The sequence below is a fragment of the Lithobates pipiens genome, unplaced genomic scaffold (genome assembly GCF_037356315.1).
Source record: "Lithobates pipiens isolate NorthernLeopardFrog02 unplaced genomic scaffold, aLitPip1_a1.2 Scaffold_18, whole genome shotgun sequence".
Taxonomy (NCBI): Eukaryota; Metazoa; Chordata; class Amphibia; order Anura; family Ranidae; genus Lithobates; species Lithobates pipiens.
The window spans coordinates 491,357,430-491,429,518 of NW_027507758.1; the positions used below are offsets into that span (position 1 = coordinate 491,357,430).

At 43.9% G+C, this 72,089-nt stretch overlaps 2 protein-coding genes across 4 annotated transcripts in view; one reads left to right on the forward strand and one right to left on the reverse strand.

The window, feature by feature from the left end:
- The window catches only part of GK5 (glycerol kinase 5), a 96,314-nt gene extending 87,077 nt beyond the window's left edge, over positions 1-9,237 (reverse strand). The window contains exon 1 of one of the 2 annotated variants that reach the window (XM_077488583.1): positions 9,037-9,237. In XM_077488583.1, the coding sequence (XP_077344709.1) occupies positions 9,037-9,159 (123 nt within the window). In that variant the 5' untranslated portion in view covers positions 9,160-9,237. The remainder of the gene's footprint in view (positions 1-9,036) is intronic. The other variant, XM_077488584.1, reaches the window with a different exon arrangement.
- An 18,692-nt stretch (positions 9,238-27,929) lies between these two features.
- Positions 27,930-59,677, forward strand: RNF168 (ring finger protein 168). Of its 2 annotated transcripts, none has more exons than XM_077488585.1 (7): positions 27,930-28,077; positions 38,844-39,181; positions 42,875-42,951; positions 48,455-48,634; positions 50,161-50,288; positions 51,718-51,790; positions 56,296-59,677. In XM_077488585.1, the coding sequence occupies exons 2-7, from the start codon at positions 38,869-38,871 to the stop codon at positions 57,193-57,195; spliced, it is 1,671 nt and encodes a 556-aa protein (XP_077344711.1). In that variant the 5' UTR covers positions 27,930-28,077; positions 38,844-38,868; the 3' UTR covers positions 57,196-59,677. The 2 variants fall into 2 exon arrangements, with proteins under 2 accessions (XP_077344711.1, XP_077344712.1); XM_077488586.1 differs by lacking the exon at positions 27,930-28,077 and adding an exon at positions 28,162-28,295.
- Positions 59,678-72,089: the final 12,412 nt, after the last annotated feature.

A 72,089-nucleotide genomic window follows, 5' to 3' on the forward strand; every position in this document is an offset into this window, starting at 1 on the left:
GGCCTCAGTTTGGAAACAACTGGTCTAGGGGTAGAGAAGCATGTTGTAATACCTCACTCTTCCATGTTCTACAATAAGATGTGGGAGCAATCTGCATGTGTGCCTCACACCCCACAACCTAGATATTTTAGGGGGCTCTACTTGTGAAATAAGGCAGGTCATGGCAAGAATGGAAATGTTTTAGGTCAATGACGATCGCTTATTAAAAAAAAGGAACTCACACTAGCCCTGGAATTCATAAAGGCCTGCATTCTCAAAGTGGTGAAGTATGCACCAAATTCATGTACCTATCTAGAGCTTGTACTTGAATTTAGCTCATGCTGCAACATTTTTAGAAGGCACGAGAGACAATTTCACAAAATCTGTCAGACAGATTTTTCACCCTGTACACAAAGAAAGAGTTGGTCTTAATTAGCTCCACTTTTACATGTGGTGCACTGATGGCGACAATGTAAAAGTGGCACATTTTAAAAATACCTAAATTTGATTTCACAAGTCACTAGCAAAACCAAGTGTTGCAAATGCTTCATGGATTTGGCACAAATATCATTAACAAGAGGGGTTAATGCCAGAAAAGTGGTGCAGCAGCTTTTTTGAATTCCCTCCTAGGTGTTTTACCAGTGCCAGGGATGGTTCTTCTCTTTATTCTGGTTCACTTTGCAGTGTGACTATGTCAAGGACCCCATTAAAGAGGTGACCTGGGTATGGTATGCCTCCACCTCTAAGCGCAGCGCAATTAGTCCAATACTTATCTCTGTACCAGTTTTAATGAGCTTTAATGTGTGGCCCTGCTCAGATCTGCACAGCTTTTTTTCCCCCCCCAAAAGCATCCCTGCCGGTGTTCCATCAGATTAGGCGACCTGTCAAATTTTGTAATGGAAGTGACATTCCGTCTTCGCCAACTTGGTACACCCAGCAGTCGCCTACAGTGAGTAGGAGGCAAGCAGACCTCTTTTTACACCCAATGGAGACTGGCATTTCACACTTATTTTTACCAGTAGTAGTGAAATACAGTATTTTGAAATCCACCAGACTTTTTTGATGTTGAATTTTAAAAGCAGCAGCAAGCCTGCTAATCTCACAAGTTTGCTGATCTGACAGATAACAGCTGCTTTTAAAATTGATCAAAAGAGTCAGACTGACTTTTGCAAACTGGGCACTCGCATCGGCTCCGTGGGTAAGCAGGGGGGCGTGCGCGCCCCCTAGTACCCGTCTATGTTACTTATGCAAAATGACAGCAATTCCCGCATGTTGCCGCAGTAGAATTGCGGTGGCTGGTCGGCATGCAATTAAGTGCTATGTCAGTGAACAAGCATTTTTCAATGGATACTGGGTCTCATTTCATACACATGGCATTAAAACACCACAAAACTTCAGCCCTATCCATCATGATCTCAGCAGTAAAATACTATCTCGCCACATCTAGACTAGAGGAATGTCTTAAAGTTAATGTGCATAAGTACATATTGAACTATATGTGAGCATAGAGTTACTGCTTTATAATATGCCAACGATAAATCCATTATTCAATAAAACAATACATTCAAACGCCAACACTGATATTTCAGGTTTCAGTGGTTTCTTGCCAATTTAACCACATGCTGGCTTCTTTTTCGTTCTAGGACTTCGGGGGTGAGTGATTTCCACCAGAGGTCCAAGATACACCTGCTGCAACAGCCATTATAAAAAGGCAAATTGTGTTGTCATATCCATCTCTCTTTAATATAGGACAGTGTTTCCCTCAAAAGGTACCTCCAGGAGGTTTCCAGGGGTTCCTTGAGCATGAGCTAATTCCCACCTCTAAGATAAGCAACCACTGACACCAACCATCTTTGTAGCCATCAGTAAGGGGATATTCTCCCCATTGACTACTAATTTAAGAAGCATACTTGCTGACCACCAGTGCAAAAGGGGCCCTTCTTCCACTGACCACCAGTGCAAAAGGGGCCCTTCTTCCACTGACCACCAGTGCAAAAGGGGCCCTTCACAGACTAACATTTTAAGGGGGCACATTTCCACTAACCACCAGTGTAAGGGGACACTACAATTTTCAATATATCTGTATTTTCTGGCCATTACAACACTCAAGTCATTTCATTTTTATTATTGGATGTCAAATATGCCAAGTGCACCATATTTTACTTATTCTTAAAATTGGTAATGGGCAGCGGGGCTCCATCAGTTAAAGAGGAAGTAAACCCTAATGGGTTTACTTCCTCTTTGTTTCCCGGCAAAGGTAAAGCATAATGGGCTACTATGCATCACATGCGCTATAGACAGCGATGCCTGTCTTTTTGTAAATATCTCCTAAACCGTATAGGATATATTTCTTGGACCTACAGGCAAGATTGGGAAAGGATGATCGATGAGGCATGATAGGGCAGTATGTTGTTATGGATGAACTTGACTTGTGTGAATCCATTTAAAGTGGACCTTCAGTCATTTTTTCAACTTTACAACTATTAAATCTTCTGCCCTTGTTGTTTTAACTTTGGATAGCAAAACATTTTTTCTCTGCCAGTAAAAACCTTATACAGCCCACTTCCTGTTTCTTGTCTGGTAAAAAGCCTAGGATTTTGATATCATGCACAGCTCTCTTTCACTCTCCTGAGAGTTTGCCAGGAAGGAAAGGGGATGAGTCATAAGAGGACCAATGAGAGCTGCAGAGCTGGAGGTGTGTTTCTGTGTAAATCCAGGAAGTGAATAGGCAGCAGACTTAGTGAGGGAGATTTCTGCAGTATATTTGGCAACTACAGAATCACAGTGTGTATAATATATATTATATATATTTATATATATTTTTTTTTTTTTGGAGGGGGGAAGCTTCAGAATGACAAAGATGTTTTTATTACAAATTATGTGAGCAGACTGCGGTTCCTCTTTAAAGTAGCACCTAAAAGGTCCCTTTGACATTAGCAAATATTCTAACTACACATAGGGATGTCTATATTTTGCTAGGTTTTATGTATTCCTATATAATCTACTTACTGTCCGCACAAATGTGCAGTGGGAAGTAGACATGGTAATTATTAAACAGGGGTGCCCCCAAACCTAAACGTTATTTTACTAAAACCATACCTATGATTAGGGTGCGAGGAGGGGTAAAGCCCTCTAACCACACAAAAAGATGGAAATAAACACTCTCAGTAACATTGTACAAGATTGCAAAACACGACAACACAAAGCCGGCTTTTAGATTCCATCGATCAATAAAGCTTCTAAAGCTCTGTGAGAAATTCAGGCAGGAACAAAACTTCTTATTTTTTACCAGCATTCTGATGAGAAAACCAATCTGTATTATGGCCATAAAGATATAAATAAGTGGGAAGGCAATGAGCATGAAATCGGTATTCAGGTCTGCATCAGTGTGTACGGATTATGTGCTTCTCCATCTAAACAGATAATTCACATTTTATATAACAGCCAACCAATGAGCAGTAAGGGTAATTGCACACTGCCTACCACCTGGCGTTATCACCCCGCTAGCGACTGAAAAGGGGCACTATAAGAGTGGTAAAACATGGCTAAAACTAGCGACGCTTTACTGCTGTTATAGTGGCGCTTTTCGGCCGCTAGCGGGGTGCTTTTAACCCCCGCTAGAGGCCAAAGAACGGGTTAAAAAGAGCCGTGTTGCAGCGTTGCCAAAGCGCTTTACAGGCACTTCAATGGCGCTGCCCATTCAATTCAATGGTCAGGGCATTTTGGGAGCGGCCTATACAGTGTTCCCGCACCGCCCAAAAGATGCTGCTTGCAGGACTTTTTTTTTTCCCCCCATCCTGCAAGCGCACCGCCCCAGTGTGAATGCACTCTGGCTTTATCACTGGGGAGTCATGAGTACTTTACAAGTACTATTTTTAGTGCTAAAACATCTGAAAAGTGCCTAAAGCCGCGTACACACGGGTGGATTGTATGGCCTACTTAGTCCGTCATACAATCCGACGGACAGTCCGTCATACTTTCGAATGAACGGACTTGACCACACACGGATGCACAAACAGTCCGTCGAAAGCTTGCGCGATGACGTGTACAGCACGTATGACGGGACTAGAAATAGGAAGTCCAATACACAGCAATGCACCTTTCCGCCGTGTAAATCCTTTCTGAGCATGCGCCATTCTTAGTCCGTCGAACTAGCCTACTCACGAGCGGATTGCCCGCTGAAACCAAAGTATGACGGACAGAATTACGGAAATTCCGAAATACTTAGTACGCCAGACTGCACGCTGAAAAAGTCTGCTGAAGCCCACACACGAGCGGACTGTCCGCTGAAATGTGTTTCGGCGGACTAAGTAGGCCATACAGTCTGCCCGTGTGTACGCGGCCTTAGTGTGAAAGAAGCCTTAAGGCCCATACACACGATCTAACTTTTTGACAACAGTCCGACGGACCTGTTTTAACGGACAATCCAACCGTGTGTATGCTCCGTTGGACAACTGTTATCGGTTTTTCAACGGACAAATGTTCACTGTGCATGCTCTCAAACTTTCCAGCAACAAATGTCCAATGGAGGATAATCCGATCATGTGTACACATGTCCATAGGACTAAAGTTCAAAGCACAAACAAGCTTGCTCAGAACCAAATGCTAAAGATCAGACAACAATAGCAGAAGTTGCCCAAAGGGTGGCGGTAAAGAGCTGAAAAACTACGTGATTTGGTGAAAGTTGGCTGAAAACGTTCTGCCGTGTGTATGCAGAACAAGTTCATGGCCAACGCCTATGGGACCAAATTCCACAGAAAAGTCTGATGGAAGTCCGATTGTGTGTATGAGGCTTAAGAAGGATCACAAGGGCACACAAAGGGCCCAATTTGTGAAGAATCAGTGAGTCTGCATCACCTCTACTGGGTCGGAGTCTCTCTGCTGGTTCTAAGGTTCACTGAACCCATCAAAAGAGTCCTCAGCACCTAAAAACTCCCAGTATACTGTATATCACCAGTTTTCCCCAATGTGCACCTGACAATCAATACCGACACAGTGTGGACAGGCACTGGATTGTACAAGGCAAATTACCAGGTGTCCCAACCAGCACTATTTTTTTTCTAACAAACATCAAAAATACAAAAAGTATGGATAAAACATTTTTTATTCTACATAACAAATATGAAAACGTCTCAAACAACCTTCTCTACAGACCATTTGTAATCATATTTGAAGAGTTTTCACAAAGTACCAACTAAATATACAAAATAAAAGCGCATCAAAAAGGAGCTCTACGCATTTTGCGAACATTCATCAGGAGTAGATACCACTGACAAGGTATCTGCAAAAGATTATTTTGGAAAGGAGTATAAAAATATTGTAAGGCCTCTTTCACACGGGGCGGATCAGTAATGATCCGCCCCGTGAAGATCCGCTCGCTCAGCGGGGATCGCTCCGTTGTCCCCGCTGAGCCGGCTGCGGACAGGGCGGTCTCCGCACACTGTGCAGGGACCGCCCTGTCAGCTCTCCGCTCTCCTCTATGGGGATCGGACGAGCACGGACCTTCTGTCCGTGTTCGTCCGATCCGCTCTGCAGACGGATAGAAAAATAGGATTTTCCTCCGTCTGCAGAATCGGACTGTTGCGGAGGCGGACAAAATCGGGTGTCTGCGGATGCTCATCCGCAGACACACGCTATCCCATAGGGATGAATGTATGTCCGTATTTCATCCGCAAACGGATGGATGAAATACGGACATATCGTCCGCATGTGTGAAAGGGGCCTAACACTTCCAAATGATGACGGCTAGTAAGCGTCTGCCCCCTTGAGTTGTGGGAGGAACCAACGGCACCCCAACAGGACAACCAACAAACGGCAGCAGATAACACACAGATGGAAATAAAAGAAATTGAAGCGATATTTAAAGCTTTCGATTTTTTTACATTAAAATAACAAACATGTTATACTCGCCTGCTCAGGGTAAAGGTTTTGCATAGAGCAGCCCCGATACTCCTCTTTTCGGATCCACCTCTGGCTCAGGAGAGGTGCCGCCATAGCAGAGAAGGGAGCTTACGCCCACTTTAATGCAGGCCATACATGGTTGAATTTCAAATGAATTTTCTTTTCAGAATCAGGTTAGTTTTTTTTGTGATACGATGGTGCCACCATTGATTTTCGAAATTCGGCCGACCAAGCCTTCAATTTCGCTCATGTTGCTACAGAAAAGGATTTTTGTGGCCAGGAATCTTCTTTTCTCTCTGTAAATTTTCTTTTTTTATTACATTTCTCGCAAGATTCTCCCATCATTGATTAGAAAATAGTTTGTTTTTCAAAAAATTTCCAACATGTCCAATTCCTTAAATTTGATCTCCGCATGAAAATCAGCTGGTGCTGCAGCCCACTAATGGTGCGAAATAAGTACAAAAATTCTTAGCCCTTGTACACGCGGTCAGACATTCCGACGGAAAATGTCCGATCGGACCGTGTTGTCGGATAATCCGACTGTGTGTGGGCTCCATCGGACTGTTTCCATCGGAATATCCGACGGACAAAGTTTTAGAGCTGGACTATAAAACTTTCCGACAACATGATCCGATCGGACTTTGTCCGATTGTGTGTAGGGAACTCCGATCAGACAAAGTGCCCCGCATGCTCAGATCAAATTCCTAGACCAAAGCTATTGGCTACTAGCCTGAACGTAGTCCCGTCGTAACGAAATAATGTCATCACGTTACGTACGATCGGATTTTCCGACAACTTTGTCCGACCGCGTGTATGCAACACAAGTTTCGGACAAAATCTGACGGATTTTGTTGTCGGAATGTCCGACCGTGTGTACAAGGGCTTAGATACAACTTTCGAAAGAAAATTCTTTCGACATTCGAACCGTGTATGGCCGGCATAAAGAACTTCATGTAAACTATAAGTAAACTCCCCCCTCATTTTGGATTAATCAAGGGAGGTTTATAACGCCTGTTTCCCAAAAAAACAAAAAAAAAAAAAAACTGAGTCCTATTGGGGAGATTTTACTTAATTTGCCCTCCCAAAGCCAAAATAGAAAGTGAGAGGAATCCCTGGTTGTCACCAGAACTCGTGTCTCCATTGGAAGATTTCTCCTCTGTCACTGTTCTTGGGACAACCCACAATTTTGGGATTTTCCATTATTTTTACTTTTTGTGATAATGGCAAGCATGACAAATAGAGAAGCTGAATCTTCCTAACAGGGACAGAGACAGAAATAAAAACGGGTGTTCTAATCCCTCCTCACCATCAAGAGGTAAACACCACAAGCAGCAGATCAGGGGAGACGTTTCCCAATGCAAAGAGTGTCCCTGGAAATCATGTAATGCTGACAATCATGCTGAAATGCAGAGAGATCTGCAAATCCTGGGAAAACCTAAATCTGAGCACCAGGTATGATGCTTATTGCAAAGTTAGACCGGTCCAGCTTGGCACAATGTTAGGCTGGCCCTAGATAAGAATTTCTTCCCTTCCACCATGGGTTGCAGGAAAGAAAATTGCTTGATTCCCTCACCAAGTACAGTCAGTGTTGATGGGGGAAATTCTCCCACTGAGCTATTGCGGTCTTCTGGCGAGGGAGGTGTGAGGGGGGCAGGTGGGAAGCCACCCTGGCTGGCAGAACACACCGCTATTAAATTCTAGCGGCTACAGCTGCTGGCAAAATAATTGTATGCACAATCCGACATGCTGGTTGTACCCAAGTTAATCAATGGGCAAACTCTGGTAACATCAGCCTACCCATACATGGTTTGAATCTTGGCAAGTTCCTGCTGAACCGACTGAGAATTGAATCATCTATGGCCGGCTTAAAAAGGAGCTCCAGGATTTCCGGCAAAAACGTAAATGTCCACAGCTACAAATACTGCAGCTGCTGACTTAATATTAGGCCACTTACCTGTCCAGGGTTCTAGCAGTGTCCTCATCCGAGCCGATTTTTCAATTGGCTATCGGGAGCTGGCACCGCCATCTTGACTAAGGGAAAATGGCAGTGAATGCCTTAGTGGCTTCACAGCTGATTCCCTACTGCGCTGTCTTTGTGAATGGGCCAACTGCAGAAGAAGGAGAGGTGCCGAACTTCTGACTCGGTCTTCTGTAGCAAATTGAGCCAAAAGTGGGAGCAGGTACCTGTCAAAACCAGATACCTGCTTCCCCCGCCAAAAAAAAAAAAGTGCCAAATGTGGCAGCGGAGGGGGAGGGAGCAGACAAGTGGAGCTTCCCTTTTTGGGTTGAGCTCCACTTTAAGTCTGCATATCTGAAGGACCAGCATGGAAGCAGAAAATCACTGTAGTAATTGGTGCTACTATAATGATCTCATGGATTTTCAGAGTATCTATTTCTAGATCTAGAACATACCTAGAATATCTATACCTGAAGGGTTGTCGGAGGTGGCAATCACTCTAGAAGTCGGCACTACCAATGTGATCTCAGTAGCCTACTATGCCAAGCGACTGCCCTACTGCACACTGACAATGGGGGGTGAGGGTCGCTCTCTCTGCACTGCCATGATATAAAGAACACCGTGTGTGATATATATAAAAAAAAAATTTTTTTTTTAGTTATCAAATAAATACAAGATGTTCCTTGATTGGAGAAGGTGGAGGTCCAGATGTCACCACCCCATTTCTCCACCTTGATCAATCAGAGAACTCCTTGCAATCATGAAAAGAATACAAGGCATTGTTTTGCTTGGCACTGCTGCCATTCAGATACCCTCTGTGGTTGGCGAGCAGTTGGGCAGCTGCTCAGCAAGGAAGCCCGTAACGATTACCGTAGTAGAATCAACTACTACAGTGATTGTCGCCTCCAGCAACCGGGTATAGACAGTTCCAAGCTGGAACAATGTAACTTTGCACTACAGATCACACCAGGGGCTCAGATTGAAATGTATGGATCCTCTCTGCTGCACCCCAGGACTGTCCATGGAGATCCAGGAAAGTTGGAAGTATGCCTACCCTGGCATCTCTTCCACACCAATAATCCTGAGACTGTCCCTGGAAATCAGGTGTGGAGACAGATGTGCGATCCATAGAGATAAGTACCCTGCAGAGAGAGAGAGAGATCCATGCCTGCACACAGTGCTCCGCTCCCTGCACTTACCTTGTCCTCAGCACTTCCACAGATCTGGGCGGCGGAGTTATACACATGACACCGAATGATCGTGCTGCCCACATCTACCGCCACCACCAGCCGCTCCCGGTATCCGTTCCTGACAGATCCCATCCTCAGGATGACCAAATACCATTCAGGAGACGCTGGGGAGTTCGCCTGGGCGGGGCCGTCTGAACGGAGCCATGTTTACAGTGGGCGGAGCTGAGCAAATGAAAACTTTCAATGACAGTGGCCATGTTTACTACTGGCAGGCATGGTAATTTGCGCCATATTTAGTAATGGAACTTTTAGTATCAGGTGTTGATTATAGGCTAAGGGAGAGGGATGGGGTTGCCACCTTTTCTTCAAGCCAAATCCGAACTTTAGCGGCCTAGGACACCCTTGGGTGCCCCAAGTAGAGTAGTAATGTGGTGCGCATAGCGTGCAGCATCGAACAGTGGGTGTGGCCAGATTGCTCTTGCTGACAGCACCGTCCTGCCCCCTGTAAGGCTGAACCTGCCCGCAGACAGCCGCCTGTAGTGTGACTAGCTTGGTTACTTGGGGAGCCACAGCCCGATATGAATAATGTGTTTCAGTCTGCCTGAAATCCGAACACATGATTCAAAACCCGAACTGTCCGGGTGAATCCCGGGTTTCAGTCTGCCTGAAACCCGAACACATGATTCAAAACCCGAACTGTCCGGGTGAATCCCAAACAGGTGGCAACCCTAGAGAGGGACTTGTTCCAAACTACTGGCTAAGTGGCAACCCCTTTCACACGTGTGATCCGATCAGGTCCGTCTGTTCGTTTTTCAGGAGGACCTGTTCGGACTCTCCAGTCTCTTCTATTGAGTGGTGGACACATGTTCGCTGACACCCGCCACCATTCGATACGATCCTGTCCTCCAAAAACAGATGGAGGGTATCCCTATTCCCCATCCGTCGATTGAATCAGATGGAAATGGACAGTTGGTCCGTTTCCATCCGATTGCTCCATAGAGGAGAGCTGGACTGTGTCTGTGTCCCCTGTGTATAATGGAGCGGACAGGGACCTGTCATCTGCCTGCTCAGCGAGGATCAGCGGAGAGATCCCCCCCCCCCACTAAGCAAGCAGATTCCGCTTCACAGAGGTGCCCGTGTGAAAGGGGCTTTAACCACTTGCCACAAGGGCAATTTTTTTAATTAAATTCAAATGTTAAAATCTGCTTTTTTTTTTGCTAGAAAATTACTTATAACCTTCAAACTTGATATGTTTTTTTAAAAGCAAAGGCACTGGAAAATAAAATGGTGGTTGTTGCAATTTTTATGTCTCTTGATGTCTGCGCAGCCATTTATCAAAATCTGATTTTTAGGAACAAATGCACATAAATTAATTTTACTATGCACAAAGCCAATATAATACCCATGTTCTTTGTAATCTAAAAGATGATGGTGCATTGAATAAATAGATAACAAACATGTGAAGATTTAAAATTGTGTGCACCTTTGAAATGGTGCCAAACTACGGTACCTAAAATTGCCCATAGGTGACACTTTAAAGTGGTTGTACAGGCACAAAGTTTTTTATTCATGAAGTTAAAAAACATTCTGTATGCAGCAGCCCCCTCAATACTTACTTGAGCCCCCTCTTGATCCAGCGATGTCCACAAGAGCCTTGCCTCTCCAGGGACTAGCACGCCTGATTGGCTTTTGGCAGCAGTGGGAGCCATTGGCTTCCACTGCTGTCATTTACAGCCAGTGAGCCAATCAGATGGGGCCGGAGCCAAGCCACAGCTCCATGTGTGAATGGACACACAGAACCGCTGCTCTGGAGCACGCCAGCTTGTGTGCTCCAACAGTAAGCCGCTTGCTGTGGGGGCACCAAGGAGGAAGAAGGAGCCAAGAGAGAAGGTGTTCTGTCAAAATAGCTTACTCCTCAGAAACTCCAAGTACTAAACTTCCGGTTTATTTAAACCAGGGGTCTCAAACTGGCAGCCTTCCAGCTGTTGCGAAACTACAAGTCCCATGAGGCATTGTGAGGCTGACAGTTACAAGCATGACTCCCACAGGCAGAGGCATGATGGGACTTGTAGTTTCACAACAGCTGGAGGGCCACCAGTTTGAGACCCCTGCTTTAAACCATCAGTAATTTTAGATTTTGACAAATTGCTGTTTGCATACACCACTGGCAACTGAATACAGTCTGGTACACAATATTATGAGTGGAGATTGTTACTCTGCACCGATACTAGCCAACAAAATGGCTGCCTCTGAGGCAGCCACAACTTTGTCCTTGTTAGCCGCTGTGCTGTCAAAACAGCAAAATCTTCCTGTACCGGACTGTATTTGGTTGCCGGAGCTGTATTCAAACAGCAATTTATCTCCAAGAACTAATCTCCAATTACTGATGGTTTAATGAAACCTGAAGTAACGTGGTTGGAGTTTCTGATAAGTTGGCTAATTTGACAGAACACCAGTGTCATGTCACATTCGGCTACCCATCACGTCCTTGCAGTTGAGTTTTACACACTGCTGGCATTATGGGGGCAGTTCGGAGCCGCCAGACCGGAGATACATACTATCAGGCTGACGGAAGCCCCTCTTCCCCCACCTCGCCATGCGGCGTGACGGTGGTGGGATGACTTGTGGTGGTACTCATGGGGGCGGCTCTCCAGGGGGTGTGGTTACTGGAGGCTTTTTATACACCAGATCACATGCAGTCTTTTAATTTAATCCCTCACTCCTTCACTGCATTCCCATCGCTAACAGCGCTATGTTTGGTCCCCTCACTTTTTTGCTCGGTGAGCCCTCACTTTTAGTGATGGCCGAACGGTTCGCCCGGCGGTCGTTTCGCGGCGAATTTCAGCTGTTCGCGGTCCGCCTGTTCGGCGGACTATTGGCGCCGTTCGCCTGGCGGACTTCCGCGTTGACTGTGTAAAAGAACTTTGACCTATGATGACACATCCATCATGGGGTACAGGACAGCCAATTGAGACATTACAGCACATTGACACTTGGACATTCCCCCTAACTTATAAATACACCCGATCCGGCGGCCATTTTACATTCTTTCTTCTGTCACTATAGGGAGAGGTTGCTGTGTGGAGCAGGGAGAGATTGCAGTGACCCAAATCGCTAGCTATTTGGTACACAAAAGTTCTTTTCAGGACTGGTATAGGTGTTAGGTGTATATAGGTTTGCTGTGCTACTGATTGTTGCAGCAGCCTGAGTGTCTTTTGTCAGTTTAGAGAAAGGGACAGGGCGCTGTGTCTGCTGTAGGGACAGTCAGTCTAGTCATCATTAGCTGTTACTATCAGGTCCACAAAAGTGCTATTCCAGTAACCAATTATTGTTCCAGCAGCCTCTGTTTTGTCAGTTTATATAGGGACAGGCAGGAAGCAGTGTGTGAGGCAGCGAGGGTCAGTTTAATCAGTAGCTGTTACTATTAGTTTCACAAAGGTTCTTTTCAGGACTGGTATCAGTGGTATGGTAATAGGCTTGTACACGTATAATATTCTTTCTTCCAAATATAGAAAGAATATTATACTTGACTGCTGCCATTCTGCTGCAGTCTGCTAATCATTCACAACCCACTTGTTCCACAAAGCTCCTTATAAAGACTGGTAACTTGGTCTGTCTAGGGTGCTACAGTACATAGGGTTGAGTGAGGTACAGTCTGCTATTCTATAAGGACTGGTATAGGTCCACAATACATAGGGTTGAGGTGCACTACTGCTGACCGCTGCCCTATACTGCAGCAGTCCTTCATCCGTATAGGGACTGACTTACAGTCTGCTAATCACTCACACACAACCTACTTGTTCCACAAAAGTCCTTATAAGGACTGGTAAGGTATAGGGTACTACAGTACATAGGGTTGAGTGAGGTACAGTCTGCCATTCTATAAGGACTGGTATCGGTCCACAATACATAGGGTTGAGGTGCACTACTGCTGACCACTGCCCTATACTGCAGCAGTCCTTCATCAGTATAGGGACTGACGTATAGTCTGCTAATCAGTCACAACCTACTTGTTCCCCAAAGGTCCTTATAAGGACTGGTAACTTGGTCTAGGGTGCTACAGTACATAGAGTTGAGTGAGGTACAGTCTGCTATTCCATAAGGACTGGTATAGGTCCACAATACATAGGGTTGAGGTGCACTACTGCTGACCGCTGACCTATATTGCAGCAGTCCTTCATCGGTATAGGGACTGACGTACAGTCTGCTAATCACTCACACACAACCTACTTGGTCCACAAAAGTCCTTATAAGGACTGGTAACTTGGTCTGTCTAGGGTGCTACAGTACATAGGGTTGAGTGAGGTACAGTCTGCCATTCCATAAGGACTGGTATAGGTCCACAATACATAGGGTTGAGGTGCACTACTGCTGACCGCTGCCCTATACTGCAGCAGTCCTTCATCGGTATAGGGACTGACTTACAGTCTGCTAATCACTCACACACAACCTACTTGGTCCACAAAAGTCCTTATATGGACTGGTAACTTGGTCTGTCTAGGGTGCTACAGTACATAGGGTTGAGGGAGGTACAGTCTGCCATTCTATAAGGACTGGTATCGGTCCACAATACATAGGGTTGAGGTGCACTACTGCTGACCGCTGCCCTATACTGCAGCAGTCCTTCATCAGTATAGGGACTGACGTATAGTCTGCTAATTAGTCACAACCTACTTGTTCCCCGAAGGCCTTTATAAGGACTGGTAACTTGGTCTAGGGTGCTACAGTACATAGGGTTGAGTGAGGTACAGTCTGCTATTCCATAAAGACTGGTATAGGTCCACAATACATAGGGTTGAGGTGCACTACTGCTGACCGCTGCCCTATACTGTAGCAGTCCTCCATCAGTATAGGAACTGACGTACAGTCTGCTAATCAGTCACAACCTACTTGTTCCCCAAAGGTCCTTATAAGGACTGGTAACTTGGTCTAGGGTGCTACAGTACATAGGGTTGAGTGAGGTACAGTCTGCTATTCCATAAGGACTGGTATAGGTCCACAATACATAGAGTTGAGGTGCACTACTGCTGACCGCTGCCCTATACTGCAGCAGTCCTTCATCGGTATAGGGACTGACGTACAGTCTGCTAATCACTCACGCACAACCTACTTGGTCCACAAAAGTCCTTATAAGGACTGGTAACTTGGTCTGTCTAGGGTGCTACAGTACATAGGGTTGAGTGAGGTACAGTCTGCCATTCCATAAGGACTGGTATAGGTCCACAATACATAGGGTTGAGGTGCACTACTGCTGACCGCTGCCCTATACTGCAGCAGTCCTTCATCGGTATAGGGACTTAGAGTTTTGTCACAGGGTCATTTAAAAAATGACAGGCAGAGGAAGAGGCAGGCCCTTCCGCAGGGGTGGTAGGGGTAGGGCAAGAGCAACAGGCTTGAGCCAAAGTGGGAAGTTGCAGAAGGTGCGTTCAATTACTTTAAAGGACGCACCAGACTTGGTTGAGTGGCTCGCTCAGCCTTACTCTTCTGCACCCTCCTCATCCTCTCGATCTGCACCCTCTTCTTAACTCTCTGCTATTGTGCACCCCCAAAGACACTACCACCAACAACACCACCACCACCACCACCACATACCTTCCGCTTGAGTCACAGGAATTATTTTCCGATCCATATCAAGACATTTCTGATGCGCAGCCACTCTTGGTATTGGATCAGGAAGAGGAGGCAGCAACAACCGCTACTCAGCAGTCTGACGACAGTACCCAGATCAGCCCAAGGAGGAGGTTGGTCCCCAGTGTTGCTGCCTACTCCGAGATCTCTACTTATAGCGGTGGGGAAGGTGACGTTGATGATGACGTGTCTAGTGATGTCACGTGGGTGAACATAAGAGAGGAAGAGGAGGGGAGTTCAGAGGGAGATATGGACCAGCAGATAGGGAGGAGAAGCAGGAATAACTTACATTGCACAGGAGGGACAAAGCAGACTGCAAATGTATCAGGAGCGAGTCATCGACCATGTACGGTCACATCTGGCGCTCCCAGGACACCGGCACATGGCTCCGCAGTGTGGGCTTTTTTTAACGTGTCCGCTGCTGACAATAGCGTTGCCATCTGCAATCTTTGCAGCCAACGCATTAGTCGCGGTAAGCCCAACACTCACCTAGGGACGACCGCCTTAAGAAGGCACATGAGCAGCCATCACCGAGCCGAGTGGGAGCAAAGGAACACACAAAGCCACACTGCAGGCTCTCACCGTCCAGCCTCGTCTTCTACTTCTCCTTCTCCTCTCTCCTCACAATTGTCCTCCACTCCACCTTCCATCACGCCAAGCTCACGTTTTTCTGCAAAAAGGCAGGCTTCCGTGGGCCTAATGTTCGAGCGTAAAAAAATGATGACGCCGGATAACCCTCTTGCCCAACGGTTGACGGCTGGCTTGTCAGAACTCATAGCCCGCCAACTACTGCCATATAAACTGGTGGACTCGGAGGCCTTTCGCAAATTTGTGGCCATTGGAACACCACAATGGAAGGTCCCAGGAAGGAAGTATTTCTCACAGAAGGGCATCCCAGAGCTATATGGCGATGTTCAGCGGCAAGTGAATGTATCTCTGGCACACAGTGTCGGTGCCAAGATACATCTGACCACAGACACGTGGTCTAGCAAACACGGGCAGGGAAGGTATATCACTTTTACTGCCCACTGGGTGAACCTTCTGACGGCCGTCAAGTATGTAACCCGTGGCACCCGTGTAGATTTGGTTTTACCGCCACGGATTGCATGCAGGCCTGACTCTTCTTCTCCTCCTCCTCCTACTCCATCCTCCTCCCTCTCCTCCTCAGCTGACTCCTCCTTTTCCGCTGCTAGCGTCTCTTCCGCTGCGCCGCCCAAGCTCCCAGAACCTATTCGACATGCCAGGTGAGACGTTGCCATGCCGTGCTGCGTCTGTTGTGCCTGGAAGCCAAGAGCCACACTGGCCCGGCACTCCTTTCAGCTTTGCGTTCACAGGCAGATCAGTGGCTAACACCGCTCAATTTGACAGTTGGTAAAGTGGTGTATGACAACGGTGCCAATCTGCTTAGCGCATTGAAACAGGGCAAAATCACGCACGTGCCATGCATGGCACACATCTTAAACTTGGTCGTGCAGCGATTCCTTGTCAAATACCCTGGGGTCCAGGACATCTTGCGGCAGGCAAGGAAAATCTCGGCCCATTTTAGAAGATCTTACACGGCCATGGCTCGCCTTGCTGACATTCAGCGGCGACACAATTTGCTGGTCAGACGTCTTATTTGCGATTGCCCGACGCGATGGAACTCAACCTTCTATATGCTTGATAGGCTGCTCCAGCAGAAACGTGCAGTTAACGTCTACCTGTATGAACTCTGCGGCAGAACCGGTTCTGGGGAGCTTGGGTTTTTTTCACCGCGCCAGTGGCTGCTCATGTGCGACACATGCAGACTTCTGCAGCCATTTGAGGAGATCACCAAACTGGTCAGTCGCAGCCATGGCACCATCAGTGACATGGTACCTTATGCCTTCTTTATGGAGCGTGCATTGCATCGTGTCATTGATCAAGCTGTGGAGGAGCAGGAGCGGGAAGATGAGGAAGTCGCAATGCTGGATGAATTCCCAGGGGGGGCTACTCTATCTGAGACAAGTCAACAACAGGAGTCTGAAGAGGAGTCAGAGGAGGATGGTGCCGGGGCAGATGAGGAGGAGCAAGAAGAGCATGCTTTAAACCTTTCTGGGATCCCTGTTGTGCGTGGATAGGGAGAGGAGAATTAAGAGGACGACATTATTCTGGATGATGAGCAGGAGCCAGGCCACCACACCGCTTCCACTTTAGTGCAAATGGGGGCCTTCATGCTCCAGTGTTTTAATAGGGACCCCCGTATAAAAAGCATAAGGGTCAAGGACCAGTACTGGGTGGCAACGTACTTAGACCCCCGGTACAAACACAAAATGTCGGAAATGTTACCGCCGTCACAGAGGGCTGTCAGAATGCAGCACTTCCAGGCCTTGCTTCGAAAAAATGCTGCATTCTGCTTTTGCGTGCACTGGCAGAGGAGCAATTCCCACTCCCAGAGAAGGAGTTGCGGGTACCAATCCAACAGCGCCTGCAAGAAGAGGCCGGTTTGAAGATGTGTTGGTGACTTCGGGTATGAGGTCATTCGTTCAGCCGACCCATCGACAGGTGTCATCCGGATCCAGCATCAGGGAATGCCTAGACCGTCAGGTGTCCGACTACATCGGGTTAACGACCGATGTGGACTCTCTGAGGAGTGATGAACCCCTGGACTACTGGGTGGGCAGGCTTGACCTCTGGCCAGAGCTTGCCCAATTTGCAATCGAACTGTTGGCTTGCCCCTCATCCAGTGTCCTGTCTGAAAGGACGTTCAGCGCAGCAGGGGGAATCGTGACCGATAAGCGTACTCGCCTAGCTCACGATAGTGTTAACTACCTCACATTTCTAAAAATGAATGAGGCATGGATCTCGGAGGAATTCAACACATGTGACCAGTAGACCATGTATATGTCTGTAAACAATTTTTTTAATCGAGCACAGAGACCTTCTTTCTTCATTTGGCTCACTTCCTTGTCCAAAAAAAGCACACCGTACTATATGCCCGTACCCTCCTCTTTGAAGAGGTTGAGCGGTGTCATATTTCTACTGGGGCTGCTTATTATGAGGGGCTCCCACCATCCCTGTGCTGTGCTGACATCCTCCTGGGCCTGTACCTCTGCTGTGCATATTATGAGAGGATCCCACCATCCCTGTGCTGTGCTGACTTCCTCCTGGGGCTGTACCTCTGCTGTGCATATTTTGAGGTGCTCCCACCATCCCTGTGCTGTGCTGACTTACTCCTGGGGCTGCTTATTATGAGGGGCTCCCACCATCCCTGTGCTATGCTGACATCCTCCAGGGGCTGCTTATTATGAGGGGCTCCCACCATCCCTGTGCTATGCTGACATCCTCCTGGGGCTACTATTTTTTATGAGGGGCTCCCACCATCCCTGTGCTATGCTGACATCCTTCTGGGGCTGGTTATTATGAGGGGCTCCCACCATCCCTGTGGTATGCTCATTATGAGGGGCTCCCACCATCCCTGTGCTATGCTGACTTCCTCCTGGGGCTGCTTACGGTGCAGGTGTCAGTGCTGTATATCACGGTGCTGATGTCAGTGCTCTCTGTCACGGTGCTGCTGTCAGTGCTGTATATCACGGTGCTGGTGTGAGTGCTGCTGATGTCAGTGCTCTCTGTCACGGTGCTGCTGTCAGTGCTGTATATCACGGTGCTGGTGTGAGTGCTTTATGTCACGCTGCTGATGTCAGTGCTCTCTATGTATGTCACACTGCTGGTGATCATCTCCTGCACCCTCTTCTTTGCCTACCCTGGTCCCTGACCTTCCCTCTCCTCCATTGCCTTCATGCGCTCCACAGTCCTGAATTGTCACAACAATTTCCCATATAAAAAAAGAATGCTTGTAGTTGTCGATCCCAGATTCACCTCATACATGTGTTATGTCATTGGCCATGTGGTGGGACTATGTTTGCACAGCTATTAATTATTTTGTGGCTGCAAATTTGACCTGTAGGTTTGCGAAGTTCGCCTCCCATTGAAGTCAATGGGGCCCGCCGCGAACGTTCCGGTTCGCGAACTATCGGCCGCGTTCGCGGTCCGCGTTCGCGAAACGTCCCGTCGGAAGTTCGTCCATCACTACTCACTTTTATATTTTCCTTTTCTTCTTAACATTCAGCTCCCCTTATTACCTTTCTTAATCCTTCACTCTCTCCACATCTTGCAAATCTCCTAATGGTTCTAATTTTTCACTCTCTATAGAAGTGCCTCGTGGTGACTCCATGCCTGCTTGTGCTGCGGCCTTTTGTGGCTATCTCCATTGAGTTACCCACCATAGCTCCCGGTTGGGGGTTTATATTGGACGGCTTGCGGCACCCACCTACTAGACCATCAGTGCACTCACCTAAGTGAGTAAGCATGTATTAGGTGTGGGTGACTTGTTTACCCCACCCTTTTTAATGCGTTTTTATTATTATTTTTATTTTTCATTTACCTTACTTCTGAATATCATATTACTCTTTATTATAGATTGAACGCGTGCTCTGCTCCTGATGAGTGGTATAAAGGCCGCGAAACGTGCGTAGAGCTATCATATGCCGTACTTCTTTTGAATACATTCAGATTCTGACGTTACTATACATTACCCTAATTGGTGCACAAAGACCTTGGTCCTGCAGGCATTATGCTACATATGCTTTTATTCAATCCTGCTGTGGTGAACTTTGGAGTTTTATTATGATACATTGTGATATTCATGTTATTATCATGTTGTACTATTATTATCACTATTACCATTATCATGTATTGTTTATTACTTTGTTTATCATTGTATTTATCTCTTGTAAATCCAATTGCAACGATTAACCACTTGACCACTGGGCACTTAAACACCCTTAATAACCAGACCAATTTTCAGCTTTCGGTGCTCTCACATTTTGAATGACAATTACTCAGTCATGCAACACTGAACCTATATGAAATTTTTGTCCTTTTTTTCACACAAATGGAGCTTTCTTTTGGTGGTATTTAATCACCGCTGGGTTTTTTATTTTTTGCGCTATAAAAGAAAAAATACAGAAAATTCTGTAAAAAAAATGAATTTTTCTTCGTTTCTGTTATAAAATTTAGCAGATTAGTAATTTTTTCTTCATAAATTTTGGCCAAAATTAATACCACTACATATCTTTGGTAAAAATAAGTACAAATTGGTGGATATTATTTGGTCTTTGTGAAAGTTATAGAGTCCACAAGCTATGGTGCCAATATCTGAAAATTGATCACACCTGAAGTACTGACGGCCTATTTCAATTCTTGAGACCCTAACATGCCAGAAAAGTACAAATATCCCCCAAATTACCTCTTTTTGGAAAGAAGACATTCCAAGGTATTTAGTAAGAGGCATGATGAGTTTTTTGAAGTTGTCATTTTTTCCCACAATTCTTTGCAAAATCAAGATATTTTTTACTTTTTTTTTTTTCACAAAATTGTCATATTATCAGTTTATTTCTCACACAGCATATGCATACCACAAATTACACCCCAAAACACATTCTGCTATTACTCCCAAGTACGGCAATACCACATGTGTGAGACTTTTACACAGTGTGGCCACATACAGAGGCCCAACATGCATGGAGCGCCATCAGGCGTTCTGGAGCACCCAGGACAATTCTGACATTTCTCTCCTACATGTAAAAATCATCATTTATTTGCTAGAAAATTACATCGAATCCCAAAACATTATATATGTTTTTTTAGCAAACACCCTGGAGAATACAATGGTGGTCGTTGCAACTTTTTATCTCGCACGGTATTTGCGCAGCAATTTTTCGAATGCTTTTTTTGGGAAAAAAAACTGTTTTGTGCTTAAAAAAAAAAAAACACAGTAAAGTTAGCCCAATTTTTGCATAATGTGAAAGATGAAGTTACACCGAGTAAATCGATACCTAACATGTCACTCTTTAAAATTGCAGAGGCTCGTGGAATGGCACCAAACGTCGCTACTTAAAAATCCCCATAGGCGACGATTTAATTTATTTTTACTGGTTATATGTTTTGAGTTACAGAGGAGGTCTAGGGCTAGAATTATTGCTCTCGCTCTAACGTTCGCAGCGATACCTCACATGTGTGGTTTGAACACCGTTTTCATATGTGGGCGGGACTTACGTATGCGTTCGCTTCTGCATGCGAGCACATGGGGACAGGGGCGCTTTAAAAAAAAAAAATATGTTATTGTTCATTTTACTTTATTTATTTTAGTTTGACATTTTTTTCCCCAAAAATAAATTTTTTGATCACTTTTATTCCTATTACAAGGAATGTAAACATCCCTTGTAATAGGAATATGGCATGACAGGTCCTCTTTACAGTGAGATATGGGGTCAATAAGACCCCGCATCTCACCTCTAAGCTGGGAAGCCTGGAAAAAAAAAAAAAAAGATTCTGGATTTGATCGTATTGGCGAGTCGGTAGAAGCACCGGAGGGCGGCGGGAGGGGGGGTGTCTATGGCTGGGTATTGCAGGGTATCACTGACTATGGCTGGGTATGGCTGGGTATCTCAGAGTATGGCGTTGCAGAGTATTGCGTTGCAGAGCATTGCAGGATATTGGAGGGTGTTGCAGAGTGTTGCAGGGTATTGGTGGGTGTTGCAGAGCATTGCAGAGTGTTGCAGAGTGTTGCAGGGTATTGGCGGGTGTTGCAGAGCGTTGCAGGGTATTGCAGAGTGTTGCAGGGTATTGCAGGGTGTTGCAGAGTGTTGCAGAGTATTGCAGAGTATTTGCAGGGAATTGAGGGGTTAATTTTCGGTGAGCAGCGATGTGGGCACTGCAGATGCAGCCCACATCGCTGCTGACACCGATCTCTTCCCCCTCCGCTGTTCTGATCGGTACAGAGAGGGGGAGGGAGGAACCGGCGTCATAACATGACGCCGGTTTGTTTACAAGTGATCACTCCGTCATTTGATCCGTGATGCGGACCCGGCGGTCACGGATGCTCTCGAGTGCGCGCCCCAGGGGGCGCGAGAGCGGAATTCTGGGAGGACGTCATATGACGGCCTCCCAGAGTTAAGAAACTGCCCTGTAGCCGTCATTCGGCTATAGGGCGGTTATTAAGTGGTTAATAAAATTCCTATTAATTCACCTTGTACTCTCTTGCTACCACATACTTCATGTAAAGTCCCAACGTCCCCCTTGTTCCCCTTGTTCCCCCCTTTTTTTGAACACATTTTTTTTTAACCGCTTGCCATCCCTTTTTTTTTTTTTTTTTAAAGTGGAAGTAAACCCTGATAGGTTTACTTCCTCTTTTGCTCCCTGCAAATTAAAAGCATAATGAGCTAGCCCTTTATATGACACTTACCTGCAAATGAATCCATCGCTGTCCCCTGTGCAGACTGCATCCATCTTCGCCACTCTGGGGGCTTCTGGCTCTGTGACTGGCCGGAGCCACATGACGTCACTCCTGCTCATGTACGCCGGAGCCGTCAGTAACAGCACACGCTGGGGAAGAAACGGCATGGAGGTACGTTGCTTCACACGCATGCCCCGATTACATCATCGGTGCACTACAAGTAAAATATCTCCTAAACGGCGCATGTTTAGGAGATATTTCCACTACCTATAGGTAAGCCTTTGTCTAGGCTTACCTATAGCTAAAAGTCAGGAGGGAGGGTTTACAACCACTTTAAAGAAAAAGATCACTTTTTTTGATCATTTGCTTTTAAGGGTAAAGAAGAGATTTGGGGTCTTTTTGACCCCAGATCTCTCAATAAAGAGGACCTGGCACCCTTAATTCTATTACAAGGGATGTTTACATTTTAGATTTGGACATTTCACAAATTTTATGATCACATTTATCATCATTGGATTTGTTATATATATATATATATATATATATACATATACATATATATACATATACATATATATATATATATATATATATATATATATATACATATATATATATATATATATATATATATATATATATATATATATATATATATACACATATACATATATATATATATATATATATATATATTTTTTTTTTTTTACACATTTATTGTATGTGTTGGTTTAGCGCTGCAAATATTGTTTTCTGGGAGAAGATCCTATGCTTGCACTAGAGATGGAGGAGCAGGTGGTGGTCGCAGAGGTGGGAACATGTTACATGTAGGGATGAGCCGAACACCCCCCTGTTCGGTTCGCACCAGAACCTGCGAACAGACCTAAACTTCGTGTGAACTTTAGAACCCTATTAAAGTCTATGGGACTCGAACGTTCACAATCTAAAGTGCTCATTTTAAAGGGTAAGTTACTGTCCTAAAAAGTGTTTGGGGACCAGGGTCCTGCCCCAGGGGACATGGATCAATGCAAAAAAAAGTTTTAAAAACGGACGTTTTTTCAGGAGCAGTGATTTTAATAATGATTAAAGTGAAACGATAAAAGTGTAATATTCCTTTAAATTTCGTAGCTGGGGGGTATCTATAGTATGCCTGTGAAGGGGCGCATGTTTCTGGTGCTTAGAACTGTCCCTGCACAAAGTGTCATTTGTGCAGGAAAAAAAGTCTTTTAAAATCACTTGCGGCTAAATTGTCGACTCCCCGTAATACAGAGAACACTCAGTGAGTGTTCTCTGTATTAGCCGACAATTCATTCATTCATTGATTAAAAAAAAAAAAAAAAAAAGCGCGGGGGTTCCCCTAAATTCAATTACCAGGCCCTTCAGGACAAGGGCCTCATCCTCACAACCCTGGCCGGTGGTTGTGAGGGTCTGCGGGCGGGGGGCTTATCAGAATCTGGAAGCCCCCTTTAACAAGGGGACCCCCAGATCCCGGCCCCCACCCTGTTTGAAATGGTAAGGGGGTACAAAAGTACCCCTACCATTTCACAAAGAAAGTGTAAAAATGGATAAATAAGACAAACACACTTTTGAAAAATTCCTTTATTAAAAATAAAAAAAATAAAAAAAAGATTCCAGCGGTGCTAATCCACTCTTGCTATACAGCGACGGATCTCCGGGGTCCAGCGAAGGAAAGCCAGGGGTTCCCCAGTGACGTGTGGGTGACCTCGCCCCCTCTGATGTAACGCAGGTTTCCGTTACATCAGAGGGGGCGGGGTCACCCATACGTCACTGGGGAACCCCTGGCTCCCTTCACCAGCGTCAGAGGGGGTGGGGTCAGGTGGCGGGTGGCCCCGCCCTCCTAATATAAGAAACGTCAGCGCTGGGATCTCTGCAGTGTCTCCGCACTGGAGACAGAAGACGGATGTATGGACAGCGCTGGACTGAGAGATCCCCCGTCGCTGGATATGATCATCCATCGCTGGACCCCGGAGATCCGTCGCTGGATAGCAAGAGTGGATTAGCACCGCTGGAATCTTTTTTTTTTTATTTTTAATAAAGGAATTTTTCAAAAGTGTGTTTGTCTTATTTAACCATTTTTACACTTTCTTTGTGAAATGGTAGGGGTACTTTTGTACCCCCTTACCATTTCAAACAGGGGGGGGCCGGGATCTGGGGGTCCCCTTGTTAAAGGGGGCTTCCAGATTCTGATAAGCCCCCCGCCCGCAGACCCTCACAACCACCGGCCAGGGTTGTGAGGATGAGGCCCTTGTCCTTATCAACATGGGGACAAGGTGCTTTGAGGGGTCACAGACCCCCAAAGCATCCTCCCAATGTTGAGGGTATGTGGCCTGGTACGGTTCAGGAGGGAGGTGGGCCGCTCTCTCGTCCCCCCCTCTTTTCCTGCGGCCTGCCAGGTTGCATGCTCGGATAAAGGGTCTGGATTTCTAGGGGGACCCCCGCGTCAATTTTTTTTTTTAATTTGATGCGGGGTTCCCCTTAATATCCATATCAGACCTGAAGGGTCTGGTATGGATATTTAGGGGGACCCCCACGTCAATTTTTTTTTTTATTTGACACAGGGTTCCCCTTAATATCCATGTCAGACCTGAAGGGCCTGGTAATTGAATTTAGGGGAACCCCCACGCTTTTTTTTTTTTTTTTTATCAATGAATGAATGAATTGTCGGCTAATACAGAGAACACTCACTGAGTGTTCTCTGTATTACGGGGAGCCGACAATTTAGCCGCAAGTGATTTTAAAAGACTTTTTTTCCTGCACAAATGACACTTTGTGCAGGGACAGTTCTAAGCACCAGAAACATGCGCCCCTTCACAGGCATACTATAGATACCCCCCAGCTACGAAATTTAAAGGAATATTACACTTTTATTGTTTCACTTTAATCATTATTAAAATCACTGCTCCTGAAAAAACGTTAGTTTTTAAAACTTTTTTTTGCATTGATCCATGTCCCCTGGGGCAGGACCCAGGTCCCCAAACACTTTTTAGGACAGTAACTTGCATATTACCCTTTAAAATGAGCACTTTAGATTTCTCCCATAGACTTGTATAGGGTGTTCCGTCTTTTCGAATTTGCTGCGAACAGCCCAAATTGTTCACTGTTCGCTGAACAGGCGAACAGGCAATGTTCGAGTCGAACATGAGTTTGACTCGAACTCGAAGCTCATCCCTAGTTACATGTTTGACCCTAGGGATGAACTCGGTGTTCGACTCAAACGTATGTTTGACTCAAACACGGGCCGTTTGTCGAATTCAGAATTTTGTGGACCGTTCGCACCAAATTCGTGTGGCACGAACAGCCCACAATGCACTACGCCATCGCAGTGCATTGCTGGTTCATGCCTGTGGCCAATTATCGCTCAGGGGGTTTAGTACACGCCCCACACTATATAAGGCTGCCAGCGCGGCGGCCTTGTGTAGTGTGTTCCGGTGTGCAGGGAAAGAGCTAGATAGGCAGGGACAGTGTGTTCTTTCCTCAGGCATCTTAAAGTTAAAGTGGTGTTGTGTGCTTCCAGCACAGTATACACCTGTCTCTACCCTTTATTGCTGGTGTTCTCTAATACAGGCATCTGCAGGAGTTAGTGGGTGTTGTGTGCCTCCAGCACAGTAAACACCTGAAGATACCCCTTATTGCTGGTGTTGTCTGTTGCATATCTTGCATATTAGCCTTTAAAATGAGCACTTTTGATTTCGAACGTTCGAGTCCAAAAGACTTTAATAAAGTTCTGAAATTCGGACGAATTTTAGGTCTGTTTGAAGGTTCTGGTGCGAACCGAACCGGAGGGTGTTCAGCTATTCCTATTTGACCCTAAAAATTGATGAAACCTGTAACATGTTCCCAAAAGTGAACTGATCCTTTAAAGTTGAAACCAAACTTAAAGCGGGATTCCGCTGACCTATAATTTTCTTTTTTTGTGTCTCATTGATATACGTTTATACTATTATTCTATCACTCACTTCTTGCTGGTTTTATATCCCTTGCTTGCCGAGTTCGTCTGTGAGGTAAAGTTATAAAAATTCCTCCCAGCGGTTTCCATTTTGCTTGTGGGCATTTGAAGCCCACAAGCACTGATTTCATGGATGCAGTGAATGCTGTGCTCCCAGCATTCACCGCTCGATCCCGCAAATGCTCAGTGATATCAGTGAGCAGCGCCGTAGAATTTCGGGTTGCCATCACAATGGGCGTCGTCGTCACGTGACCGGCGTCTTCCTTCCAAAATCTCACGAGATTTCGGCATGACGGCGTCCCCCACTGATTCTTGGGAAGAATCTAACAAAGCTCCCAGGGGTCTTTGCGAAGCCGGGGAAAGGCAATAAACACGCCTACTCCCACGGTAGGAGAGCCCGGAAATCATTATAATTACTGCTAAAAGGTAATTACTGCATAATAATTTTTTTTAAAGGTCATTTCAGCATCTATGGTCCAAAGTGATTTAAATAACATTAAGTTGCAATTTTGAGTACAAAACCGATTTAAATCGGACCTTCAGTCATTTTTCATCTTTCCATCTATTAAATCTTCTTCCCTTGTTGTTTTAACTTTGGATAGTAAAACATTTATGTTTTTGCCAGTAAATACCTTATACAGCCCACTTCATGTTTCTTGTCTGGAAAAAAGCCTAGGATTATGACATCTTCAGAGAAGCCTACCCTACCCACACCTAACAACTGTATTTTCATTTTCTCCATCAGCTCCCCGCGCCCCCCTCCCCCCCCACAGTTATTACCTTTTGTTTCCACATGACCCTCCCTTCTAGATTGTAAGCTCTAATGAGCAGGGCCCTCCGATCTCTCCTGTATTGATTTGTATTGTAAGTGTACTGTCTGCCCTGTTGTAAAGTGCTGTTCAAACTGTTGGTGCTATATAAATCCTGTATAATAATAATGTACAGCTCTCTCTCTCTCACTCTCCTGAGAGTTTAGAAGGAAGGGAGGGGGGAGAAGGCATAAGAGGGCCAATGAGAGGGGCAGAGCTCGAGGCGTGCCTCTGTGTGTCTGTGTAAATTCAGTAAGTGAACAGGCAGCAGCTTCAGTTGCCCAAAGTTAAAATGGTTGCAGCCAGACTTAGTCAACTTATATATAAAATAATATGAAAAGTGGTTGGAGGGAAGCTTCAGAATGGCAAAGATGTTTTTATTACAAATTATGTGAGCAGACTGCAGTTCCTCTTTAAAGAAAAGGTTTTGTCTCACTTTCTACTTTAAAGTGGTTGTAAACCCTTACAAACCACTTTGACCTACAGGTAAGCCTAGATTAAGGCTTACCTGTAGGTCCAAGCAATATCTCCTAAACCTATATGGTTTAGGAGATATTTGCCCGAAAACGGGCACCGCTGTCTACGGCGCATGCGCCGTAGACAGCGGCGCGCAGGCGCACTGAGCGCGGCATTTCCAAGAATGGAGCTGCCGCGCGTGTCGACTCCCGTGCGCATGCGCGGGAGTGACGTCATCGCGGCTTCGCCGAATGACAGTGGCGGAGCTGCGAGATCCCACCAACAAGATGGATGCGGCGGACTACAGGGGACAGCGGCGACTTCGCTGGCTCCTGTGTCAGGTAAGTGACACATAATGGGCTACTATGCGATGCATAGTAGTCCATTATGATTTGCCTTTGCAGGGAATGAAAGAGGAAGTAAACTCATCAGGGTTTACTTCCTCTTTAATAGATTGATTGAACCCCCCCTTCTCTCACAGTAGTTGATCCCTAAAATACAACTAGCCCCGTGACCAGGTGGATCTCTCTCTCTCTCTCTATAGATAGATAGATAGACCAAGCTGAACTATATATATATATATATATATATATATATATATATATATATATGTATATATATATATATATATATATATATATATATATATATATATATATATATATATATACACACATTTACATACATTGTTCAGCTTGGTCTTCGGAAAAATGGCGGCCAGCGGTGGACAGAATGCAGCTCCGGCTGCATTAAGCAGACATGTAGGTAGAGCGGTGGGTAAGCTCTAGTGACGGGAAGTGAGAGCAGTGATCTGGAGAGGTTTGGATCTCTATTGGTGTGTAGTTTGGCGCCAGAAGGGTGAGGTAAAGTCCGGTGTGTGGAGGGTCCGCGGTGACTGAGCGGGGTGTCCCGGCCTTCCAGTCGTGGATCGGGAGGTGAGGTGATCAGGCTGGCGGGGCTGACACTGAATGGCGCTTTCTGAGCGGATGGTGGACATGTATGGACAAGTCAGTGACAGGAGGGGGAGGGGCAGTGTGTCTATACTGGGGTACATCTAGAGAAGGTCGGGGGATCCAGACATTGTGACTGAAAGTGTCCTCATCTATCGATCTTCAGTGGCAGACTTGGATTTCATTACAAGCTGACTTACATTGTATGTATCTCCCTCCTGTGCAGTCACTTAAAGCAGAACTCTGGGCATGATACAAATGTCCACCCCCCCTATAAAGAATATAATGCTGCTTACATTCAATACAAGACAAATGCACCTAAGTCTTCTTATAGGCTTTTTTTTTTTTTCAATTAAAATAAAAAAGAGGTTATACTTGGTGTGTGTGCAATGATATTGCACAGATAACTGTTCTTTGGCGCTGTCAGTGTGGGGCGCTCTCTAGACTCCAATCTGGTAACGATCACCTACAAAGCACTGATGTGGTTCAGAGCCCTGCCATTGCTCAGCACTTCCCCCATCTCTTAAGACTCATTGAGGACTGCTTCACACCTGTGCTGTTTGCTTTTCATCTGTTTTGCACAGAATTGTTATGCATTATGTGTGCGTGGATGTGTGTATGTATGTGTGTGTATGTGTATATATATATATATATATATATATATATATATATATTTTCTAACCACTTCAGCCCGGGAAGGCTTTACCCCCTTCATGACCAGGCCATTTTTTACTATACGGCACTGCATTACTTTAACTGCTAATTGCACTGTTGTGTGTCGTACCTAACTAAGATTGATGTCCTTTCTTTTGGTGGTATTTAATCATCTCTGCGGTTTTAATTTTTTTGCTCTAGAAAGAAAAGACTGGGGGAGGGCGGAGGACACAGATAGCAGGGCTGTGGCTGACGGAATCACACAAACAGACCACGGTGTCAGGTCTCCGCAGCCATGACTATTGCAGTCTGTTTGCATAGGGGAGGGCATAGCTAGGCAGGATCAGCTAGATATATCAGGTGATACGGGGGGGGAGGTCCAAATGACACAGCACAAGCACTGTGCTATATAACATGCTTTATAGCAGGGATATGCAATTAGCGGACCTCCAGCTGTTGCAAAACTACAAGTCCCATCATGCCTCTGCCTCTGGGTGTCATGCTTCTGGCTGTCAGTCTTGCTATGCCTCATGGGACTTGTAGTTCTGCAACAGCTGGAGGTCCGTTAATTGCATATCTCTGCTTTATAGGAATAGGATCAGGTTAACAAAGGCTTTTAAGCTTTGACATTAAAACCTGGAAGCTGATTGGTTTCTATGCACAGCTGCACCAGATTTTACACTCTGCAGTTTTAGTGAATCAACCCCCACAGTGTCAGCAAAGCCTTTTTTTTTTTTTTTCCTTTCTGCTGCTCCTGCTTGCAAGAACCACACATAACTTACATTTTCCATCTGTTCTCGACTTTGGTCACCTCACTCTATTTGAACCTAACCTGCTAGCAGCTGTCTGGGATTCATAAGAATCTGAGGCCTTACCTTGAGCTTATGTTACCTTACTGCCATGAAGTTGCAACATGTCTGATTCCAGGCACAGGGAGACAGCCCCCTATACTGTGTGCCCCCAGGTTATGTTCTGCAACTGCCGGGTGCCTGCTGACACTGCCGACACTCCAGACTAGAATCAAGTTGCCCTCTGTTATTTTTTTTTCCTCTTTAGTACTCTAGCTCTTTCATATTTGACTGCGGATGCTTGAACCTTGGATAATTGGGTGTGAGAGGCATATCCCAAGCATGTAAACAATTTCACTCTCTGCTCAAACTAATATTCTTACCTCCAGCCTTTTTGTGTCACCACATGGATTAGCAGATCTCCATCAAGCCCTTTTGGATCTTCTGGATCAAGGTTTTATTGCACTAGTTCTTGTGGCAAATCTGTTATTTGGGTTTTACTCCAGCCTTTTCATTGTTCTCATATGGAATGGGAGCAGCTGTCCCATTTTGGATCTCAAAGCTCTGTATGTCCTCCTGTGGGTACAGAAATTCCAAATAGGCTCCACAAAAGCCATTATTTCCCTTACCATCTTTCAGGACAGCGCCTTGAGAGAGAGGCGCCACCCACTTGTCAGGAAACGCACCTCCACCAATCTTTAAAAGGAGCCTCCTTCCCACTTATCACCAGTTTGTTTCCTCCAGAAGGGAACACACAGTGGGGAGTTAGATGCTCTTAAGGTGCTGCCCTGAGAGGCCAGGCTCCCTTTTCCACCGTTTTACCTACCTCAGAGAGCCGGTTCCTCCCACTCCACAGGCTGCTGCAGAGTCAGTTGGATGGGCTCCTTCTCCCTAGTCAGTGCTCGGGGAGTGCCAGGACTGCTCCAGGGGTCACCACTCCCAGGCGGGTAGCATTAGGCATGCAAACGCTTGTTTTTTCCTGACGCCATCGCCATTTTGGGAAGGGCAGTCAGAAGAACTGCATCCGCTAGAAGTGAGGTAACCAGAAAAGGGGCGGCATCAGACAAGCAGGCCCTGGGCGTCATTTACGTCAGCGCAGGGGGGGGGGGGGGGGGAGGAATAAGTCTGGTGCCAATATTTCCGTTTTGCCACATGCATCGTGCTGCAGCACCAGCAATCGACTCGGGAACCCCAGCAAGTGGGACAGGCACGGGCAACAGCAAGGCCCAGGTAAGGAGCAGACTGATGTTCTGCTCTTTTACTATGGGGTCTTTCTAGCTCTCTTCTCCCTAGTTATTAGTGGGATATGAGTGTTTTTCCCCCCTGGTGGTGGGGGCTGTCTGGGCACAGGAGACTGGTGTTTGTTTCTCACTGTGCACCTGTGGTGAGCCTCTTGAATGAGTTTCAGGCTTACTCAGAACGATTGTTTTGTTTGTTTCCCTTATGGCAGGCCAAGAGCTCTGACCCAGGAATTAAAAAGAAATGTCCTTCATGTAAAACTAAATTACCTGAAGGCTGGAAAAAGACTTTATGTCCAGCATATATTGACTCTTTTGTGAAGGAAGAAGCTTCTTCTGCATGCAGCGATTTGATCGCATCTGTCAAAAAGGAGCTGGATGCCACCATTCAATCCTTTCAATCTTCGCTTACAAATCCATCCTCAAGTCAGCCAACTACCTCACAATCTTCTCAAGGCTCACTGTTGGTCCCAGCAGTGAAGGCAGAAGGGGGTCCTCTGAACCAGGAAGGGTCTTCTCCCTTACATTCTAATGAAGAATCATATGGGGAAGAGCTGGAGAATACTCCCTCCAAATACAAATTGTCTTTGGAGCAAGTAGACAGACTCTTGAGGGCAATTTATGCTACTTTAGGACTAGAGGAAGAGCGCAAAGAATTGTCTTTGCATGACAAGATGTATGCAGGACTCGGCGAGCCCAAAACTCGTACCTTTCCAGTCCACACAGTAATTGCTAAGGCAATTAAAAAAATAATGAACTGATCCTGAAAGAACCTTTCTTCCCAAAATCTCACAAGAAGGTTTCTTTTTGATGAAGACCCAGCGGCTCTCTGGAATAAAGGTCCAAAACTCGATGCAGCCTTTTCTTGGGTGTCAAGATAAACCGATTTGGCATTTGAAGATATTGGGAACTTAAAAGACCCCATGGATAAAAAAGATGGATCATCAACTGAAGAGGGCTTGGCAATCCATCATGGGTGACCTCAAGCCAGCAATGCCAACTGCTTGCGTCTCCAGGAATATGGAGTATTGGCTGGGTGAGCTTAAGGCTCACATAATAGCTGATTCTCCTAAGAAGGAAATCCTTGATTCTTTTTCAACCTTGTCAGCGGCTGTAGCCTATGTCTCAGATGCATCAGCAGAATCTATTAGGATGACAGAAAATGCCTCAGCCCTTTCTAATTCAGTCAGAAGGACTCTGTGGTTAAACCCCTGGCCGGGGGAGGCAGCATCTAAAAACAAACTATGCAGGGTCCCCTTCCATGGGGATTTATTGTTCAAAATGGTGCAGACAAAGGCTTGTCAGTCAGCACGCTTAAAGTAACCACATTGGGAGTCTTTCTGAATAGACCAATCTCTTCTGAGCCCTTAGTTACAAGCTTTTTCAAGGCGCTTACTAGATCCAGACCAGCTCCAGTTATGCACTAATTGGGATCTATCAGTGATCCTACAAGCTCCTTGCAAAGGAACCTTTTGAACCACTGCAAGCAATTTCACTGAGGAATCGTACGACTTTATTTTTGGTTGCAATAACATCAGCAAGGAGAATTGGTGAGCTGCACGCCCTATCGGTTAAACCCTTTTTATCCATCTACACGGATAGAATTATACTTAAAACTGATCTGGAGTTTTTGCCAAAGGTAGCGTCAGCCCACAACACATCGCAGGAGATAATCCTACCAACATTTTTGCTCAAATCCTTCAGGGGAGAAAGAAAGCCAATTCCATAATGTGGATGTAAGAAGGACTTTATTACATTATCTTGAAGTAACAAAGTCTTTGGACTCTTTGTACTTTTTTTCTGGAAAAAAGGATCACCAAACATCGTAGGAGTCAATAGCTAGATGGCTTAAAACCAGTATTCTAGCAGCCTACTCTGTCGGGCTATCTCCCCCTGCTGGGAATTAAAGCACATTCTATCAGGGCTCAAGCCACTGCATGGGCAGAAATAGCTGGTGCCACCCCAGATCAAATTTGTAAGGCGGCTACGTGGTCAAGTTACCTAACATTTGTCCATCATTACAGACTGGATCTTCTGTCAGCAAGCGGGTAGGCTTTTGGCAGAAAAGTCTTGCAGGCTGTGGTCCCTCCCTAGTGGGCAAGTCTTGTTTATTCTCAAAGATGCTGTCCTGAAAGACGTTAAGGGAAAAATCAAGTTAGACTTGCTGGTAACTTGTTTCTCAGGAGTCTTTCAGGACAGCAGCAACCCACCCTTATTATTTTAAATTATTTATGCTGTTACTAACCATATTCTGATTATGTGTTCCAGCCTGGGCTGGAGGTTCTCTACTACTACTACTAGCACAGGTGAGAAGGAGCCTCCTTTTTAAAGATTGATGGAGGTGTGTTTCCTGACAAGTGGGTAGAGCCACTCTTTCAAGGTGCTGTCCTAAAAGACTCCCGGAAAACAAGTTACCGGTAAGTCTAAAGACCAATACACGCTATCCGATTTTCTGATGATTTTAATCTTCAGATTTACCAAAACCATATAATATGAGGTCAAACCTTAGGAGTTTCAATTTGTATGCAATCAGGCAGGCCCTTGCACTACATAGTTTTGGTAAATATGAAGACAAAAATCGGCAGAAAATCTGATAGTGTGTATGGGACTTTACTTGACTTTTCCTACCTTTCTGGCCTTGGGATAATTGAGGATGCTTATAATTCTGTTGCTATCTTTCCAATGCATCATCAATTCCTCCTCATTGCTCTGTGCCCTCTACACTACCAGTTTACCACTGCCTTTTGCGCGTTTGCCTGCATCTTTGGTATCCATCAAGGTGCTTTGATGTGGTCTCTTGGTATCCCCATTGTGGAATACTTAGATTACTTTATGTTGAGAAAACCGTATGGGGAACTGTTAGCCAATGTGTTTTTTTTAACTGCCCAGACATTTCAGTGATTTCTGATGGATCTCAAACCTTCAGAAGTTGTAGCTGGAACTGACTCATTGTTTGTTTGAAGAACTTGGATTTAGTCTTGGACACAGCTCAGGCCAGAGTGTTCTCTAGTCTAGTAGTACTATGGTGTAGGACATGTAGATCCATTTTATAGACAGACCAATTCATTTGTTGCTGATGAGTAGGTTGTCTCTCGCTTGGTGGTGCAAACATCTAGCTGTAGAGTCAGAGGCTGCTCTTACTACCCTTTTTAGTGGATCCTCGTGGTGAATACCAACCTGAGTCATCCAATCTGGATTCAATTGGGAAATGCCATGTCAGTGGCACACATCCATCATCTAGGAGGAACCAGAAGTTCCTCCCAGAAAGTTAGACCAGATCCTGCCCTATGCAAAACTTCACCTTCCAGCCCCGTACATCCCAGGTGTAGACAATTGCCAGCCAGATTTCCTCAACCAGCATTATGGGTAGGTAGACCCTTCACTCGGGTCTTCCAGGACCTGTGTACAGGTAGGGGATGCTGTATTTGGACCTCCTGGCCTCCAAGTTCAACAAAAAGCTTGACCAGTGTTTTTTTTTTTTTTTTTTTTTTTCTCTTAAACCCCCCAGCCCCCCCCCCCCCCCCGCTCCATGGCATCTCTACACCCTAATCTCTGTCTTCCCTCCCCTGTAACTAATTCTTTGTCAGGTTTGTGAGACCAAGATCAAGAGCATTCAGATAATCCCCTTTGTTCTTCACTGGCACAGGTGGATGTGGTATGCTGACCTCTTAAGACTCCTGGCAGATACTGGATGGGTGTTGCCAAATGGTCATGATCTTCTGTCCTGAGGACTGATTTGCCCTCCTGCTTTATGGTTGGCATGAACAGGTTCTGAGGGACAGGGGCTGCTTATGCCCTTTCTACTGTTTCAGTTGCTCTTTTACTCTTTAAGAACCTTTATTCAGGGAATACATGTTGATCCACCCATCTGTGGGATCTGAATCTGGTTCTCTTGGTGCTTAACCGCTTGAGATCCGCGCTATAGCCGAATGACCTGCTTTGCCAGGACTACGTCTATTGACGTCGTCCTGTGCACGAGCAACCTGCTCGGCACACTCTGTGATCAGCGAGTCTGAGACTCGCCTGATCACGGATCGGAGCAAGGGGTCGATCCTTTACCACGTGATCAGCTGTCAGCCAATGACAGCTGATCATGTGATCACAACAGAGCCGGTAATCGGTTATTTTTCCTCCTCGCGCTGCGCGAGGAGACAAAAAAAGCCGATCACCGGCGGCCGTGAGAGGGACTTCGGTCCTGATCACGGCCAAGTCATCAGTGCAACCTACTTATAGTAAAAGTGCCACCCATCAGTGCCCACAGTGCCACCCATCAGTGCCCACAATCTGCCTCAACAACAGTGCTGCACCTCATGCCACATATCTGTGCCCATTGGTGCCGCCTTATCTGTGCCTATCGGTGCCCACCAGTGCCGCCTCATCAGCGCAAAATTTTATAACAATGATTTTTTATTTTGCATCTTTTTTTGTCTTAGCAAAAAATAAAACTCCCAGATGTAATTAAATACCACCAAAAGAAAGCTCTATTTGTGGGAATAAAATGATAAAAATTTCATTTGGGTACAGTGTTGTATGACCTCGCAATTGTCATTCAAAGTGCATCAGCGCTGAAAGCTGAAAATTGGTCTGGGCAGTAGGGGGGTTTAAGTGCCCAGTAAGCAAGTGGTTAAGAAACTACCAGGTGTTTTTTTTTTTTTTTTTACCAATTATACATTCCTCTGTCACCCACTGGTTGCTTTATCCTGCAATGTAGGGCTTGAACATCCCAGGTCGCAATAGCGACTAGAAATTGTCCTGATGCCTGTATTTGTCAGCCGCTCGCATCCGCCTCCCGCTTGTTGGCTGCGCTATAGCCGAAAGATGGTTACAGCGCAGTCATCCAGTTCTGGGAGGACATCAAATGACGTACCCCACATGCATAATGTACGCTCTGTGATCGCTGCTGTGTCTTTATTTACTTAGCAAAAAATTACCCAGTGATGATTAAATACCACCAAAAAGAGCTCCATTTGTGTGAAAAAAAGATAAAAATGTCATTGGCACATTGTGACATGACCATGCAACTGTCATTCAAAGTCTGACAGTGCTGAAAATTGGCCTGGGCAGGAAGGGGTTAAAAAACGGGCTTCCAACTTTTTTTTTTTTTTTTTTTTTTTTTAATGCTGGCCGCTACATTCAAAGCAAATTTGTCAAGCCATGCTGTAAGACAACAAATATGGTTTGCATGGGCACAAAGTCCCGGTGAGAACCAGAACTTCCTTTTTACCCAAGTCCGTTACTACGGTAGCTCTTAACTCAACCAGGACATTGTTCTTCTGTTCCTCTGTCTGGCTTCAGTTTAGCAAAAGGAAATTTCCTTCCATTGTCTGGATGTGGCTTTGCTTGAAGAATCTATAACTGGGTACACACTGACCGAAAATCGTCTGGTTCAGCAGGAACCGGACAACTTTCAGGTAGTGTGTACAGCTGTCTGTCCTAATAGAAGTGGCTCTAACAACTGGCTTTTGTCAAAGGAACATGCTAGAAAACCAGAATCCGATCATCCTTGTATTCTGATGGCGTATCAACATTGCTTGTGTTGGTACATCATGGTTTGTTTCTGTGCTTGGTTTTTTCCTTCAGCCTGTTGGTTGAACAAAGAGGGTGGATTTGATTTAAATCACCAGTAAAAAGGCTTGATTTTATATCAACTTGATTTTAAATCATAATTTTTAAAGAGCAACTGTCACCTCTGACCTGCTGTTGACTCACCGACAGTCCTATTCACTTTAATGGGGCGGCAGTGACACAACAAGGTGAGGAAGGTGGCGGCAGCAGGTAAGTGGATGCCCGCTAACAGGCGATGCCATGATGGATCTGAAATGTCACTTACCACTTGAGACCCGCAATACGTCTATTGACGTCATGGGGTTTCGCTGGTTATATCTAAATGATGCCTGAGTCCACAGACATCATTCAGATATTGCCGTTTTCAGCCGGCGATTCCCTACACCATAAGAACGATCATAGCGGCTGTTCCGCCGCTTGACCGTTCTTGTGGCGGGAGGGGACGCCCCCGCCCTCCGGTGCTTCTACGGACTCACCGTTTCCATCGGTGAGTCGGTCACAGGATCCGCCGGCCCCAGCATGTGATCATAGAGATTTCCGGCGGACTAGATTGTCCCCGGAGTCTCTATGATCATTCGGAGGCCGGGCGCGATGTTATGACGTCACGCCCGGCCTCGGTATTCAAATTAACGGCGCCAATCTGGCTAGGAAGCCATGATCGTTTATTTATTTTTTTTTTTTAATTCTTCCCAGCCTAGAGGTGAGAGATGGGGTCTTATTGACCCCATATCTCACTGTAAATAGGTCCGATCGTGCCATATTCCTATTACAAGGGATGTTTACATTCCTTGTAATAGGAATAAAAGTCATACATTTTTTTTTTTAAGTGTAAAACTAAAAAAAAAAAAAAAAAAAAAAAACTTTAAAGCGCCCCTGTCCCCGTGAGCTCGCACACAGAAGCGAACGCATATGTAAGTCCCGCCCACATATGAAAACGGTGTTCAAACCACACGTGAGGTATCGCCGCGAACGTTCGAGCGAGAGCAATAATTCTAGCCCTAGATCTCCTCTGTAACCCAAAACATGTAACCAGTAAAAAAATTTAAAGCGTCGCCTATGGGGATTTTTAAATACCAAAGTTTGGCGCCATTCCACGAGCGCGTGCAATTTTGAAGCGTGACATGTTGGGTATCTATTTACTCGGCGTATCCTCCTCTTTCACATTATGCAAAAAAATTGGGCTAACTACTGTTTTTTTTTTTTTTTTTTTTTTTTTAAGCATGAAACTGTTTTTTTTCTGAATGACCGCCATTGTATTCTCTAGGGTCTTTGCTAAAAGAACATATATAATGTTTGGGGGTTCTATGTAATTTTCTAGCAAAAAAATTTGGAATTTTACATGTAGGAGAGAAATGTCAGAATTGGCCTGGGTCTGAAGTGGTTAAATGTAAGGACTCATTCTTGTTAGTAGTTAGAATATTTAATATTTACAAACAAAATGAAAGTTTGCTGTTTAGAATTGTAAAACCGCAATATCGGGAACCAATTCAATCATATAGTTTGTAGTTACATAGATTTGCAAAACAAGGGGATAAAAGAATATTCCTGAACTTTTTTTTTTTTTCTCAAGGTTACTGTGACATTGTGTGAATGCATCCAATGCACTGCATGTTACCTGAGCTGGCAGAGCTTGGATTAATTGAATCAGTTTACCAAAAATATAATTATTGCAAAATATACAGCCTCATGCAGCATAACTAAGCTCCATTTCATGTTTAAACTAAATGATTAATGTAACTTAAATAGAAAAACTATCTTTTTAGATAGAATTTTTTTTATCCAAAAGCATTTTATTAAAATTAAATTTGAAAAAAATAGATTTAAATCAGATTATTATTATTATTATTATTATTATTATTTTTTTTTTTAAATCATTGATTTATATCAATGGTAAGGCCGGTAGCCTGGTACTGGCCTTATCACTCAGCCACTGCTTGACTAATTCCCTCTTTGTCGTCCTGGGTGGATCCCAAAAGGATGCATCAGCATCTTTTTCTGCCATTTCCAGGTGACTTGGGCAGATCGTCATTTATGGTCTCAAGGATTGGATTCCACCCTTTCCTGTCAAGGTGCGCACTCCTAGACCTGGAATTGCTTTTTGGGCTTTTCAACATCCGGCAACTATTTCTCAAATTTGCAAGACTGCCACCTGGTCTTTTGGTCACACTTTTTCCAAGTTCTACCAGGCAGACGTTTTGGCCCTACATAGTACCCACAATCTGCCAACCACAGGTGCAGTGCTTTGCAGGCATATAGTAAAAGGACAAAATCATAAAGGCAAGGTTTTTTTTATTTATTTTTTATTTTTTTTACCTGCAATTTTTTTTTATTTTTTATAAAAAGGTGAAAAAAAAAAAAATTTCTTTTGCATGTTATGATCTTCCTTAATGGGGTAATGTGTTAAATTATGAAAGAAAATACATTTGTTATCTAACATAACAATGCTGTGTATATACTGTGTGTCTTTATTGAAGCATCTTGTAAATGTCAAATCTCTGGTCTGCAGATGAAGAATAAAGTGTAAATCCAGCATGCCAAAAAAACCAACCTATCCTTTGCCACGATCAGAATGCCTGTGTGCCATTTGTCGGGAGGTTTTGTTGGAGCCAGTGACGCTGCCATGCAGTCATACTTTGTGCCATCCCTGTTTCCAGAAGACTGTGGAGCAAGCTAGCCTGTGCTGCCCTTTTTGTAGGTTGCGAGTTTCCACCTGGGCTCGTCATAGTACACGCTCAGGAACACTAATCAACAAGGAACTTTGGGAAATCATTCAGCGTCAGTATCCAGAGGAGTGCAATCGCCGTGCTTGTGGATTAGACACTGAAGTTGATGAACTTGAAGATGGTGAGCCTTTTTACATTCACTTTTTTCATTGCTAGCCTTGTTTCCCCTCTGATGCTAGAGCAATGTAAAGGGAACAAATGAGAAAACTCAGGAGGGAATTAGAGGCTGTAAACTTCTCGTGTAATTTTGTACCTATAGGTACTGTAAGTATCTCCTAAACATGCTCCGTTTAGGAGATATTTACTGTATACTGTGCCAATGATGTCATTGGCACATGCGCTCTGAAGGAACGACTGCCGGTGCAACTAACGATTATTTTCATAATCGATTAGTTGGCCGATTTATTGTTTCGATTAATCAGGTAATAACCTTAAAGTGTATTGTATAATTTAGTTATTATGTAAAGTTTGAAATAAAAGGCAATTTTTTCCTAAATATCTATATGCAGTGGTAAATATAGATAACCAACTATATGGTTATGGAACAAAATTTCTAATTCTCTCCAGAGAAGAGATTTACTGTATATACAATTTAAGGTTGAATCTGGTAAATATCATCGGACTCGGATCACAAATTTTTTTATTTAAAGGAAAAAAAAATGAAAGACTTTTGCAGCTTTTCGGACAGAACTGTAATATATTATGTATGACAGACTCCCTTGTCATAGACTGCTGATAAAAACTCCCTGTGCCTACTGTCACTTATGCTGCCCATACAAAAACAATTTCTTCCTTCAAAAAAAAAATTTAATTTTAAGAACGTTTTGTTGATTTTCTAAATGTTAGTGGAGTGGTCAAATCGACGTTCTTTTTTTGACCACTTTGATGGGAAAATTTGAAGGAGCAGAACAGAATACTTCTTGTTCAGAGGAATTTTCAGACAGTGTATGTGCTAACCGAATGTTAAAAGCAAGTGAAATTTTCAAATTACATTCTTTCAGCGATTTGTACAAGGATTTTTCGTAATAAAATATTCTCGTCTGAAAATCCATACGTGTATGGCCAATATAAGGCACGGTTCACACCTATGCAGTTAGCTTTGTTGGGCAGATTAAAAAAACGCCAATTGCCGCAACAACGCACTGCATGCTTTTCTGCAGCTTCTCCATTGAAGTACATTGAACCAAAAGATAGCACCATTTTGCATTGAAACAAAGTCCTTGACCCTTTCCAAATACGCAGCGGCTGAAAAAAAAGCATAGATGAGAATGTGTCCCATAGGAAACCATGTTAAATGAATGTTAGTGGAATGATGTTACTCTGGAGTCCATGTCCCCGGAAGGAAGCCAGGCGTAAATGGATGCGGCCTGCAGTGGGCACGACACGGTCTTCTTTTGCTGCTAAGTGACAGATAATGTGCTAGTATGCCATGCATACTAGAACATTCTGCCTTTTAAAGAGAAAAATAAAAAAAAATAAACAGAGTACATGCTTTTTAACCAATTTATCAGGATTGCGGCGGACAGATTGGACATTTTAGACACTATTTTGGGACCATTGACATTTATACAGCTATCAGAGCTAAAAAATAGCCACTGATTACTGTGTAGATGTCACTGGCAGGGAAGGGGTTAAACGCTAGGGGCCGATCATGGGGTTAAATGTTCTAACTGTAGGGGGTTGGGCTACCACTGACATGACAGATCACTGTTCCCAACAGTCATGTTACTAGACAGAACAGGGAAATTCCTTGTTTACATAGACATTTCTCCGTTCTGCCTCTCCTCGCCATGATCGCAGGCCGCAGGTGGACATTGAGTCAACCGGCACACTCCCGATGTCCTGCTTTTGCAGCCTGACATACAGGTACGTCAGTTTGCACAGGCATGCCATTCTGCCGACTTATATCGGCGTGAGCCAGTTGTCAATCGGTTAATAGCGATGTATGATGTAGCGTGAAGGTCCATTCAAAAGTTTGTGCTTAAAATGCATGCAATGTTAAAGTATATGCGACTCCTTCGCCCTGCAAAACGCATTCAGTTTAACATAGCTTTTCATATAAGCCTTTTATGTTGCTATTGAAAACCTACTGTATATCACTGATAAAAATTGCTCTCCATGTTTTATGCACAAAAAGGTGTTCTTAATAAATAGAGATGTAAACGGGTCGTTGGATACAGTTTCAAATAACAAATTTGTGCAAACCTATCAGTCTAGTTTTCAGATATGCACTGGTTTAAAATTTAAAACGTTATTACCGTATATACTCGAGTATAGGCCGACCCGAATATAAGCCGAGGCCCCCAATTTACCCCCAAAAAAACTGGCAAACTTATTGACTCGTGTATAAGCCGAGGGTGAGACATGCCTGTCCATCCCTGTGTGTGTGTCCGTCCATCCCTGTGTGTCCGTCCATCCCTGTGTGTCCGTCCATCCCTGTGTGTCCGTCCATCCCTGTGTGTCCGTCCATCCCTGTGTGTCCGTCCATCCCTGTGTGTCCGTCCATCCCTGTGTGTCCGTCCATCCCTGTGTGTCCGTCCATCCCTGTGTGTCCGTCCATCCATCCCTGTGTGTGTGTGTGTCCATCCATCCATCCATCCCTGTGTGTGTGTGTGTCCATCCATCCATCCATCCATCCCTGTGTGTGTGTGTGTCCATCCATCCATCCATCCATCCCTGTGTGTGTGTGTCTCCATCCATCCATCCATCCATCCCTGTGTGTGTGTGTCTCCATCCATCCATCCATCCATCCCTGTGTGTGTCTCCATCCATCCGTGTGTGTGTGTATGTGTGTGTGTATGTGTGTATGTGTGTATGTGTGTGTGTGTGTGTGTGTGTGTGTGTGTCCAGCCTACCTTTGTCCCGAGCCTCCTAATAACCAGCAATTTGTTTCATGGAGTTGGGCTTTAAAGGGACTACAGATCCCTATTTGGGATGATCCTACTTTCTTTATGGTGTTATGATGCCCTATAGGGTGAGCCATAGTGCCGGTGAAGAATAATGAATCTTTATGTACACAGGGTTATGGAAGGCATTCGAGGGCACAATAAACACATGTAATCAGGGATTGTTCTGGCCAGAATTATCTGCTGATAAGAGCAAGCAGCCGCATTCTGTAGGCATATGAATTATTAATGTTCCTCTGAAACTCTCTGGCTTGTTCTGAAAAGATCATTTCTTTGTGAGCAAAGGACTGAAAAACACACAGCACACAAGGAAGGGGGGATTTACCTTGCCTCCTTGCCTCCGTCCCGTGCCGTGTCGTGCCTTGCCTTGCCTTGCCCCCGTCCCGTCCCGTCCCGTGCCCTCTTCGTCGGCGGCCATTGTAAAATTCAAAAGCTGCGCCGCCGCCTTCGCCTGTGATAGGCGGAACACTGAATTTCCCAGCAGCCTGTGTTCCGCCTATCACAGACGTCGTATCATCCTCGTCCGTAGTACGAGGATGATACGATGTCCGTGATAGGCGGAACACAGGCTGCTGGGAAATTCAGTGTTCCGCCTATCACAGGCGAAGGCGGAGCCGGAGGCGCGGCTTTTGAATAGAATGGCCGCTGTCTGTCTGCTCGACACGCTGTTCGAGCGGGCAGACAGCGATGACTCGAGTATAAGCCGAGGGGGGCACTTTCAGCCTCAAAAAAGAGGCTGAAAATCTCGGCTTATACTCGAGTATATACGGTATACATTAATCTGCTAATGTTTCCCTGTTAATATCATGTTAGAAATATGATAGCCATTGCCAAAGCTGCTTCTAAAACTGCCCGAATGGCGGTTTTGGCTTAAGTATTACCTGATGTTTTGCTACTTTTTGGCCTAGACTTTACACCTCATCCAGCTCGAAAACTGTGCCGACCAGGAGAAATCAGAGAAGAATATGAAGCTGAAATAAGTAAGGTAAGAAGTAGTTCTAATTAGGGCTGTAGTTCATAATCGATTAGTTGGGCGATTGTTTCAATTAATCGGTTAATAACCTTAAAGTGTGGTGTATAGTTTAGTTAATATGTAAAGTTTAAAAAAAGACTATTTTATTATTAAATATCTATATGGAGTGGTAAATATAACTAACCAACTATATAGGTAGGGAGCAAAATCTCAATTCCACTCTGAGAATAACCGACAGAAGGGGTATACTGTTAGAGGTTGAATCTTTTAAATATCATCATTGGCTGTGCTTTTTTATTTTTGCACATATGATTTTGCTGCGATTTGCGGTTTTGCATTTTTTTTTTTTTTTTTTTTTTTTTTAAACTTTGGGGGGGGGGGGCAAATTTTGATGTTGGTCAGATTAAAAAACACAAATTGCTGCAAAAACGCACTGCACGCTTTTCTGCATCTTCTCCATTGAAGTTTATTGAACCAAAAAAAGCACCATTTCGCGTTGGAAAAATTACCAGTTACAAATATTGGTAACTGGTTTTCTAGGAAATCTTCCAGGGCGGCACATCTGAGATGACGAGTCCAATCTGACAGAAAACACAATCAACAACAAGGTTTAAAAGGCCCCTCCCTTCCCTCTGTCCCTCAGTTATGTTAGTCTAAACCCACACCGGTGCCAGAGGGTACAATCTGTGAAACAAACACACCACCAACAATTAGGGTTAGGGAAGTAGGCCTTCCGTCCTGGAAGATTTTGTAGAAAACCTGTTACCGGTAAATGTAACTCGTAATTTTCTCCAGTCCTCTTCCAAAACCAACCACCTGAGATGACGAACAAGAAGTTCAGGCCTACCTTAGGGTGGGACCATCGCCTGTAGGACCTTCCTGACAAACGCCAAGTCCTGAGAGGACAACAGCTCCACTCTGTAGTGCTTCAGGAAGGTATTTTGGCTCGTCCAAGTTGTCGCTCTGCAGATTTGATCAATTGAAGCTAGGGATGCACTGAAATTTCGGCCGCCGAAACACATCGGCCGAAAATGCCCTTTTCGGCAATTTGCCGAAAGAGAAAAATGGCCGATAATGGAGCCGAAAATGGAGCGGGGCCTGGGTAGGGGGCGGGGATCCGCCCCTGGTGCCACCCATCATGAAAAGCTATATCATGCTATAGTGCAGGAGAGCTGCCTCCACCACCTGTTTGATCACAGCACGGGAACATCACAGCTTTCATTTCAATAGCTGTGTGTTCCCGGCCACACACCATCACGTACAGCCCCTCCCCCTTGTCCGGGCACTTTGATAGACAGATCACCCGCAGGATTGGACAGATGATCTGTCTATCAAAGTGCCCTGGCAAGGGGAAGGGGCTGTACGTGACGGTGCGCGGCCGGGAACACACAGCTATTGAACTAAAAGCTGTGATGTTCCCGGCGCTGTGATCAAACGGGCGATGGAGGTGGCTCTCCTCTTCTCTCTTCTCTTCACAGGTTAGCTGCTATGGGGGACACTGGCTGGCTGCATTGTATCAATTGTATCGTGTGCAATTTCTGACCTCCTGTACCACGTCCTCTGTCTCTGACCATCTCCTGTACCACGTCCCTGGTCTGACATCTCCTGTACCATGTCCCCGGTCTGTGACATCTCCTGTACCATGTCCCCGGTCTGTGACATCTCCTGTACCACGTCCCCGGTCTGTGACATCTCCTGTACCACGTCCCCGGTCTGTGACATCTCCTGTACCACGTCCCCGGTCTGTGACATCTCCTGTACCACGTCCCCGGTCTGTGACATCTCCTGTACCACGTCCCCGGTCTGTGACATCTCCTGTACCACGTCCCCGGTCTGTGACCATCTCCTGCACCACGTCCCCGGTCTGTGACCATCTCCTGCACCACGTCCCCGGTCTGTGACCATCTCCTGCACCACGTCCCCGGTGTCTGACCATCTCCTGCACCACGTCCCCGGTGTCTGACCATCTCCTGCACCACGTCCCCGGTGTCTGACCATCTCCTGCACCACGTCCCCGGTGTCTGACCATCTCCTGCACCACGTCCCCGGTGTCTGACCATCTCCTGCACCACGTCCCCGGTGTCTGACCATCTCCTGCACAAAAACATTTTTTTAAATATGTTTCGGTTTCGGTTTTCGGCCTAGTGTATTTTTCATTTTCGGTACCAAAAAACCCATTCGGCGCACCCCTAATTGAAGCACCTGCCCTCTCTGCCCAGGAGATCGCCAGAGATCTAGTTGAGTGAGCTTTTAAATTAGTTGGGACAGGCTTGCCCGGCTACAGTGATGGTCTGCTTAATCCACCTGGCTATCGTTGGCTTGGAGGCCTGAAGACCCTTATTCTGGCCTGAAAAACGAATTAGCAAATGGTTTGACCTTCTAAACTCTTTCTAAATAGCTCAATAGATATCATCTAACATCTAATAAATTAAACCTTTTCTTCCTTATCATTTTTAGGATTCTGACAAAAAGAGGGAAGCATAATCTCTTATGACCTGTGAAAATCCGAGGTCACTTTTGGCAAATATAAAGGATCCTGTCTGAGGATTACCCTATCCTCCAGGAGCAACAAAAAGGGCTCTTTATTTGTCCGGGCCTGTAGGTCGCCAACTCTTCTGGCCGCCATGATTGCCAGAAGGAAAGCCATCTTAAGGGAAAGAAAATTAACTGAAACTTGAGCCAGTGGCTCAAAAGGTCCCTTAGTTAGGGCATCTAATACTAAGTCCCAAAGTGGAAACATGTTGGGTAACTCTCTCCCTAGCTGACAAATCTTTCTATGAGGGGAGGGTTAAGGGCCAGCTTCCTATCGAGAGACAGACAAGGCTGCAACCTGAACTCTGAGGGTATTGACTGCTAAAATCTTTTCAGCCCTATCCTGGAGAAAATGCAGGACCGCTGGGATTATTTGAAGACTGAGCCCAGCGAGCGAAGACCCTCCAGAACTTAGCGTAAATCTGTCTAGTGACTGGCTTTCTGCTTGACAAAAGTGTATCAATGACTTTTCAGAACAGCCCTTGCGTCTTAGGATCTCCCTTTCAAACACCAAGCTGTCAGAGAAAGAAAGCGGGGATCTGGGGGTAAAACTGGTCCCTGGTGGAGGAGATTGCGACTGCAGGGGAGATGGAATGGAAGAGCCACCAACCATCTCCCCAGAGTGGGGAACCATGGCCCCCTCAGCCACCAGGGTGCAATTAGAATAAGCCACCCGTCTGACTGGGATAGCTTCTGAAGAACCCGGGGAATAAGCACCAGGGGAGGAAACGCATATGCTTTGGAAAAATCCGAGCTTTGGGCTAGTGCATCTACTCCCCATGAGCCCTGGCCAGGGAGAAGAACTTGTGCACCTTCCTGTTCTTCCTGGAGGCAAACAAGTCTATCTCTGGCTTGCCAAAGCATTGGCAAACTAGAGAAAGTGCCTCATTGCTCAGCTCCCACTTCCCCTGATGAATGAGTTGCCTGCTGAGAAAGTCTGCCCGCACATTGAGAGAGACCCTCTTATGTGGACATCCAAGATTGAGAGGACGGTTTCCTCCACTTCTCCCAGGATTTCCTGGGTCAACCTCATTAACTTGCTGGACCTTGTTAGCCCCCCCCCCCCCCCCCCCCCTGGTGATCTCTGAAAAAGCTTTTCCGATGGCTAGCAGCTCTCTTAAATTGCAGGAAGCCAAGGTCTTCTCCTGGTCCCAAGGCACCTGAGTGAAAAGATCCCCTAGATGAGCTCCCCAGGCACTTGCGTCCGTAGTTGCATTCAGTGGGTCCTGCTGGTTCCAGGTCTGACCTCCCGACAGGTTGTATGAGTTGAGCCACCAATCCAGCGAGTTTACCTCCTTTGAGAGGGATAACCTTATGTCCAGTGATCCCCTTTTTCCATCCCAGGAGGAGAGAAGGAATCCCTGGAGCCCACGAGATTGGAACTGGGCCCAATGGACCGCAGGGATGCAAGATGACATCAACCCCAGAATACTCATAATGGTCCTCAAAGAGGCCTCCCCTCTCTTGAAGAGTGGACACGGCCGCCTGCACTTTTGTAATCATTTCTTGGAGAAGAAAGATTCTCTGGGCCACTGAGTCTATGCGGTACCCCAGAAAAATCTTGGATTGTGCAGGATCCAGAGAGGACTTCTCCTGGCTGACCAACCAACCCAGGGTTTTTAGAGTTGACAGCACCCTGTCTCTGTTGGACCAAAGCTGTTCTTGGGTTGGGCTGTAAATTGGCATGTTGTCTAGGTATGGGATCAAAGCGATCCCTTGTATGCAGGAATTTCTGATGTTTCGGGCCAATGAGAACGTGCAAATAAGCATCTTTCAGGTCTAGCGAGATCATGAAGACTCCTTCCTGGAGGTGTCTTTTGATCGTGTAAATACTCTCCATACGGAACTTTTTGTACAACAAGTACTGGTTCAGCTTCCTTAGATTTATAATTGGTCGAAATTTTCCAGTGTTTCGGTATCACAAATATGTGGGTGACAGAGGGAGCGGCCTTTTAAACCTTGTTGTTGATTGTGTTTCCTGTCAGGTGGGACTCGTCATCTCAGGTCCTGGAAGATGACTGGAGAAAAGTCCATGACCCTTTCCAAATATGTAGTGGCTGAAAAAAACATAGATGTGAATGTGTCCTATAGGAAACCATGTTAAATGAACTGCGTTTTTTCAAAAAGCACTAAAAAACACATAGGTGTGAATGAGGCCTAAGACGTTTAGTAGCAGCAGGATGCTTTTTTTTTTTTTTTTTTTTTTTTTTTTTTTTTTTTATATCACCTGTCATAATGGGGTTAAAAACAAAAATGAGCCATTTATAGTACAAAAATAGCAGATAATTGCTACTGTATTATTATTAATAATAAATGCACCCAGGAGTAGGCAATTCTTCATCAGCGTGTGCTGGTCAGCAAGCAGTTAATAACATGTATGGACGGTGTACTGAGCTGTATGTGTGTTGCACTGTATTTTCCTGATATGTAAACAAATAATGCGTTCTGTATGCTGTCCGAATAATCGATTATGAAATTGGTAAATGATTATTTTCATAATCAATTAGTTGTTTTGTCCCTAGTTCTAATACATTAATGTTCCAGGTAGATCATGCCACTGATTGTTTGTTTACCTCAAATGCTGCAGTCACTGATTTTGTTTGGTAGCTAGGAACACTACTTTTGACAACCACCTTCCCCAGCAGCAGGCAGAAGACGAGGACCACCGCTCCCTGTGACAGCAGCAATCTATCTCTAATGGTCTAACATGCCCTTTCATAGAAACTACTACTTTTCAATCAGTAAGGCTCATGTTCTCTGACCAAGGAGCAGACTGATGCAGGGAAAGTGTGTGTTGGAGTGGTGCTGGAATGCAAATTTCTTTTTAACCACAAACAAACAAATTTTGGGGGCTGTATCTGTTGTTTTACTTTTGCATAACTAGATAGCAAAGTTTCATTATTCTGTTTCAATTCTGGCCTAATACAGAACACTGTATATAGATTTTTTTTTAATTTTGCAGTTGACTTGTGTGTCCCCTTAGATTGAAGCTGAGCGGCTTAGGATAGAAGAGGAAGAACGGAAGGCAAGTGAGGACTACATTCAGAAGCTTTTGGCAGAGGAGGAGGCAGAGCAGCAATGGTCTCTAGAACGCACACAAAGGGAACTGGAAGAACAGATGAAGAAAGACGAGGAGCTTGCCAGGATTCTCAGCAGTGACCTGGTAAATAATGACACTATGAGGAAGCCATATGTCTCCATGTTAATTTTTTGTAAATGTCTACAGTTAAAGGGAAACTGTAGACATTTTATACTAATGGCGGTGATCAATGACTATAACAGCACTGCAATGGACAATCTGATGCTGGGGGGTTGGGGTTGCTGATTTACTGCAACTAACATCACCAGTGACATTGAAACAGTGATTCATGCAAAAAATATAGACTCGCTGTACTAATGACACTGGCTAGGAAGGTTAATTTTATCATCCCTGCACAAACTGACAGAACGCTCCCTGTGTACACAGCTCTGTGTTGAACTTCAACACAGAGCTCTGGGCTGTAAATGTACACAACTGAACAGCACCTCCCCGGCAGGGAATCATTGGCTGGGACTTGCTGACAGGCTCCTGCTGTATACAATCTAGGGATCGACTGATGTAATTTTTTCGGTGCCGATACAATACTGATATTTCAGCCACCTTTCCTGCCGATAGCCGATATTTTTTCCGATATTTTGTACAGTTAAAGATTTTTTGACACTGTCATTTTACTTCTTTGTTTATTACTGTTATTGCTGTCACAAGGAATGTAAACGTCCCTTGTGACAGTAATAGGCATGCGAGAGGTACTCTCTATGGAGAGATGGGAGGTCTATAAGACCCCAAACCGATCTTCTGCACTTCACAGTATTCAAAACCTCAAGATGGGCATTTTTGAATACTTTTTTTTTTTTTTTTTAAACTGGCTCCTTTTAAGATGCCAGTAATCCGGGAAGTGATGTCAAGACATCGTTTCCAGATTACTAGATCTGAGACCCGAACAAAGCAACAGCTTTGTTCGGGTCTTCAGGCAGCTGGCAGACATGCTGGCTGGTTGCTCTGGCCTCCCGGTGGGAGGGGGAGGGATCGTCCTCTCCCGCTGCTTGTAATAACAGCTGAGCGACTGCTGAGCTGCATCTGTTGTTACAATAAAGCTGGCCGTCCGCGCTAAAGAACGTTAAAACCCCTTTAAGTAATATTGGTCAGTTTTTTGACCGATACTAATTTTAAAAAAAGTGAATGTTAGCCGCACCACTAATTGGTCGATCCCTAGTACAATGGGAACTGGCTGGGGGGTGCGCATCTACACAACCTAAATCCGAAATTGGGTAGTGACATACCGGTTTGTTGCTTTGCCTACACTGGCCACTCGTCTGCAGTTTAAGTGGTTAATGTGTGTCGTTTCATGCTTATGTGATTGACTCACTGATTTTCCCAGATGTGTCAAACTTTCCACTACTTCCAAAGGTCCCTGCAGCATTTCTCATTGTAACCCTGAGATTCAGGAACTAGCCTGGCAATGACATGGTAAAACAGCCATTTGTTGCAGATTCCTACCTTTTTTTGTTCTGAAGCAAGTGTACCAAAATCCTTGCAATGTATATAGATCACCTTGAGGAGAATTTTTGTTTTTTAACAAAACTGCCCTTAAAGGTTTAACACCCTTTTTTTTTTTTTTTTTTTTTTTTTTTTTTTTTTTTCTTCACTAGAATGAGTCCACTGCATCATCTGTCCAAATATCCCCAGTGGAGTCACCTGTAATCCTCAAGAAGACTGTCGCTGTAAAGTCTTGTAAACGTATGAAAAGCAACAGGACACAGTCTGGAGACATTCAGAGGTGAGGAAGGAAGTCATTTGGCATAATAGAATCTTGAAGATGAAAAAATATAACTTGATCAGGAGAGACAAAATGATGGTACCATATATGACTCGGTCATATTAAACCTCCGCATTGGATCCATTTTGTACTGTATTGACATTATAAAAAATGATCTGTCTTGTCAAAAGCAAGGGTCCTCTTATGGTCTTCTAAAGCTGATCTCCATCTTTACTGTCACTTTAAAGTGGTTGTAAACCCTTTTAAAAAAATTCCTGAAAAAAAAAATCCTGCAAGACAAAGACATAATGAGCTAGTATGCATAGCATACTAGCTCATTATGAATAACTTACCTGAGAAGGAAGCCCCTGAAGCGGTCCTCCGTCTTCCTCTTCGCCGCTGTCATGGATCCCGGAGCGACTTCCGGATCTCGCAGCTCCGGCGCTAAGATTCGCCGGAGCCGTGGTGCCGACACTCACGCGCGAATGCGCGTGGGAGCCGACACTCACGGCATACCGCCGCGATCTGTGACCTGCCCCAGTTCGCCTGCGTGCCGCTGTCTACGACGCATGCGCCTGTCTTCGGGTAAATATCTCCTAAGCCGTATAGGTTTAGGAGATATTTCTTGGACCTACAGGTAAGCCTTAATCTAGGCTTACCTGTAGGTCAAAGTTGGTTGTAAGGCTTTACAACCACTTTAAATAATTTGTCTGAGATGAGCTGGCCTATACTAACAGGTGCACCCGCTGGCAGCACTATATAGATTGTATGTAGCTCCAGCTATCTGCAGTATCCAGCCATGTGTTGCAGCTGTGGGATGCGAACATCCCATTCTACAACCAAAACAAATGTAAGGCTGAGTGGTGCTCAGCTATTTATAGGCTTCTTTTGTATGCTCTGAATGTTAAGCTTCCTCTGATTGGCTGAGGCAGAGATCGTAACATCATCAGCCCTCCTCTCTGCTCACACTTTGAACCTCTTCATGGGAGTGAGAGCCTGTATTCAGGTTTTAGCGACTAGCTTAGAGGCTGACAATAGCTTCCAAAATACTGAGTTTGGATTTATTTTTGTTTGCAAGAAATTTTAGATAACTAGGAAGTTGATAATACTTTACTGCCGAGCATTTTTTTTTTTTTGGTAGTTCATGCTTTGCCGCAAAGATCTGCATCTAAGACAACCTAACCCTCCATAAATGCATACTTTTACTTTGATCCAATGGCTGTGGCCTCTGGTAATTTCATCCTGCCCGCACCTGTACATCTGTCCATCTCTGGCCTCACGACACCGATCTCTAGATGTCCATGGGGCTGTAATGCGCAGTCACTGCTAGTGTATATATACAAACACTTGAGGCCGCAGCTGTCACATCAAGGTAACTGTGCGTCTATGGAGGGAGCATTGGTTGAGTTTAGTGCACTTTGTTTTAAAGTTAATTTGTTCTGTGTTGCAGGTTTCTGTCACCTACATCGGTGAAGATTTTTGGCACTAACGGGTCTACTCATGTTAGAAATGGTGATCTTCAGGTAATTTACGATTAAAATTTCAGCCAGCTGGAAATCCTTTTATTCTTTTTTTTTTTTTTTTTTTTTTTTTTAACACTGCTATACTGGAATAACTGCAGCTGAATAAAGCCAGAAATTGTGCTTTCTTTTCTTCAGTAGCAGGTCCTGGAGAGTAAATTTTAGGCTGGTTCCCACATAGTCCGTGATCATAGGAGGATCTGTGTGATTTGATGCTAGGCAGACCTCAAAGTTTTGACGGTGGGAGGGCATGCTGGAGCTAAGGTGGAACACTTTTGCAATTTGGCTGCTGAGGCTGGGTCATTCTAACGAATGTGGCTATGCGCAAGATGCTGGACTCGACTAATAGGTTGAGTTGGGCTGGAGGTGCATAAAGTTGTCATTCCTGATCTTCACATTTGTAACTTGCAATGGGAGAAGGCAGAAATTCCTGCATGAAAATGGAACTGAAGGCATTTTATAATAGACTGCGAGCAGACAGGCTATTATCACAGAAGATATTATATCTAATGGTGCGCTCAAATCAGTTTTCTATTTAACTATTCAAGCTGTAGGTGCTTCACATGAGTCTACAATGGCTAGGACTCCCTGACCAGCATACATCAAACTATATTGACCACTGTGCAAATATACAAATGTACTGTGCAATGATATTGTGCAAATGTTAACAAATATCTGAAGGTACTGTGCAAATAATGCAGTATTCGATATGTGCAAAGAATTGTGTATACAGAGAATTTAGCTATCTATATTCAAATCAATTCCAAAATATAAAGCTAGTAAAGTGAAAATATTACCTACTGCCTACTAACCAGTGCAAAATATCCAAATAAATCATCTGTAATCCAACAGCCGTGCAAGTTATAATATGTGAAAGTATCAAAATTGATATATATCTGTGCAAATAGCTATAACAGTGCACTATGCCTAAGGTAATGTTTATAATCAAATTTTATGACCACAGATTTGCATATAAAATGGTCATTCAATCCAAATCCATATACGGCTTCAAATGCAGTTGGATCACCATCAGAGAGGGTGCCCCTTATATCTTCACAGTACCTTTCCAAGCAATGTTACTCACAATCGTATTTTTCAGGAATATGAGCACTAAATAAAAGCTTTCATTGTGCAATGATTACCACTCCTGTGTGCTACACACACACACACACACACACACACACACACACACACACACACACACACACACGCACAATTTCACTCCCATAACCTTGACCGCCAAGTAGCGCATTTAATCGGCTGGAAGGAGGTGTTCCCCACACAGGCTTCCCTGTTAGCTGTGTAGCTATGAGTGAAATTGGTGTGTGGGTGTGTGTGTGTGTGGGGCAAGCAGGAGTGGTAGTAATTGCGCAATTAAAGCTTTTTTTATTTTGTGCTCATACCCCGGAAAAATAGGATCGTGAGTAATTCTGCTTGGAAAGTGCTCGCATTCCTGAAAAATACGATTGTGTGTAACATTGCTTGGAAAAGTACTGTGAAGATATAAGGGGCACCCTCTCGGATTGTGATCCAACTGCATTTGAAGCCGTGGAAGCCTATGGATTGAGTGACTATTTTATATGCAAATCTGTGGTCATAAAATTTGATTATAAACATTACCTTAGGCATAGTGCACTGTTATAGCTATTTGCACAGATGTATATCAATTTTGATACTTTCACATATTATAACTTGCATGGTTGTTGGATTACATATGATTTATTTGGATATTTTGCGCTGGTTAGTAGGTGTAATGATGGGAAATGAGTATGGCATATTTGCACTTTACTAGCTTTATATTTTGAAATGTATTTGAAAAAAAAAAAAAAATAAATAAATATATATATATATATATATATATATATATATATATATATATATTACACACAATTCTTTGAACATATCGAATACTGCATTATTTGCGCAGCACTTTTAGATATTTCTTTACATTTGCACAGAACATTTTGTATATTTGCACAGTGGTCAATATAGTTTGTATGCTGGTAAGGGAGTCCTAGCCATTGTGGACTCATGTGAAGCACTTACAGCTTGAGTAGTTAATTAAATAGAAAATTGATTTGAGCGCACCATTAGATAGAATACAAACCTTAAAAGTGACAGCACACTGATATATGGTCGCAGCCTAGTCATTCAGGTTTTTTTCTATTTGTTTATTTATTTTATTTATTTTTTATACATTCTTCTCTACATATTCGTAATATCAGCGCTAAGGCTTATTTACATGTATTATCACAGAAGACACATGCAATAAGATGCGCAAACCTGTCTTCTGTGGCATGTAATTGGGCTGCTTGTGTGCAGCTGGCCAGTGCGGTCCCTGTGTGTTGGAATGATTGACTCCTGCACATGAGTTTCATCATCCCGCGCTGGCTAGTGCATATGCCCCAGCACGGAACCCGGACTGTAAGGCTGGGTTCACACATATTTGAATTGGATGTGCTTTTTGCCTCATCCAATTTGCATAACGTGTACGTAACCGGCTCTCAATGGAGCTGGTTCACACATGTCTGGGATGGTCGGGGTGCGGCTTTATAAAGGTCCTTGCCGATACCAATACTATTTTTTATTTTTTTAGGTCGTGACGAAGGCACTGATAGGTGGCACCAATAAGGCTTGGACTGAGTCCATTTTATTTTTTAAATATACAATACCTTGTTGTTTGGGGGGGGGGGGGTGGGTGTCAGTGACTTATTTATTTTTATTTATTTTTTTACCACTTAAGGGCTAGCCTCGTTTTAGTGTTTACATGTTTAAAACAGTTTTTTTTTTGCTAGAAAATTAATAACACCCAAACATTATATATAGTTTTTTTTTTCTAACACTTTAGAGAATAAAATGGCGGTCATTGCAATACTTTTTTTCACACCGTATTTGCGCAGCAGTCTTACGAGCACTTTTTTTTTTTGGGGGGGGGGGGGGTCAGTTTTTTTCAGTTAGTCCAATATTTTTTTATTTTTTTAAATATTGTGAAAGATAATGTTACACCGAGTAAATTGATACCCAACATGTCACGCTTCAAAATTGCGCCCGCTCGTGGAATGGTGTCAAACTTTTAGCCTCAAAAATCTCTATAGGCAACGTTTAAAAAATTCTACAGGTTGCATGTTTTGTGTTAGAGGAGGTCTAGTGCAAGAATTATTGCTCTCGCTCTACCGGTCACGGTGATGCCTCACATGTGTGGTTTGACCACAGTTTTCATATGCGGAGCACTACTCACGTATGCGTTCGCTTCTGCACGTGAGCTTGTTGGGACAGGGCGCTTTGAAAAAAAAAAACATTTTTCTTATTTATTTTACTTTGATTTTATTTATTTATTTATTTTTATTTATTTATTTTATTTTTTTAAATTGGGTCACTTTTATTCCTGTTAGAAGGAATGTAAACATTCCTTGTAATAGAAAAAAAGCATGACAGGTCCTCCTTAAATATGAGATCTGGGGTCAAAAAGTCCTCAGATCTCATATTTGGACAAAAATGCAAAAATAAAATTAAAAAAAATTGTAATTTGAAAAAAATGTGCCTTTTAAGAGCTATGGGCGGAAGTGATGTTTTGACGTCGCTTCCGCCCTCCTTATGGTATGGAGACGGGTGGGGGCCATCTTAGCAGTACATGTGTGTTAAAGTGGTGGAGCACAGACATTCGTTATGCTTATTGCATGGGCGTTGTTTATCATTGATCACATTAATATTGAGCACTTTTATGTACTGTATGATTATTTGGAAATTATTTGTCACTTCTTGATTGGTCACATAAAAATTAGTGTTGAGTAGTTTTACACCATTTGCACGTGACAGTTATTGCTTTAAAGTGGAAGTAAACCCTCCTATTATTTTCAGCCAAGGAAGCTGCCATCTTGGCCTCTGCTTAATCTTTAAGTGTCATGATGCTGCACATATGATCAGTTATGACCCCAGCCGTTGGACGGTTTGGCAGTTTGGTTGAGAGCACAACTAATGTGACAGTTAGCATTTCCTGCATGCCAGGAATTTAACTGTTTTTTGAACCTATTAAATCCAATGGGTTTACTTCCGCTTTAAAGGGACAGTGCGGCGCATTTTATTACTTTTGTGCAAATTGACCCATTTCCGACCTCGTCCTGAAGGAATCCCCACCCCCTTCCATCTTGGCCACATGCAGTACTTCTATCTTGACTTGTGACCAGCACCTGCCACTCAACAGTCTAGTGTAAGAGGCCCAGTGGTTAGTAGATGCTCTTACCATAGTTAAATTGTGTCAGCTGGACTTGGCTCCAGCATGGCTGGGGCCTAGTTCTGTGTCTGCAGAAGTTGAAGCCTTTGCATACTTGCATAGCATTCACATGCATTTAAACTTTTGAGAATTGTACTAACCAGGCTTAAAAGTGCATTGACCTGACCAGTTCATAGGCATTTGTTAACAGTTTTCTAGACTTTGCAACGTATGCTTTCAATTTCATGTATTGGATGTGTAACTAGACACTTGATTGTCTTATTTGTTGTATTTGCAGAACATGAGTACTAGTGCTAAAAATGTTTTAGCTTTGCTGGAAGAATCGGATGAGGATGCAATGCCTATACTCTCCCCTCAATCATCTTTCACTCCTACTCCTAGTCCTATAGAAGTATCAGATTCAGAGATTCAACTACCTGATCTGACTAAATACTCTCCTACCAGAAATGCATTTCACACAGAACGGTCATCCAGAAACAAATATTTAGGGCAAATGGTAACTAATGAGGCTTCCCTAACTATGACTACTGCACAGTTATCCCCTCCCAGGTGTTCCAGCTTTATGGATAGTAGTAGGAAATGGCAAAATCCACAACATCTTGATGCAACCAATATCCCTGAGCATTGGCATAAACTGTCACCTAAAAGAACTCTTGATTTCTATGGAGACACAGAGTATCATCCAAGTGAAAAGAGGCCTTGTCTGGAGAAAAGCACAGCACCTGGATATCACACAGAAAAGTTAATGGAACTGGAAGAGACTCTCCATGAGAAGAAACTGCAGGAAGAACAGGACCGGATTCTGGCACTAAAACTACAGAAGCTCTTAAACAAGGAGGTGAAACAAGTCAGCAGACAGAAGGGTTCCCCAGATGAGTACAAGTTGCGGCCAAAAAGAACACCTCCACAGCAGAAGCCATCGGAGTCTTCATCACCCAAAAGGACTGATTCAGAGTGCTGTATGGATCAAAGCAGTTCTAAGAGCTCTGAAAGTGGGGAATCCTCCGATGAAAATAAAAAACCTGCCCCAAGAAAGCATGCTCAATCCTTTCCACCTAGAGATGGGACAAGTAAAACTTCTGAACAGCCCTCATTGCCTAATGGGGTAAAAATCCTGAAACCAAGTAACAAGCAGCAAACCATACTGGATATGTTTCAAAGAGCTTCAAGAAAGTAGTTTCAATAAGAGCATATTTGCTTAAAGATGAATTACAGACAGTCTTTTAAACATCATTACTTTGGCACAGCTTGGACCAATGCAAGTATACCATACATGTGGGATCCCTGTGGCAGCTGGAAATCACTGTTGTAGATGCCACTACTACAGTGATCTTTGCCAAGTGGCTGCTCTGCTGCGTTGTGAACACAGGAGGGAGCTTGCTCGCTCGGCATGGGCTCCATTCAGGGAATACTTTGCTTTTTTTCGAATGAATGTAAAGTATTCTCTAACTGGATGAGGTGGAGAGCCAGGGTGGTGATATGAGTTCCACCTCGTCCAGTCGAGAAAATCGAGCATTCTAAATGGTGCCTATGCAGAGAAGGCAACCATCTGTTAAGTAGCAGTTCATCTGTTTGGCATGGGGCCCAGAAGCTAACAGTAATCACTATTAGTAGTGGTGCCTACTAGTGATTTTCAACTTCCAGGGCTAACCCATAGGTTTGGCACTTACTAGTGCTGGTCCAAGCTCGCTCAATGTTCCTATGTAAACATTGCTATACCTGCAATTTGGCTTTAGGCCTCTTGCACTTGCTACTGATGTGTGAACATTTGCATTTTTGGACGTAATCCCAGGCCTGTATGTTGGATATATTCACAGGCGCATATTTCCGTGTTCGAGCTCCCGGGATGTTGTGTAAACTGTTGGCGCGTATGCGTTTACCGGCACAAAATGCTGACGGGGAATGCATTTTTTTTTTTTTATGGGGTTTTTTTTTCCCATGAATACGCAGTGCTTGTTTACACGCCTGTGTGTACAGCCATATTGTAAACATTGGGCTACATTTTAGATCCATAAGAAAGAAAAAAAAAAAAAGCTGTACTGAGCATTTTCAAGCTGCAGTGTGCAAGTGGCCTTAGGGACCCAATCTTTCCCATAAGGTTATAAGTGCTGTTAATGTATTTTATGCATGCTATTTACATGTAAAAGCCTCCCTTGTGAAGACATCCAAAAGCCATAAATGGGACCTTTTTAAAAAGGGCTGCTAGGTTTGGTTGTAGTTTGTTTTATTTTTTTTCCAGACTGCTTATACAATAATGCTGTTTACAATTAATGAATGCACTTCCAGTTAATGAAAGCTAATTGTCTGTTACTTAGGTGCAGCACCACATTTAAATTTGCAGGTCTACTGTTTTCACCAATCTGTCTCGCAATGCTGCATATTTTGCTACTTGCCAATTGGAGCTCCTTGTATTTTGAGATGTAGCCCTGGTTCAGACTGCATGCCGCATGCAATTTGCACATTCATTCATTTTGAATGACTCCCATCACACCACATCCTCTTGTAAAAGGTTCAGGCAGTTTGAACTGGATCCTATTTGTGTTTTACACCTAAATTATCCAGTTCAGGCAAACACTGCATTTCAGTGTGATTGCTATGCAGTGCAGAAATTGCTGCATTTCCTGCACTGCGTCTGTGTGAACCAGGGCTGAATGACTGCAGGCAGCAATGTGCAGCTTCACTGCACATGTAAAGTGAAATTTGCTTACTTGGTGTGGGGCTTACTGAATTTTTCACATACAGTACTTGTTTTGTTTTTTGACTAATTAAAGCGGACCTTGCACTAAAATGCAATGACTTTGTATTTGTCTTCTCCCGCCCCCATTCCCAAAACACTGCATTACTCCATTTAGTTCTGTAATGCATCATTTTGAAAGAAGGAAGTTGGGGGAATAGCCACATGGGTGGGGACCTTGCCTTCTAGTGCAGGGTCTGCATTAAATAAGTCCCGTGTGTATAAGTAGTGTAAATATTTGCCAGCAAACCATGGCTCTTCAAGTTCAAACTATGTTTTATTGCAGCATGATCACATCACAAGCAAGAAAGTGCAACATTTGAGCCGTGAAGAACCCCTTCGTCAGACATGTGACGTGCCTGACGAAGGGGTCCTGCCCGACTCTGAGCCATTACACTATTTTTGTCGTGATGTGATCATGCTTCAATAAAACATTGCTTGGACTGAACTTGAAGATCTGTGGTGTGCTGGTAAATATCTACACTGCATTATGTTTGTTCCAGTTTTCTAGCGGTTGCTGTAGTGCCCATTGGATTGGATACTCCAGGATTGTGTGCAATGGGAATATAGATGGTTACAAGTGTACATAAGTGCCTCAAAGTGCTATCATATTTTGGCAGAAGTGAAGTTTCACTTGTTCAAGCCACCTTCTGGTTCTGATTGGTCCTCAAAAATCCTTTTGTATAGATATATATACTTTTTTTTTTTTTTTTTTTTTTTTTTTTTAGAAATAATATAACCAGTTAATTCTTCTGTGTGTATATATAGAACTGTAATTGAATAGTAATCGTTTTCTTCTGTTGCCCAGTTCTGTTTTATGGTTTATGTTAAGGCCTAGTGCAAATGAGTTTTATGAGTCAACTGTACTCTGTTCTATGATGAGTTAGATTATGCAGCTAGGCAATTAAATGTTACTTTTCACTTCTTTTGGTTTCAGTGCTCTAATCTATAGCCATTTTTTTCCAGCTTGCCTGGTTTTAGTTTTGGCTACTGTACTGTTGTCAGTTTGGCAGTCGCATAAAAACATGCAGTTACAGCCTTGTGCTATTAGGGGAAAACAATGTAAACTTTTAAATCCCCTAATGCTACCACTGGTGGATCTAAGACAAAAGTTATCAGCTTAATTAATATCCCCCCTAAAGTAGCATTAACAGTGCAGGCCTACAATCATTAAATCATTAGCTGCTGACTTTTAATAAACACACTCACCTGTCCCACGGTCCAGCGATGCTGCTGCCCGAAGCCTCCCTCCCCCCTCCTCTCAGCACCTTCATTGCAAGTTGGCTGTGACAGCTTGAGGCTTCTCTTAGCGGTCAGGTCATTTTCTGGGACCTGTGAAGTGTCCCACAAGATTCGCTTGGGGGGGAGAGGAGGAGTCGCCTAAAAGCATGAAGTGGGACAGGAAGCATCTGTCAAAACTAGGTACACAGGCAAAAACCTTGCCATGAGCATATAAATCAATCCTAGTGTTTCATTAGGTTTTCAAGACTATAGTGGCTTAACCACTTTCAGACCGGACCATTTTGCTGGTAAATGACCAGAGGTCTTTTTACACTTTGGCACTGCGCTGCTTTAACTGGTAATTGCGCGGTCATGCAATGTTGTACCCAAACAAAATTTGCGTCCTTTTCTTCCCACAAATAGAGCTTTCTTTTGATGGTATTTGATTGCCTCTGCGATTTTTATTTTTTGCGATATAAACGTAAAAAGACCGCAAATTTTGAAAAAAAATGATATTTTCTACTTTTTGTTATTAGAAAAATCCAATAAACTCAATTTTAGTCATACATTTAGGCCAAAATGTATTCAGCCACATGTCTTTGGTAAAAAAAAAGTCAATAATTGTATATTTATTGGTTTGCGCAAAAGTTGTCACATCTACAAACTAAGGTACGTTTTCTGGAATTTACGCAGCTTTTAGTTTACGACTGCCTATCTCATTTCTTGAGGTGCTAAAATGGCAGGGCAGTACAAAACCCCCCCAAATGACCCCATTTTGGAAAGTAGACCCCCTAAGGAAATTGATAAGAGGCATGTTGAGCCCATTGAATATTTTATTTTTTTGCCTCAAGCGATTGAATAATGACAAAAAAAAAAATATTTTTTTTTTTTTTTTTTACACAAAGTTGTCACTAAATGATATATTGCTCACACATGCCATGGGCGTATGTGAAATGACACCCCAAAATAAATTCTGCTGCTTCTCCTGAGTACGGGGATACCACATATGTGGGACTTTTTGGGAGCCTAGCCGCGTACGGGGCCCCGAAAACCAAGCACCGCCTTCAGGCTTTCTAAGGGCGTAAATTTTTGAGTTCACTTCTCACTACCTATTACAGTTTTGAAGGCCATAAAATGCCAAGATGGCACAAAACCCCCACAAATGACCCCGTTTTAGAAAGTAGACACCCCAAGCTATTTGCTGAGAGGCATGTTGAGTCCATGGAATATTTTATATTTTGCCACAAGTTGCGGGAAAATTACAAACTTTTTTTTTTTTTTTTTTTTTTTTTCCACAAAGTTGTCACTAAATGATATATTGCTCACGCATGCCATGGGCATATGTGAAATGACACCCCAAAATAAATTCTGCTGCTTCTCCTGAGTACGGGGATACCACATATGTGGGACTTTTTGGGAGCCTAGCCGCGTACGGGGCCCCGAAAACCAAGCACCGCCTTCAGGCTTTCTAAGGGCGTTACAGTTTTGAAGGCCATAAAATGCCAAGATGGCACAAACCCCCCCCCCCAAATGACCCCATTTTGGAAAGTAGACACCCCTAAATTTAGGGGTACACTAGTGAGACTAGGTAATAAATGGCGGGTGCCCTGAAACTATAAAAAAATAACTAACCAACCAGCGTCACTTGTAACAGTTATATGGTGATCACTGGTGAAAGGGTTAACTAGGGGGCAATCAGGGGGCTTTATGCGGTAGTATATGGGGGTCCCTGGCGCTATAAAAAGCTGCAGCGAACCTAAATACCTACCTGCCTAACTAGCGTCACCTGTGACACTAATACAGCGATCAGAAAAACGATCGCTTATTAGGCTGGGTTCACACTGGAGCGATGCGGGAACGCCACGAATGCGCGGCGGGTTCCCGCATCGCATGCCTCCCGGCGGCAGTTCACACTGCCCTATGCGAACTGCTGGGAGTGTCAGTGAAATGTTACTGACACCCCCAGATCAGTTCGCATATCGCAGTGCGATCTGCAAACTCGGATCGCATGGTGTGAACACCCATGCGATCCGATTCTGCTGCGGGCCAAAAAAAGGGTCCCGTGCGAATTTGCGGCGGGTGCGGCGAATGGCTGAACTCGAATCGCACAGAGATCGGATGTGATTTGCACTGCAGTGCGGTGCGAATCACATTCGTTCTCATAAACCGCTGCAATGTGAACCCAGCCTTAGTGACACTGGCGACGGGGGGTGATCACGGGGTTAAACCTTTATTGGGGGGGTTAGGGGGGTACATTAGAACTAAAGGGGGCTAACTCTAACTGCCCTAACAGTTATTACAGTCACAAATGACACCAATGCAAAAAAAAAAAAAAAAAGACATTGGTGTCACTGTGACTGGGGGGCAGGGGTAATTGGGGGGGTGATCGGGGGGTAAAGGGGGGGTGTGAGTGTGCCTGGCATGTTCTACTGTGTGTGTAGAGTGTTGGTGCAACTCACCGATCCGCTCTCCTCCGTGTCGGAACGAAAAATACCGACACGGAGGAGAGAATACATCACTTCCTCTCCTGTGTTTACATTACAGGAGAGGAAGTGATGTCACGGGGGATTTCTATTCGTCGGGAGCGATCGCGAGGGGGTGGCCATGAATGAATGGCCGCCCCCTCGTCCCGGATCGCTCCCGGACGAAAACCGACCGCCGCAGGCACCGGGCGGGGGCCCGATCGGGCCCCCGACCCGCGGGAGGCAAGGGACGTACATGTAAGTCCTTATGCCTGCCCGTGCCATTCTGCCGACGTACATCGGCGTGCGGCGGTCGGCAACTGGTTAAAAAAAAAAAAACAGAATCCGGACTAATTGTGTTTTTTTTTTTTTTTTTTTTTCTTCTTCTAATCACTGTATCCAAAAACAAAATGCTGATATAATTGTCTCTCTCTCTTTTTTCAATGATTTACTCAGCCTGAATTGATTTGAGAAGAAAAGTGCAATGCCCATGCAGATTGCCCACGGAGGTGAACTGACGGTGCTCCTGCTTGGAGTGTTTTCCCAACACTAATGGAACATGGAGGTATAAGGTGAATAGCTGGCAACTCGTCCTTCCGAAAAGTCGTTATTACATTGAGTGGAGTGTACAAAGTACGGTAGCTTGCTTGTTTTGGCAATGAGCCTTAATCCCAGATATGGCTATGATTAAGTCTTATTGTCAAAATGTGTATGCCGTTGTACTTTGTACACTCCACTCAATGTAATAAACTGACTTTTCTTTTTTTTCCAGAAGGACGTGTTGCTGGCTCTTTACCTTTTTTTATACCGCCTCAAATTGATGTAGTTCTTCTTCTTCTTTTTTTTTTTTTTTTTTTTTTAACCAGATGGCTTTTCAACATCCTCTAACATGAATTACCGAAGAATACATAGCTGAGCCTGTTCCTAGTTCTCAGACTCTGCTGTCTTGGTCTCTCAGAACAATCTGGAATACTGACGTTTGGGTCTGTCATGGTGAACACCTGTGTGCTGGATGTTCATTTACAAAATAAACGTTTAGACAGCAGCTGCCTCTGAGCCTGAAGATAGCAGCTCCCCTCTGTTTATTTATATAATTTTTATCCAAAACGGTATTAGAATACATACACAAAGTGGTGTTAAAGCTATGCTTTTTTAATGTTTTATTTTTTTTAAATAACAAACGTGTTATACTTGCCTGCTCTGTGCAGTGGTTTTGCAGAGAGCAGCCCTGATCCTGTGTGTTTTTGCCAGTTCCTTGCTGTAGCTTCTGGCTCCTTGTGCCCCCAGAGAAAGTTGAGTTTCCTGGGGCCACTACTGCGTGCTCACTCCCAAGCTATTGCTCTACGTGTCCATAAGACAAGCAGAGCTGTGGTCCTGCCAATGGGCTTCCACTGCTGTCTCAGTCAATGAGGAAGCTGATGCTGTAGTGAACATCGCTGGATCGGAGGGAGTTCAAGTGGGAATGGGGGGGCTGCACACTTTTTTTTTTTTTTTTTTTTTTTTTTTTTTTACCTTCATGCATGAAGATAAAAAAAACAAAAAGAAAACCTCCAGCCTTTAGATCCACTCTAAAGCTAAAAAAAAAAAAAAAAAACAGGTTTGTCTTTAAATTTATTGAAGGACCCAGCAAAGATCATAAATCTGGAACCACTGGGTTATACTGTCACCTGCAAGAGTAGAGTACTATATATAAACTTTCTGCCATAGAATCAAGAGTTAGGACATTAGAATCCTTGCTGTGATTTTTTTTTTTTTTTTTTCCTTTCTTTTCCTTTCATCATGTGATCGGATTCATCAGTCAACTGTCTGCTGTTCAGCAGCAAATTATAGTTTCTTGCTTCACCTATACTGACTGCATTGGAGTTCTTTGCCATAGCAGCTCTTGTGGGATGTTCCTTGGTCTACAGTGGTTAGGACCTGCACAGCTGAAAACCCAGTTGGGGTTCATAATCTGACCTGTCCACAGTCAAAAGCACCTACAATGGGCACTTGAGCGCATCAGAACTGAACCACAGAGCAATAGAAGTAGGTAGCCTGGTCTGATGACTGCAAGAATGGTCTGAGAGTGAGTTGTTGACTTGGTCTCCAAATTCTACCAATATCAATCCAATCAAGCATCTGTAGGCAGATGCCAAGTTAACGATCACTTATATGTATCTAATCTATCTATCTCCATTTGAGTAAAAACTTCAATTTTATTTAATTTTTTTTTATTTTTTTAAATGTTTTTATAATATGTTTTATTATAAAAGAGGGTAAGATAAAACTAGCGTGATATTTGTCATTGTTTTTGATAAACTAACATACAAATATGGTTTGATGGATGCATTAGTAACTCTCAATGAATTTGTAAGGTACTCATCAGATAGTTTGCCTCTAATTTTGCCATTCATGTCCTTCATCCTTGAAAATAGTTGCTCACAAATGGGTGCTGCTGAAAACTGAAGCTACAGTGTGCAGAGACGGACCTGTCATCATGGATCCGTCCTGTGTGAAAGAGCCCTAAAGAAAAAGTTGCACTGTGCAGTGGTTTTGCTGAGAGAATTCCCCCAGTCTTTTTCTGGGGTCTCCCACCTGCAGTTAGTGAGCTGCTTTCTATTGAGGCCTGTTTGTGTTCGCTCCCAAGCTGGGCTGTTTGCACCTATTCAGACACTCAGCCCCATCCCCCGCTGCTGCAGAAATGCAGTGCACAGTGCTGGACCGAACTCAGGTTCATGTGATTAATTTGGGGGGGGGGGGGGGGCAGCTAGGGGTGAGGTACCATTAAAAAAAATTTTAATTAAAACCTTAAACCTTAATGCAGAGAATGCATTAAAGTATAACTAAAGGCAAAACGGCTTTTCATTTTGAATAAAGTGCAGAGGGATTAGAACACCTGTGAGTTTCTATTGCTGTCTGTGCCCATGTTAGGGAGATTCAACTTCTTAATTTTTGTCCCTTTTACAATTATTAAAAGTAAAAGAAAATCCCATATTCCAATGGGGACACAAGTTCTAAGGGTCCCCAAAAAATGCCTCTAATTTCCATGGATTTCCTCTCACTTCTTGATTTGGCTCTGGGACAGGAAGTGAAGGGAAATCTCCACAATGGGGACACACATGGTAAAAACAAACCTGATGGGTTATAACCCTTCCTGGCTCTATACAAAATGAATTATTTTTTTTTTTGTCTATATAGTTCCAATTTAAGGTAAAAAAATGTACCTTTACAACCACTTTGGGTAAATATATGGATGAAGAGTAGAGCAGGACTCATGTAGTTGATGTAAATTCCTCATTTTTCAGTCCACATGTGTTTGTAAATTGAAGTATGTAGCATACAGCATTTGACTTGAGCTTACTTCTCACCACCGAGCTTTCTCCTTGGACATAAAATTCTGGTAGATTTATTATTTTCCACCCATACTAGACCAAATGCTTGTATTATACCTGTGGTAGGGCATGATTTCACAAGAGCAGGAACCAATGTAAATTATGCATATTTTGTAAAGATACAGAATTTGTCTGTAATAAATTAAAAGAACAGGTAAATGTTTGGGGGATGGGGGTGGTAAGCATATTCTGAAATACCCCCTTCACTGATAATGCTTCTTGGTGCCCCTATGCATGATAGCACATAAGAGTCAGGAAATCAAATTAAATTACAAATCTCAAGAAAATAAATGCTTAGTCCACCTGCCCTGTTTACGTATGGCCAAATCTGTAAGATCAGAATATTTGTAGCCCATGCTGATGATGTGTGAAATGTAGGGAGCCAGTACAATTATTTACATACTTACTGGCTCCACTTGTCAATGGTAGCCCTGTACAGATGTGTTTTCCTCATGCATATGGGATCAGTTATGTCCTGTTACGCCAACCTTACAATCACATGCTCTACACAGTGTTCCTTGGGCCCCTCTGAAATTTCCTGTGTCAGCTATGGTTACATGGTTCCAAGAAGTGAGGGGATGCTGTTGACAGACTGGATATCGCAGCACTAATGCTTTTTAAAGGAAGTTAATATGGTCTATATCATTTCACACATTTCATTCCACCGAATGATAAGGGTTGTCTTGCTTCAAAACTTTGATTCGCTTACTTTTTTTTTTTACACACATACAGGTTCCAGCAAAGTCAGACTTCTAGGCCTGCATACGTCTTCCAGATTATTATATTGGAAAGTAAGAAAGCCACTACTTGAAAGATAGGCTAGGTCGGTAATGAAGGGAGGGTGCATATGAGCGTAAAGTGAAGGACTTTGTGTAATGCTCTATTCAGCCCTTCACTCAATGCATTCTTTAAATCTTGGCTGTATTGTTGAACACATGCTGGGCACCTCCTCCCCCACCACCATTTATTTGATGTCTGTGTGTATTGAAACCCTAAGCTGATTGGTTCATGTACAGAAATTTAAAGATGGTGATTTGGGGTGGGGGGAGGTAAATGAAAGGATCTACAAAGGTAGATTAGAAAAATGGCCTTCATTCTTCCAACCAGTACTGAGATACTATTCTCTTAGGTTTTCATTGCTGTCTTTTTTCTCGGTGTAAGGTGTAATTGCCTTCACTTTGTAGTGTGTAATTTCACCTGGGCAGGAAGAAAAAGAAAGTTATTAATGTAGTATACACTGATCGTCCATAACATTATGACCTCCTCCTATATCCTGGTGAGGCATGGACTCATTAGACCTTTGAAGGTATGCTGTGGTATCTGGCACCAAACCATTAGTAGCAGATCTTTTGGGGGCCAACAAATATGCACTCTGGTTTTGACAGCCCATTAATTTTAATGGGCTGCCAAAAAGATGGGGATGTACAAAAAGTATTGCAAGCACTACTTTTACATATTGTGCTGCACCAAACCACATGGGGTACCATGCGGTTTGGTAGCTGCAAATGTGTTGCATTTGTGAGATGCATTTGGCATACCATAAACTATTTTTTCTGTGCACATTGTGTTTGTGTGGGAAAAAAAAAACACTGCTTTCCCATACCGTCTTCAAGTGTGAATGAGCAGTGAGTGCTTTTATTTGCGGTGCGGGTCTACCATGGATTGGCCTGCCTCTTCCCCCCCCCCCCCCTTTCCTAGCACATACAGATGCTCATTGGATTGAGAGCTAGAGGCCAAGTTAACACCTCAAATGTGTGTCCCTCAAGCTCTTCTGGACCAGGCCACCTTCTTCTATTAGAAAATACAAGAAAAGGTATGGAAGCCAAACTAAACAATAAAGGACACCAGATGCTCATCTACTCACCCTACTGTTGGGTGCAGCTCAGTGGCTGCCCGTACAATGAAGGCAAGAAACTACACCAAAGAGAGAGGCATAGAAAAAGATGCCACAGAGCTGTAGTGTCTAAAAAATGATACCAGTTAATTGTAACAAAATAGAAATGTATTAATTATATCAATGATCAATTACACAAAAGTATAAAATCAATGAAAACTCCACCGTTCACCATCCAATGACAACATTGATACAGACAGACAGACTAACAAATAAGGGAATGTCTTCACTGCATGTCCATAAATATATATGGCCCATAAGAATACTGTTTATGTATAAGCAATGTGACAACACCAGACGTAGGGCCAGGCAGTCCTGTAATGGAATGATGTAAAAAAAGCAGGAACAACTCGGTCATGAAAAATCATATGAATGAAAAATTGGTAAGGTATGCTGTTGATGGCTGTTAGGGGTATATGGCAAGGAGGTATAGGCATACTGGGTTGAAGCTAATGAAAATCCATCTTGTGAACACTGATATATGTTGAAAGCCAAAGGACACAGCACAGTAGCCTGCACAGCGATCATCAACCGCAAATGGCAAACAGATTCAGTGACAGGAGCATTATGGGTAGGTATATATTATGTACCTTACCAGGATGTAGAGAATGATGTGCTCCAAGTGATCTGTGTTCAGTGGTCTGTTTTCCCTTAGGATGGAAATAGAAATAGTGTTCAATGTCAATCAGCTGAGTGAGGAATCACCTCGTATATCAGCCAGTTCTTATATGCCTTTCCGCAGCATTCGTTGTATCTGTACATAGTGCTAGTTCACACCAGACGCAATTCTGTGTGCTTTTTTTTTTCTGCACAAAATGCATGGACAGTGTTTTCAATGTATTCCAGTGGCTCTAGTTCACACCATGCAGTCAGTTTCTGCACTGGAAACTGACTGCTCGATGTGAACTAGAGCCATTGGAATACATTGAAAACACTCTGAATGCATTTTTAATGCAGAAAAAAAAGCGTATGGGCCTGAACGTAACTGCATCTGTGAACTGGCCCTTATAGTTTTAAACATCCAGGGTGGATGAAAGATGAGATGGCTGTTAGAGTAGCTGCTGGGTACAGTAACCAATGATGCCATATCCCGCAATAAAGTGCCAGCAAACATCCAGGCCGTGGATCCTAGGTGCAGGGTGCTTTGAGTGACAGACGTTCACCTGGAGAGGGGGAGTGATGTCAACTAGATCATGGGGAAACTTCTTCAGGACTAGCGCCCCCTGGCTGAGAAAGGAATAAATACTGATTATGACTCAGTTTCTGTCTTCCTATAGGAAGATCAATTAACCTTGTTTGTTTACATGAAATGATGACTAGTTTGTAATGCTCACATTGAAAGAAAGGTGTATATCAGCGTCTTCCATCTACAAAGGGGCTGGCTGAAATCAAAATGCACCATAACATAAAACGCTGGGCCTTAAGGGAACAAAATAAATGGACATATAGAACACACTATACAGGACATAAAGTGACAAGTGCTTCAATTGTGTATAATGTAAACACGTTCATAACAGTAGAGATGCAAAGTCTGGAAAGAACTGAGAAAAATTGGATTGAAGAAAGTGAATGCATGGATGTAGAGCAATACTTAATGCTATATGGAAAACAACAACTAGTCTAAAAAGACCTGTACATTCATCTTTGTTGAGTCCATGTGGCATCAAAGTATCTCATTTTATAAATCCAGAATTTTTCTTTTTGAAGGAACACTTTTATGAAAGTCACCCTGTCTTTTGCTGAGTTTGAGGGCATAGATCCCCTTAACCACCAGTCCATCCGGTTTGGATTGGTGGTGAAGAAGAAAATGTTGAGCCAAAGGACTTTTAGGTTCTTTATGTTTAATATCGCCCAAGTGTTTGCCAATGCATACACGAAGTTGACATTTAGCCTTGCTTATATAGGTCTTATTGCAAGGACAATGCAGGCTGTAGCTCCCCCCTCGTGGTTGCACAGTTAATTAGGCTTTTGATCTTGTAAACTTTACTGTTGTTTGTGTTAGAGAAAGTATCGGTACGCTTAACAAACGTACAAATCTGGCAATGCCCACACGAAAACATTCCAATGGTTCTTGGAAAAATCTGTCAACCAAGAGTCACTGGTTGTTTGTATGAACGCCGACTGAGTGAAGATATCCAAGAGATTTGGAACTCTACGTGCTATCATGTGTGGATAGTCTCTGACTATACCCAACAAAGTTGGGCTCTGGGAGAGGGTGGACCAATGTTTGTTTAGGATCTCCCTCACTTGTTGCCATTGTGAGCCATATTGTGTAATGAATCTTCTTGTCATGTTCTTGTCAAGTCTGTTCTATTATTCCATGGTCCAGTTGTGATGCTCGCATGCCAATCTTAGCCACCTTTAGCTGTATGCATGGGCACCCTGACCAGTCTGGCTATGCAGCCCCATACACAACAAACTGCAATGCTATGGGGGAAATTTACTAAAACTGGACCACTCAGAAACTGGTGCAGCTGTGCATGGTAGCCAATCCGCTTTTAACTTCAGTTTGTTCAATTAAGATTTGACAATAAAACTTGGAAGCTCATTGGTTTCTATGTATAGCTGTACCTGATTTTGCACTCTCCAGTTTTAATAAATAACCCCCATCCCACTGTGTGTTTTAACAGAAGCTTTTATTAGAGGCAGCATTCAAGTGGTAGTTAACCCTACCCAGTGAAGTGACTAGCTTCAGGGGATACACAGAGATAAAAAAAAAAAAAAAAAAGTCCTCCTACACAAGTTATACATGTTTATCTGCAACCATTTCTCCTGCAGCTCATTCTAAAAACAAATGGATCAAAGGATTTTTCTCAGTCATAGCAGGCAGGCGTTGGGGATCTGACATCACAGACTGCTGAATTAGAGCACACCGTTCCCTTATAGCTGAGTGGAGGGAAGGGATACACCCTCTTTTAACAAGCTCACAGAAAAACAGACACAGCTGAGGCTATGAAACAACTGCTATGTGTTGCAGGAGGGCAGTCTCCCTGCAGGCTGTGGGGTTGATTTACTAAAACGGGAGAGTGCAAAATCTGGCTCTGCTCTGCATATTAACCAGTCAGCTACCAGGAGTTTTTGTCGGAGTGTAACTGAACAAGCTGAAGTTATAAGCAGATTGGCTACCATGCACAGTTGCACCAGATTTTGCACTCTCCAGTTTTAGTAAATCAACCCATGTGTGTAGGTGTCTTCAGTAACTAATGCAGATAGACAAGAGAGGAGAAATTTGAGAGGAATCATACTCAGTGTTTTGGATTCAGGCTAGTATAGAAGAGAGAGGGATGTGCTCTGTTCATTGTTCAGAGTTTTACAGCTACTTGAATTACAGTGGCTTTTCTAGTGGATTGGCCAGCCTATACTGCCCACATCTATCTGTGAGCCTTGGCTGCCTATAAGCCTGTCACCGGTTCACTCGTTTTTCCCTTCCTTGGGCCACTTTTGGCAGGTCCCAACGACTGGGAATATCCCACATTCCAAGTGAGAAAATCAGTCCCTGAAACACTTGAAAAGGAAACCTGCCGGCTGGATCTCAAGTCTGCTCACATAATTTGTAATAAAAGCATCTTTGTCATTTTGAAGCCTCCCTCTAACCACTTTGCATATTATTTTATATAGACTGTGATTCTGTACTTGCCAAGTATGCTGCAGAAATCTCCCTCCACTGAGTCGGGCTACAACCATTTTAACTGGGCACTTCCGGGATTTACACAGAGGCACACCTCCAGCTCTGCAGCTCTTATTGGCCCTCTTATGACTAACCCCCCCTCCCTTCCTGGAAAACTCACCAGAGTGCGAGTCATAAGCCTAGGCCAGGGATATGCAATTGGTGGACCTCCAGCTGTTGCAGAACTACAAGTCCCATGAGGCATAGCAAGATTCTGACAGCCACAAGCATGACACCCAGAGGCATGATGGGGCTTGTAGTTTTGCAACAGCTGGAGGTCTGCTAATTGCATATCCCTGGCCTAGGCTAATGACCAGACAAAAAACAGGAAGTGGGCTGTATAAGGTATTTACTGGCAGAAAAAAAAACAGAAAATTGAATTCAAATACTTACCATAATTTTCCTTTCCTGGCGAGCTCCATGGCAGCAAAGCTGGGTATGGGCTCCACCCCTTCCATGCCTCCAGGACTTAACTCATATAAATTTGAGCCCGCCTACAGCCTCTGCGTTCTGTAACTAGTCCTGCCAAGCTGGGTGGGATCTGTGCTGCTATGGAGCTCGTCAGGAAAGCAAAATTACAGTATTTTAATTAAATTTGGTTTTCCTGACGGCTGTCAGCACAGCTGGGAACTAACTAGCCAAAAAAGGGCAGGGATAAAGCTACTCACTCGTCAGAGATGGCTGAAATGTCTGCCTATAGCATACTTACCCATAGACCTAAA

What these genes read in the sequence shown, in the direction of transcription:
- RNF168 (XM_077488585.1), top strand. Translation starts at nt 38,869, where the DNA reads ATGCCAAAAAAACCAACCTATCCTTTGCCACGATCAGAATGCCTGTGT. An exon ending in AGTTGATGAACTTGAAGATG is followed by an intron (nt 39,182 to 42,874) that starts GTGAGCCTTTTT and finishes TTTTTGGCCTAG; the next exon opens with ACTTTACACCTCATCCAGCT. An exon ending in GGATTCTCAGCAGTGACCTG is followed by an intron (nt 48,635 to 50,160) that starts GTAAATAATGAC and finishes TTTCTTCACTAG; the next exon opens with AATGAGTCCACTGCATCATC.